Source organism: Lissotriton vulgaris, chromosome 4_1 (genome assembly GCF_964263255.1).
Source record: "Lissotriton vulgaris chromosome 4_1, aLisVul1.2, whole genome shotgun sequence".
NCBI lineage: Eukaryota > Metazoa > Chordata > Amphibia > Caudata > Salamandridae > Lissotriton > Lissotriton vulgaris.
Window position 1 is genome coordinate 75,072,163 of NC_141691.1, and position 72,089 is coordinate 75,144,251.

General features: G+C 47.4%; 1 protein-coding gene across 1 annotated transcript; it reads left to right on the forward strand.

The window, feature by feature from the left end:
• The first annotated feature begins 10,499 nt into the window (after positions 1-10,499).
• On the forward strand, positions 10,500-47,795 carry LOC147718399 (C-type Lectin CRL-like). Its single transcript, XM_086966713.1, has 5 exons — positions 10,500-10,653; positions 23,525-23,697; positions 36,865-36,996; positions 41,005-41,107; positions 47,520-47,795. The coding sequence occupies exons 1-5, from the start codon at positions 10,593-10,595 to the stop codon at positions 47,591-47,593; spliced, it is 543 nt and encodes a 180-aa protein (XP_086822839.1). The 5' UTR covers positions 10,500-10,592; the 3' UTR covers positions 47,594-47,795.
• The last annotated feature ends 24,294 nt before the right edge of the window (positions 47,796-72,089 follow it).

The window sequence follows — 72,089 nt, forward strand, 5'->3', positions numbered from 1 at the left end:
GGGTGTCTCTCCCCCGCCTTACCAGCAGAGCCGCCACTGATAGTATGGATCAGTCCAGATCAGAAATGGGGGGGATTCTCACGCCCTCAGAGATCTTACTATTGAGAAAGTAAGGGGCAGTGCAGATGAGGGCTGAGGGGGCTGGTGGAGGCTATGAGAATTTAGCATCGGAATAGTATCTGCCTTTGGAGATGGATCGAGCCCTGGGACGGCTTAGAGATGGAGGAGTAAAGTGGTGCAAGCCTGGAGTGTGGAAGATTGTCAGGACTCGCCCTGATCCTAGTTTACTGATAGCAGGAGCTTTCAAAACATGAGTAAGCAAGTGAAATGGCGACTCTGAGTCAGGCTTCTGGTGATGAAACAGTAGTGGGTGCTAGAAAAGGCAGGTCCCTCTGAGATGTCTTAGGTTCAATTTCTGCCTCTGATCAAAGGGTTAATTAAGTAAGGATGTGTTAGAAATCTGGCGGAGCTGAGATTTAGGTGCTATGTACTTTTCCTTGGGCCCAAATTGAACTCACCTCTGTTGATGTTGCCTGGCTTTTGCTTTGTTTGACATTTGGCTGTGGATTGGCCAGAGATCAGTAATCTGGAGGCACAGGGTGTAGGGCAGTCAGTTTCCAGCCACTCCATTTAGAAATATTCCATCTTCTTGTACTCTTTCGGTGACCAACTAGTTGCATGCTCCTCGATCAGGGATATGTATGTGAAAAGATACAAAGAAGTCAGAGGAAGTTTTTTCATGTGTTCATGCGGTGGGCTATTTTGTGTCCCGTTGCAAGCCGGATCTGTATTGACACCCATATGTTGATCATGCTCTCTCCTGTATCAGGTCTGATCCCTTGTCCAACTGTTCAAGAACAAACTCCCGTCTGATCTGCGCTCAGGGCTTCTTCTTGTCAGTGTTCACAGAGGTATTTTCCACTTTTTTTTTAAGATTTGCTGAAAATAAGGTGTTTTAAGAATTTCTAAATTTTTCATACCACAAATATTTCCCCAAGACTATTTTCCATAGTTTACAAAGTAACATTCTTAGGCATTTGCATTAATCTAAAAATAAAGTCACCTAGACTCGAATGTTTGCTGTCCATTCACCACATTAGGTTTTCATAGGCAGCTTTCGGGTCCTGAATAGGTTTGCCCAAATGTCATTAAATTTGGTACAGTCACATGGATATTTGAATCACGTAGCTAAGGTTCTTAAATTAAGGGGACTTATTGCAAATTTTGCCCATACAATGATATTTATGGCAATTAGTATGTATCAGTTTTGATAGGGGCTCTTTCAGAGGGACATCCCAGCCTAAGACCTCTGTGAGTATTAAGCATCAGGATACCTAGAGCTCCAAATGGCATGTTGCTTATCTTTACATATCAGCCTGGTCCTGGTAAGAGTATTTCAAGGTTGCAAACCTATAACATATGTGGAAACCTATTCTATAATCTCAAAATAATCCCCGGCTCAGGTCACGCCTTCTTTCACTACAAAATGAATTGCCTGCCCTGGGAGAGTGTTTTGAGTCTGTGGAAAGGGAGTGTCCGGTGCAGCGTGGCCCTCAAACACGAATGCTGAAGGCAGGAAGAGAGGAGCAACTGGTGTTTAAAGAAGATGCAGCATCTTCTGGGCTCCATCCCCCAATGGTTGGAAGGTCATTACCTACAAAGGGTCTTCCGGGATGATGCTAAATGCTTCATTTAAAATATTAGTTTTAGGCTGAATTCCTCTTCTTCCAGATATCATTAGATATCCATTTGAACACCATCGAACGATAAGGCAATTCTTGTTTCTCTACTAACTGTTGACTGGAAAGAGTTATGGAAAAACCAAGTATAAATGTATAGCGGCTCTTCAGACCCGGCACTGGCTCCCGGTAAGAAGCAGGGTGGAATTTAAAGCACTCTGCACTTGCCATCGAATCGTCAATGGTAGGGCACCCCTTCCATTGCAGGGACTGCTGACACAATACGAGCCTTCCCGTTCCCTTAGATCTTCCGGCTCGGGGCGTCTGTCCATGCCCAAGGTGTCTAAAGCAAGGATGGGCGGAAGATCTTTCAGGCATCTGGCTGCGTTAAGCTGGAATAAACTTCCTGCGGCGTTGCGTCTTGAGCCATCCGAACCAATCTTTAGAGCCAAGTTAAAAACAATACTATTCACCCGGTAACAGGTTCTGCCCCCCTGCAGTTTCCCTTCAAGCACTCGCCCCACAGCGCGGGGACACGCCGCTGTGCGTCACCAAGCGCTTTACAAAACCCCCTATTATTTGCAGTTTATTGCTAGCCGCCTGACCTGTCGAATTACAGCTAGCTAGTTCTGTAATGTCGGAGACTTGCAAAAAAAGGTGCACTAAGACTGAAAACGAACAAGAAATAACAAAAAAAAGGGTCCTGTGGAAATGAACAACTGGGAAAACAGGCGAATCCCTGCAGCTCTCTTTGTAAGATTTCTGGTGCAGACTGTGGACCGTCTCTTCCTGTGAACTGTCTCTGGTCTGTGTGTTCTTACTTCTCGTGTTCTGGCCTGCAGAAATTGACACTACTGCAATGGGAAGCTAAACAGTTAATAACCTACACAGTGGGGACACGAATAGAATTTCTCCTTGAACTTTTGGAAAATAGGTATCGCTTCAAACAAGGAGTGTTGCACTTGGCAAGCAAAGCTTTACATAATACGATTTTAGGGGAAGGCTACACACAGAGACACCGATGGTGGGGATCGGTGGGTAGATAGAAAAAAATGCAGAATGTACTAAACAAGTAGTAAAATATTACAAAGAATGTACAGGGAATTTATATATTTGCACCACGATGCATATGCAGTTGGGGCAACGTGTGTGTGGAATGGAAAATGTAAGTGGACTAGGGTAGAGGGAATCAACTTTCTAGTGCAAGAGGCTGGGTTATAGGGGAAGCTTGCACTAGAGAAGGGACGAGATTGCTTTGATGTGACGGGGTGGGCCTTGTAAAGTTGGGGTACAAGACTTTCAAAGGATCTTGTTGCTTAGTACACCCTCTTCTGGTGCACCCCGACATTCATTGACTCTCTCTATTAGTTTGGCAGGTTATTCAGGCGTTTTGAGGCCAGCAGATACCATAAATCTTGAATCTCTTTCTTGTTGGATTGCCTCCTGTTCCCTACACTTTATCATGAGTGATGTCTCCATACATTGCCTGAAACATCTCAGGCTTCAGCCCCAGCAGTCACACCAAGGAGACCAGTCCCAGCTTGTTTTTATCTAATTCCAACCCCACCACAGAGCCACCTGCTGACAGTCACTCCTGCCATCCCACCCTCTTCTAAAATGTCATTTCTTTACACCTTCAAAGCTACCCTCAGATACTTCTCCCCCAAAGAGAGACCACCTCGTCTCATGATGCAGGAGTTGTCTGACGTTAAAGTCCCCCTAGGCTGCTCCTTGAAACCTCTTCGATCATGCATTGCCCCAGTAATCCTCCAGCTGTTCCCTAATCCTCCCCATCACAGCTGATGTGACAATTGGCTAGTCATACCTCTTATCTGAGTCTACTGCTTCCATTACCTATCCACAGCAGCCGTGATAGGAATGTCTAAAGTCACAAACATGCCTCCATCGGTGTCCTCTTCACCAGGATGTCCCCAGGATGTGACAAATAGGGGGGAAGGTCTCACCTCAGAAAAAACACCTGGAGACCTGAAGATCTGAGTTGGAGGAACTGTTCAAGGTCTTCTGCGATGCAATGCCTGGAGCGCTCGTTGAAGAGATGAGGTCAGCTGGATGTGAGTACTTTGAAGACGTCTCTTCATCTCCTTTAATTGACCCCACAATCTGCTATGCGCTTTGGTGGGGGTCTACCACATCCCTTTAAAGTTGTCTCCCCCTAGTAAGTATTGTTATACTATTTAGTACAAGTCTGCAACAGTGCTGCACACTTCTCACAGTCCGCATGCAGAATCTACCGTGATGTGTGTGAGTAGATCATTACATGGTCTGCCTTTGTAACCGTGTCGATAGGACTGACCTGGGACCATTGAACCCCCGAAAGATACCTCGCCCAGCTTCCCATTAATACCAGCCTGGATGTGGACGACACAAACATCTCTGACCGATAAAGGGATGCTGCTGAAGCTTCTTCTGGGGTTCAGCTCTGGATCTGTGGTGGAACTCTTGAGTTGGTCATGATCCTGCCCAATACTCTTCGCGGTCCCAGCTGCGTGGTTACGGTGAGCACAGTTGAGAGGAGCACATACATCAAAGTAGAGCTTTACACAGACACCTAAAATGACATCAGTTTCCTCTTTGGCTCCTACCTCTAAAGTGCCTAATTTGTAAAATAATTTGTGCAGGAGCCGAAGGGTTTTCTTAGGAGCCCAACGCTGTTGCTGCTGAATACCCACCACCCTATTCTTGCTGCATCTTTATTTCACTCTTCCGGGTTCTCTTTCATTCCTGATTTGTCCCATTTCACTGTTTCCAGTCTTTATCTTCCTTATTCATCCTCCTTTTACCTTTTTCTGTGTCAAAGTCTGTTGATAAAATATCATGGCCCCCAATAATAAGTGCTGGTGTCCACCTCTGGCAAGCACTAGCACAAATTAAGTACTGCCTTAGGAGCTTTGCAGAAACCCTTAGGTCAGGTCGCACTGCTCCTATTGGAGAAAGACTAAGGTTAATTAGCATATGGCTGCTTGCTGTCTGAAGCGGCAGAGATGGCAATGAAAATGTGGACTAAGTTGTGTCCTTTAGTAAATAGCAGTGGCTGAGATTAACTCGAGCATTCCACCCATCACTTTGTTATTTTTCTTAGTTAATGCATCGAGGCACAATGGCCTTTGATATCTCAGTACCGGAAGTATACTGCTAACAAAGGGCACAACCTATTTGCCTAGCCTTAGTTTTCAGGCCTCGTGCAATATGGCAGCTTCACATAAGAAACATCTTGGGGCTTATTTACAAGTCCATTGTGCCGCCGGTACGTCACTTTTTCCCATATTTGTGTGTTGGGTGTCCTGAGTTTGCAGATCTGAAGAAACACTTGTGGGACACCCCCGCGCGCACGGCCACCAGCTGCTGCGTGTGCCCCTTGCCTGCCCTCTGCCTCGCTGCTGCCTTGTTTGCCGGTTGCCGGCTGCCTCCGCTGCGGTTGTTTTTGCCTTATTTTGTCTGTAATTTGTGCCTGTATTTTTTATTTCATTTTGCCTTTGTTTTGGTTTCCTTCCTTGTTGTCCGCCTACCTCTCCGCCCTCCGCCCTCCCTTCCCACCACCGCCGCTTTTCCCCGCCCCTTTTTCTATTCTGTACCCTCCCCGCTCCCGCCTCCCAGCTGCTCCGCCCACCCGCGCACTTGGCCTTAAATGGTGACCGTGCGACGCAGGTGAGTGTGACCCACTTGTGGGACACCCCCGTGCCGCACGGCCACCAGCTGCTGCGTGTGCCCCTTGCCTGCCCTCTGCCTCGCTGCTGCCTCGTTTGCCGGTTGCCGGCTGCCTCCGCTGCGGTTGTTTTTGCCTTATTTTGTCTGTAATTTGTGCCTGTATTTTTTATTTCATTTTGCCTTTGTTTTGGTTTCCTTCCTTGTTGTCCGCCCACCTCGCCGCCCTCCGCCCTCCCTTCCCGCCACCGCCGCTTTTCCCCGCCCCTTTTTCTATTCTGTACCCTCCCCGCTCCCGCCTCCCAGCTGCTCCGCCCACCCGCGCACTTCGCCTTAAATGGCGACCGTGCGAACGCGCAGCGGGCGCGCCGATTGTGCGCCGAAGGCGCGCCAAAGGTAAGCCCGTCTACGCCCGTCCGCGCCTGGACGGCGCCCAGTGCCAGGACCCCTGGCCCACGAGGACCCCGACCGACCCGCCTGACGTACTCCGCCGCCACCCTCACCGCTCTCAACACCGGCCGACTCCCAGAATGCCATCAAGCCACTCCACGACGTACCCACGGACCTTTCAGCTGCCACGCCTGCAAGTTCACCTGCATCCGGACCAGCCTCGCACCAGCACCCGCCAAGTCGAACACCAGCAGCACCCACCTCAAGTGCATCCTGCTCAACACCCGCTCCGTCCACAGACATGCCATCGAACTCTGGAACCTTCTAGACGCCACAGCCCCTGACGTTGCCTTCCTCACGGAGACCTGGATGAACGCCTCTTCAGCTCCCGACATCGCCATCGCTATCCCAGAGGGCTACAAGATCGTCCGGAGGGACCGAAACGCCAACCAGATGGGAGGAGGCATCGCCATCATCCACAGGAGCACCATCCGTCTCACGACCAGCACCGACAACACCCTGACCAGCGCCGAACACCTGCATTTCCAGATCCACACCAACCCGAACACCACCCTCAGAGGCACCCTGATCTACCGACCCCCTGGACCACGCACACAATTCAGCGAGGACATCGCCGACTTAGTCAGCCCGCATGCCCTCCCCTCCGCTGACTACATCCTCCTGGGAGACCTCAACTTCCATCTGGAGAACAACAACGACCGCAACACCAGCACTCTGCTCGACAACCTCGCCAACCTGGGACTCAAGCAACTGGTGTCCACCCCCACCCACCTTGCCGGACACACACTCGACGCAGTCTTCTCTTCCAGCACAGACATCGACTTCAGCCACGCCACAGAGCTTCAATGGACAGACCACAGCTGCGTCCACTTCACTTTCAAGAGAACGACGACCCACCAACACCAGCAACAGGCCGCCCGCAGAAGCTGGAACAAGATCACAGCAGACCAGCTCACCACCTCCCTGAGCCAGCACCCTCCTGCCAGCTCAGCGAACCCCAGCCAGGCCGCCGACAACCTCACGAAGTGGATCAGCAACTGCGCGGACGAACTCGCCCCACTGAGGACCCCGCCTAGCAGACCCGGCAGCAAGAAGGCCCCATGGTTCACCGACGAACTCAAGAGCTCCAAGAAGAACTGCCGAGCCCTCGAGAAAGTCTGGAGAAGGGAACCGACACCGGACAACAGGACCTCCTTCAAACTTGCCACCCGGAAACACCACCAGCTGATCCGCGCCGCCAAGAAAACAGCATTCAAGGACCGATTGGACAACAACGCACACAACTGCAAGGAACTCTTCAACATCGTGAAAGAGCTTTCCAACCCCAGCGCAGGAAACAACGACATCACCCCATCGCAAGACCTCTGCAACTCCCTCGCTTCATACTTCCACAACAAGATCGCGGACATACACAACAGCTTCAACAACCAACCAACGCACACCATGACCGAACAACCACCCCCCACCACCACCCTCCACGCCTGGACCCCGATCAGCACCGAAGACACCATCCGCACGATGAACTCCATCCACTCCGGATCACCGACCGACCCCTGCCCTCACCACGTCTTCAACAAGGCCGACGCTGTCATCGCACCCCACCTGCGAGACATCATCAACACATCCTTCGACACCACCATCTTCCCTGAGAGCTGGAAACACGCCGAACTCAGCGCTCTACTCAAGAAACCAACAGCGGACCCCATCGACCTCAAGAATTACCGCCCCATCTCGCTCCTCCCGTTTCCAGCCAAAGTCATCGAGAAGACCGTCAACAAGCAGATGGCCGCCTTCCTCGAGACGAACGGATCCCTCGACCCCTCACAGTCCGGCTTCCGAGCCAACCACAGCACCGAGACCGCCCTCATCGCCGCCACCGATGACATCCGAGCCCTGATGGACAATGGAGAAACAGCGGCCCTCATCCTCCTAGACCTCTCCGCGGCATTCGACACGGTCTGCCACCGCACCCTAGTACGGCGCCTCAGCAACATCGGAATCCAGGACAAGGCGCTGGAATGGATCATCTCCTTCCTCGACGGAAGAACACAGAGAGTCCGCCTACCACCGTACAAGTCAGAGGCCTCCGAAGTCATCTGCGGCGTCCCCCAAGGATCATCTCTGAGCCCCACCCTCTTCAACGTCTACATGAGCCCCCTCGCGGCCATCGTACGCAAACACAACCTCAGCATAATCTCCTACGCCGACGACACCCAGCTGATCCTCTCCCTGACCAACGACCCCGCCGCCGCCAGAGCCAACCTGCACGAAGGGATGAAAGATGTAGCCGAGTGGATGACGACCAGCCGCCTGAAACTGAACTCGGACAAGACGGAGGTCCTCATCCTGGGCCCCTCACCCTCCGCCTGGGACGACTCCTGGTGGCCTCCCGCCCTGGGCACCGCACCCAAACCGACAGACCATGCACGCAACCTGGGCTTCATCCTGGACTCCTCCCTCTCCATGACCAGGCAAGTCAACAACGTCTCCTCGGCGTGCTTCAACATCCTACGCATGCTACGGAAGATCTTCTGGTGGATCCCCACCGAGACCAGGAAGACCGTCACCCAGGCCCTCGTCACCAGCCGACTGGACTACGGCAACGCCCTCTACGCCGGTACCACCGCCAAGCTCCAGAAGAGACTCCAGCGGATCCAGAACGCCTCAGCCAGACTCATCCTCGACATCCCACGAACCAGCCACATCTCCGGACATCTGAGAGACCTTCACTGGCTCCCCGTCAACAAAAGAATCACCTTCCGCCTCCTCACCCACGCACACAAAGCCCTACACGACCAAAGCCCGAGCTACCTCAACAGCCGAGTCAACTTCTACGCTCCCAAACGCCACCTCCGATCAGCCAACCACGCCCTCGCCGCCGTCCCCCGCATCCGAAGAGCGACTACAGGAGGAAGGTCCTTCTCCTACCTGGCCGCCAAGACCTGGAACTCCCTGCCGACCGACCTGCGCCTGACCCAAGACCACCACTCCTTCAGGAGGAAGCTGAAGACCTGGCTGTTCGAGCAGTAGCGGCACCCCCCCCCCCAGCGCCTTGAGACCCTACGGGTATGTAGCGCGCTTTATAAGTGTCACTGATTGATTGATTGATTGAAACCTCAAGGCTGGCTTAATATGAATGCTCAATGCCAGAGCAGCAAAGAAGTGCAGGATATCAGGTCTCAGTATCAAGACTGAAGCTGCGCCACTGTTAGTGGGTGCTCAGTTGTACGATGTGATCGTCATCATTTATTGGGATATCTTGGAATTGTTTGCATTACATCATATCTGATTATCATCTATGCGCTTCAATGGTAAGAGCTCGCAGGCTCAATGCCTAAAATATTGGTGCAGAATGCCTATTCTAAATGAAAGCAAATTTGTGCGTGCATGAATATTGGTGTAAAATGCCTATTCTAAATGAAAGCAAATTTGTGCGTGCATGAATATTGGTGTAAAATGTCTATTCTAAATGAAAGCACATTTGTGAGTGCATGAATATTGGTGTAAAATGTCTATTCTAAATGAAAGCACATTTGTGCGTGCATGAATATTGGTGTAAAATGTCTATTCTAAATGAAAGCAAATTTGTGCGTGCATGAATATTGGTGCAAAATGCCTATTCTAAATGAAAGCAAATTTGTGCGTGCATGAATATTGGTGTAAAATGTCTATTCTAAATGAAAGCAAATTTGTGCGTGCATGAATATTGGTGTAAAATGTGTATTCTAAATGAAAGCACATTTGTGCGTGCATGAATATTGGTGTAAAATGTCTTTTAAATGAAAGCAAATGTGTGCGTGCATGAATATTGGTGTAAAATGTCTATTCTAAATGAAAGCAAATTTGTGCGTGCATGAATATTGGTGTAAAATGTCTATTCTAAATGAAAGCAAATGTGTGCGTGCATGAATATTGGTGTAAAATTTGTGCGTGCATGAATATTGGTGTAAAATGTCTATTCTAAATGAAAGCAAATTTGTGCATGCATGAATATTGGTGTAAAATGTCTATTCTAAATGAAAGCAAATGTGTGCGTGCATGAATATTGGTGTAAAATGTCTATACTAAATGAAAGCAAATTTGTGCGTGCATGAATATTGGTGTAAAATGTCTATTCTAAATGAAAGCAAATGTGTGCGTGCATGAATAGTGGTGTAAAATGTCTATTCTAAATGAAAGCAAATTTGTGCATGCATGAATATTGGTGTAAAATGTCTATTCTAAATGAAAGCAAATGTGTGCGTGCATGAATATTGGTGTAAAATGTCTATACTAAATGAAAGTAAATTTGTGCGTGCATGAATATTGGTGGAAAATGCCTATTCTAAATTAAAGCAAATTTGGGCCTTCATAAATATTGGAGGAAAGTTCATATTGTAAATGAAACCACATTTGTGCGTGCATGTGGGAGGTACACAGCGAATGGCTAGTTCTTCAGTTTCAGAACTGTCCATTGGTCATTTTCAGAGCCTGCAAAAGTCTGAAGAACTTCACCCAGGGCTCTCCAGAGACAACATGAAGCACACAGGGCACCCGGCGGTGCTTTGCCCACTGTGCCCTGTTTCAGCCCCCCTCGCTGAGGGCTGGAGAGATGCCTCCTGTTCACACATCTTGGGTGTTGCAGCGCCTGGCTTCAGTGGAGCCTGCCAGGAAGGAGATACTGATCTTGAAGAGGGTGAAGGGCGCATTGTGGTTGACACGTCTCAGACCTCCTACTAATGCCTTCCATATAAGAACTTCTAAAGAAGGAAGGGGTCAAACAGAAGGTTGAGGGCGTTGGAGACTCATCTCTCGTCTTCTGCAGCCACTGACGTGGGACGGGGTCCAGCACACTCTGCCATGATGACACCCGTGATCGTAGCCTTCATGCTGCTAGGGCGTGTGGCCTGTGGCACTCTGGGTAAGTGCACAATGTCTGTCTGGACCAACATAAGATTGTGCCAAACGATGGATAGGGTCCGATCCATGCCACCTACAGGACCCGAGAAATGCTTCGGGCTTTCCTGCAGGGACAGGGACTGAGAGAGTCTATAGGTTAAGGGGGAACCAGGCTGCACAGAGGGCGTCTAATGGGAGGGCCAGGACAGCACAGAGAGAGTACAGTAGGAGAGACCTGTTAGCAGAGAAACTAATGGAACAGCCAAAACTGGAGTGTAGTGGGATAGCCATGTCGTCACAGAGGGGTAGTCTAATGCAGCACCATACCAGCACAGAGGGAGTCCGGAGGGATAGCCATACCGGCAGGGGGGGGGGGGGGTCTAATGCAGCACCATAGCAGCACAGAGGGAGAGCTACCCCAGCACAGAGGGAGCCCAGAGGGCGAGCTATCCCAGCACAGAGAGGGTCTAATACGGCACCATACCAGCACAGAAGGAGTCTGGAGGGATAGCCATGCCAGCACAGAGGGGGTATAATGCAGCACCATACCAGCAGAGAGCGAGTCCAGTGGGAGAGCTAGGCTGGTACAGAGGGGGTCTAATGCAGCACCCTACCAGCACAGAGGGAGAGCTAGGCTGGTACAGAGGCGGTCTAATGTAGCACCATACCAGGACAGAGGGAGAGCTATGCCCGCACAGAGGGGGTCTAATGGAGCACCAAAACAATTCAGAGGGAGAGCTATGCCGGCACAGAGGGCATCTAATCGGAGGGTCAGACCAGCACACAGAGAGAGTGCAGTAGGAGAAATACGTTAGCAAAGAAACTAATGGGAGAGCCACGCCTAAACTTCGGGAGTGTAATGGGATAGCCACACCGGCACATAGTGGGGGTGTCTAATGCAGCCCCATACCAGCACAGGGGGAGTCCGGAGGTAGAGCCATGCCAGCACAGAGGGGGGTATAATGCAGCACCATACCAGCACAGAGGGATCCCAGAGGGAGAGCTATGCCCACACAGAGGGGGTCTAATGCAGCACCATACCAGCACAGGGGGAGCCCAGAGGGAGAGCCATGCCGCACAGAGGGGGTCTAATGCAGCACCATACCAGCACAGAGGGAGAGCCATGCCAGCACAGAGGGGGTCTAATGCAGCACCATACCAGCACAGAGGGATCCCAGAGGGAGAGCTAGGCTGGTACAGAGGGTGTCTAATGCAGCACAATACCAGGACAGAGGGAGAGCTATGACGGCATAGAGGGGGTCTAATGCAGCACCCTACCAGCACAGGGGGAGTCCGGAGGGAGAGCCATGCCGCACAGAGGGGGTCTAATGCAGCACCATACCAGCACAGAGGGATCCCAGAGGGAGAGCTAGGCTGGTACAGAGGGTGTCTAATGCAGCACAATACCAGGACAGAGGGAGAGCTATGACGGCATAGAGGGGGTCTAATGCAGCACCCTACCAGCACAGGGGGAGTCCGGAGGGAGAGCCATGCCAGCACAGAGGGGGTCTAATGCAGCACCATACCAGCGCAGAGGGAGAGCCATGCCCGTACAGAGGGGGTCTAATGCAGCACCATACCAGCACAGGGGGAGTCCGACGGGAGAGCCATGCTGGCACAGAGGGAGTCTAATGCAGCACCCTACCAGCACAGGGGGAGTCCGAAGGGAGAGCCATGCTGGCACAGAGGGAGTCTAATGCAGCACCCTACCAGCACAGGGGGAGTCCGAAGGGAGAGCCATGCCAGCACAGAGGGGGTCTAATGCAGCACCATACCAGCGCAGAGGGAGAGCCATGCCCGTACAGAGGGGGTCTAATGCAGCACCATACCAGCACAGGGGGAGTCAGACGGGAGAGCCATGCTGGCACAGAGGGAGTCTAATGCAGCACCCTACCAGCACAGGGGGAGTCCGAAGGGAGAGCCATGCTGGCACAGAGGGAGTCTAATGCAGCACCCTACCAGCACAGGGGGAGTCCGACGGGAGAGCCATGCTGGCACAGAGGGAGTCTAATGCAGCACCCTACCAGCACAGGGGGAGTCCGACGGGAGAGCCATGCTGGCACAGAGGGAGTCTAATGCAGCACCCTACCAGCACAGGGGGAGTCCGACGGGAGAGCCATGCTGGCACAGAGGGAGTCTAATGCAGCACCCTACCAGCACAGGGGGAGTCCGAAGGGAGAGCCATGCTGGCACAGAGGGAGTCTAATGCAGCACCCTACCAGCACAGGGGGAGTCCGAAGGGAGAGCCATGCTGGCACAGAGGGAGTCTAATGCAGCACCCTACCAGCACAGGGGGAGTCCGAAGGGAGAGCCATGCTGGCACAGAGGGAGTCTAATGCAGCACCCTACCAGCACAGGGGGAGTCCGAAGGGAGAGCCATGCTGGCACAGAGGGAGTCTAATGCAGCACCCTACCAGCACAGGGGGAGTCCGAAGGGAGAGCCATGCTGGCACAGAGGGAGTCTAATGCAGCACCCTACCAGCACAGGGGGAGTCCGACGGGAGAGCCATGCTGGCACAGAGGGAGTCTAATGCAGCACCCTACCAGCACAGGGGGAGTCCGACGGGAGAGCCATGCTGGCACAGAGGGAGTCTAATGCAGCACCCTACCAGCACAGGGGGAGTCCGAAGGGAGAGCCATGCTGGCACAGAGGGAGTCTAATGCAGCACCCTACCAGCACAGGGGGAGTCCGAAGGGAGAGCCATGCTGGCACAGAGGGAGTCTAATGCAGCACCCTACCAGCACAGGGGGAGTCCGAAGGGAGAGCCATGCTGGCACAGAGGGAGTCTAATGCAGCACCCTACCAGCACAGGGGGAGTCCGAAGGGAGAGCCATGCTGGCACAGAGGGAATCTAATGCAGCACCCTACCAGCACAGGGGGAGTCCGAAGGGAGAGCCATGCTGGCACAGAGGGAGTCTAATGCAGCACCCTACCAGCACAGGGGGAGTCCGACGGGAGAGCCATGCTGGCACAGAGGGAGTCTAATGCAGCACCCTACCAGCACAGGGGGAGTCCGAAGGGAGAGCCATGCTGGCACAGAGGGAGTCTAATGCAGCACCTAATGCAGCACCCTACCAGCACAGGGGGAGTCCGAAGGGAGAGCCATGCTGGCACAGAGGGAGTCTAATGCAGCACCCTACCAGCACAGGGGGAGTCCGAAGGGAGAGCCATGCTGGCACAGAGGGAGTCTAATGCAGCACCCTACCAGCACAGGGGGAGTCCGAAGGGAGAGCCATGCTGGCACAGAGGGAGTCTAATGCAGCACCCTACCAGCACAGGGGGAGTCCGAAGGGAGAGCCATGCTGGCACAGATGGGGTGTAGTGGAAGTGTTATGCTAGCACAGAGGGGTTGTAGTGGAAACGTTATGCTAGCACAGAGGGGGTGTAGTGGAAGTGTTATGCTAGCACAGAGGGGGTGTAGTGGAAGTGTTATGATGGCACAGAGGGGTTGTAGTGAAGCGTTATGTTGACACAAAAGGGTTGTAGTGGAAGCATTATGCTGGCTCAGATGGGTTGTAGGGGAAGCGTTATTCTGGCACAGAGAGAGTGTAGAGGAAGCGTTAGGCTGGCACAGAGGGGTGTAGTGGAAGCGTTATGATGGCACAGAAGGGTTGTAGTGGAAACGTTATGATGGCACAGAGGTGGTGTAGGGGAAGCGTTTTTCTGGCACAGAGGGAGTGTAGTGGAAACGTTATGATGGCTCAAACACAGTAGAATGGAAGAACGATGCCAGTGGCACAGAAGAAGAAAAAATAGGGGAAAGCACAATTCTCTGCAATGCGCGGTTGGAGCAGTACTCGAGAGGCACGCAAGACTTCTCTCGTAGAAGAAAACTTTCCTGAGTGTTGGATGGCTACATTGTATTGTATTGTAATTGCATTTATATAGCGCTTACTACCCCTAACGAGGCGTCAAAGCGCTTTTTCGGCGAGTAGTACTCCACTCTGGGACCCATAGAGCATTAGTGTTGAATTAGTAAAGTGAAACATGCAAGTACATTTTAAGTGGTGGATAGGTTAGTCAGTTACTTGGATTTGGAATGATAACAGAAGGATAGAGGAGGAAAAAAGGTTTGTATTTATATAGCGCTTGTTAACCCTGATGGAGTGTTGAAGCACGCTACTCCGGAAGCCCATAAAAGATTAGTGGTGAATTAGTATGGTGAAATATGAAAGTAATTTGAGTGGTGGATATTAGTCAGTTATTTGGAGTGAGAAGGATAGCAGAGGGATACAAATGGAAGAAAGGTTTGCATTCATATAGCACTTGTTACCCCTGATGGGGTGTTGAAGCACGCCACTCCGGAACCCATAAAGGATTAGTGGTGAATTAGTATAGTTGGATATGGAATTTGCGAAGGAACATGTTAGTCTGTTAATTTTATTTGAAAAGGATACTGGAGGAATAAAAGGGTGAAGGATTTAGTTTTTTTATTTTGTTTTTAGGTCTTAGCAGTAGAAGAAGGCTTTTGGATGAGTAAAAAGGAGTTTTGGAGGGAAAGTCAGAGGGAAGAGTTTAGAAAGGTTTGTTTTGGGGGATATGTATAGTAGAAAGAGGTGTCAGATGATAAAAGGATGGGTAGAGTAGGAGAGAGTCAAGAAAGGGTTATTTTGGGGATCATAGTAGTGGTATGGGGTTTTGGATAAATGAGAGTGGATATAGAGGATATATTGATATACGCATTGGCTGAGAAATAGGGTAGTGCAATGGAAATGCTAAATTAGAAGAAAGTGATAAATATATAGATCCATAAGTACCTTAAGTTTGTGTATGTGGATCGTGTGGGCTGGGCAATTGCTAAATAGGAAAATTGGCAGCATTTCTTTCCCTGGCCCTGGCCAGTCTCGAACAGGCTCAAACAGGCAGCTGCCCTTGTCCTCTCCGCTCTTAACAGACTCAAACAGACAGCTGCCTTTGTCCTCTCCACCCTTAACAGGCTCAAACAGGCAGCTGTCCTTGTCCTCTCCGCCCTTAGCTAAGACGCCCGGGCTGAGACGCCCTAACCCTGGCCATTTATAGCCCTACTAATCAGGTGACCCCTTCAGCCAATGGGAACCCTAGCCCTAACACTATCTAATCTCAACACTAGCCCTAAAATCTGGCACCAATAGGAGACCAGGACCTTACCATCCTATAAGCACTTTGAATACTACAGCTATGTTTCCGGTATACTTTTCTTTCTTCTCTTTCTTCTCTTCCTTTTAACGTATTCTCCTGCACTGTCCCCCTGCGTACATTTGATTTCTTAGTCTGTCCATTTTCGACTGTTCCATTTCCTGTCCAATCACGTTTTTCATGTTTCCACAATATCTACTGTCCAGCTTCCCAACACCCACTATGATATTTCCCTCACGACCTTGGCATGAAACTGCCCAGCCAAATAACACATATATTGTCTTTTTTATCCTTTTTACATGTGTGGGCTTCACTGGGTGTTCCGTGCCCTCCCTCTCATGCCCACACAGTGCCACAGTAATAATTATCTTGCAGTGACATGGATGCCACCCTATGTGAAATGTTTCATTGAAACTAAGAGAACGTCACATGAAGTTTCATGCAGCAAAACTGAGTTACCCCATGTGAAGTGCCATGCAGTGACAGTGACAGTGAAGTACATCCATGTGAAGTGTCGCTCAGTGACAGTGATGTCAATCAATGGGCATTGTCATGAAGTGGCAGTGAGAGACATCCATATAAAGTGCCTTGCAGTGACAGTGAGATACAACCATATGAAGTGCCATGCTGTGACAGTGAGATACACCCATATAAAGTGCCATGGAGGAACACGGAGAGACATCCATATAAAGTGCCATACAGTGAGTGTCAGATACATCCATATAAAGGGGGTCATTAGGATCGCGGACGGACCTGAATCCGTCCGCGACCCCAGAGTACGAGGGAACGTCCGCATGGGCTGCAGCGTTCCTTCTGTGCAGATTAGGATGTGACCGCCAGGGTGGCGGTCACATCCTCTATCTTTAACATTGCGGTGGGTGCAGCTTCAAGCTGCACCCGCCGCAATGGTAAAAATGCATGCACAGCATTTGCGTGCACAAAGCGGCAGGCACCGCGCGGTGCCTGCAGCTGTGTGCACGCAAATGCTGGGGGGTACCATAGGTACCCCCATGTGCACCCCCCACCACCCCTTCACCCAGGGGGCCCGCAAAGGGCCCCCGAAGTGAAGGTCCGTATGCTTTTCCACGGTGGAAAAGCCGCTGTGGAAAAGCATGGAAGTGCAGACATCCTAATATGCCTGGCGGTGTCTGATAGACACCGCCAGACATGTTATTGCTTTTCCGCCGCGGTCGGAAGGCGACTGCGGCGGAAAAGCTGCAGACGGAAAACCAGACCCACCAGCCATCCTAATTTGGAGGTGGGTCTGTGGAGGCTCCGCAGCGGTTTCCCCGCATCATCCGGGCCGGCGGTGGCTTCCGCCGGCCCGGAGGATGCGGGAAAACCGCAATCATAATAAGCCCCTAAGTTCCATGCAGTGACAGTGAGATACATCCATATAAAGTGCCATGGAGATACACTGAGAGACATCCATATAACGTGCCATGCAGTTATATTGAGATACATCCATGTAAAGTGCCATGCAGTGACAGTGAGATACATCCATATGAAGTGTCATGCGGGGACAATGAGATACATCCATATGAAGTGCCATGCAGTGACAGTGAGATACATCCATATGAAGTGTCATGCCGGGACAATGAGACATATCCATATGAAGTGCCATGAAGTGGCAGTGGGATCAAGTCAGGTGAAGTGCCAGGCACCGACAGTGAGATACATCCATATGAAGTGCCAGGCAGTGAGAGCGAAATTACCTCTGTGAAGTATCATTCAGTGACAGTGCGCTCAATGCATGTAACCTGACAAGCAATGACTGTATGCTCAATTCAAATGGAATGGCATTTGGTGTCCATGACATCAATCAATGTGAAGATACAACGACATGAAGTTGCATGCAGTGACTGTGATATCAATTAATGTGAAGTGCCATGCAGGGGCAGTGAGATTAAGTTGTGACTTGCCACTCAGTGCCTGTGAAATACATCCACGTCACGTGCCACTCACTGCCTGTGAAATACATCCATGCAAAGTGCCAGTGATATAAGTCATTGGGTTTTCCATAAAGTGGCAGTGAGAGCAAGTCAGGTGAAGTACCATGCAAAGACCTGTTCATGAGAAGTGCCAGGCAGTGACAGTGAAAATACCCCACGTTAAGTGCCATACAGCCACAGTGCGATAAATCGATGTGAAGTGCTGGTAAATGACAGGTAGATACACCAATGTGAAGTGCAAATAATGTGAAGTGCCATTCAGTGACAGGGAGATCAATTTAGCGGGAGTGCCATGCAGTGACAGAGAAAACATATCATGTGAAGTGCCACGCAGTAGCAGTGTGCTGCCTTCGTAAATACCTCACCTAAAATGCCAAGCCGTGTCAATGACATCAGTCAATGTACAAGTGACAATGACATACATGCAGGCTGCCTTGTAGTCAGGTTACATCACCACATGTGGAGTGATGATTTGAGGCGACAGAGAGCTCATTCAATTTGAAGTGCCATATACCAACAATTCCTCTCTTTGTAAAGTGCCAGGCTTTAAAAGTGAGCTGAGTCAACATGGGCTCACTGACATACTATCTATAACAAAAATATAGAATTACACAAATATCGAAGATAAAATATTGAATACAAAAATATCGACTTCCTATCTACAAACAGGTAAGTACAAAAATATCGAATAAAAAATATCGTTAAAAAAATATAGTTAGTCAAAATATCGATTTTTTTTAAATATCTTAAAAATAACTTTAAATTAATCGAATATTAAAAATAATTAACTAAAATATACTTAAATAACCTTAAAATTATTAAATAATTAATTTAAGTTATAAAAACAATTTTATTTTTTAAAACATATCTATATATATATATATATATATATATATATATATATATATATATATATATGCTCAAAGGCAAACAAACATTAAGTCCATAACCCACGCTCTCAGGAAGCAACGAGGAGACACCAAAGTATGGCCAGTGATTGGCCAGGATTAAACAGCACTGGCCATACTTTGGTGTCTCCTCATTGCTTCCTGAAAGCGTGGGTTATGGACTTAATGTTTGTTTGCCTTTGAGCGGATTATCGTCGGGTGTACTCCGCCGACGTCCACGCCACCTTTCACGGGTCAAGGGACCCGGAAGGAGTTCTGATGGGAAGCTAATATATATATATATATATTAACATAATATTAAGAAAACAATATACAATATCTTTACCGTAGGATAGCGTAGGGGTACAAATTTCTATTCCCACTCCAGTGAGTGCAACAGTAGGGAAAGCGTTGGATAGCGTAGGGGCAAAAATTACTATTCCCACTCTAGTGAGTGCAACAGTAGGGAATGCGTTGGATAGCGTAGGGGCAAAAATTACTATTCCCACTCCAGTGAGTGCAACAGTAGGGAAAGCGTTGGTTAGCGTAAGAGTAAAAATGACTATTCCCACTCCAGAGAGTGCAACAGTAGGGAAAGCGTTGGATAGCGTAGGGGTAAAAATGACTATTCCCACTCCAGAGAGTGCAACAGTAGGGAAAGCGTTGGATAGTGTAGGGGTAAAAATGACTATTTCCACTCCAGTGAGTGCAACAGTAGGGAAAGCGTTGGATAGCGTAGGGGCAAATATTACTATTCCCACTCCACTGAATGCAACAGTAAGGAAAGCGTTGGATAGCGTAGGAGTAAAAATTACTATTCCCACTCCAGAGAGTGCAACAGTAGGGAAAGTGTTGGATAGCGTAGGGGTAAAAATTACTATTACCACTCCAGTGAGTGGAACAGTAGAGAAAGCGTTGGATAGCGTAGGGGTAAACATGACTATTCTCACTCCAGAGAGTGCAACAGTAGGGAAAACATTGGATAGCATAGTGGCAAACATTACTATTCCCACTCCAGTGAGTGCAACAGTAGGGAAAGCGCTGGATAGCCTAGGGATAAAAATTACTATTCCCACTCCAGAGAGTGCAACAGTAGGGAAAGCGTTGGATAGCGTAGAGGTAAAAATTACTATTCCCGCTCCAGAGACTGCAACAGTAGGGAAAGCGTTGGATAGTGTAGGGGTAAAAATTACTATTCCTACTCCAGTGAGTGCAACAGTAGGGAAAGTAAATGCTTCATATATTAATAAAAATAAATTAAATATTAATTCCAATTACAAATTAATTAAAAATAATTACCAATTTAATATAATATAATAATTAATCAATTAAAAATACAAATAGAAATTAATTATTAAAAATCATTACCTATTAATACAAATTAATTACCAATTAACAATTCATTAATTAGCAATTTGAAAAATAATTAACAATTAATTCAAAAGAAATACCAATAAATTTAAAAATGTAATTAATTACAATTAAATTACTTCCCACCCTATTCCCCTATAAACCCACAACCCGCTACAGAAAATAAAATAAAATTACCATAATTATCAATAAATCAATTAATAAAAATTAATTTCCAATTATAATTTAATTAATTACCAATTAAAAATAATTAACAATTAATTCAAGATAAATACCATTAAATAAATTAAAACATTTCATCAATTATAATTTAATTACTTCCCACCCTATTCCCCTATAAACCCACAACCCGCTACAGAAAATAAATTAATAAAATTAACATGATTATCAATTAATAAATTAAGTAAAATAATGACCAATTATAATTTAATAAATTACCCATTGAAAATTAATTAACAATTAATTCAATATAAATACCAAGAAATCAATTAAAATATTTAATTAATTATAATTAAATTACTTCCCACCCTATTCCCCTATAAACCCACAACCCGCTACAGAATTAAATTACGCAAAAATTAAACACCATAAAATTCATTACTTAAAAAAATTATAAAATATACACTTTTTACACATATACTAACATAAAAAACACTTTTAAAAAATTTGATATTATTAAAAAATCGATATATTTAATAACTATATTATATACTTCGATATTTTGACTTTCTATATTTATGTAAATCGATATTAACTTACTTACCTCAAATTCGATATTTTTGTGGACTATATTCGGTCCATTCGATATTTTGTCCATTTTATATTTAACTTCGATATTACTGCAATTCTATATTTTTGACTCGATATTTTGACTGTTTACCGGCTGTCATGCAGTGACAGTGAGCTCAGCCCACATGGACTGTCATGCAGTGACTGTGAGCTTACATGGACTGTCATGCAGTGACTGTGAGCTCACATGGACTGCCATGCAGTGACAGTGAGCTCACATGGACTGCTATGCAGTGACAGTGAGCTCACATGGACTGCCATGCAGTGACAGTGAGCTCACATGGACTGCCATTCAGTGACTGTGAGCTCACATGGACTGTCATGCAGTGTCTGTGAGCTCACATGGACTGCCATGCAGTGACAGTGAGCTCACATGGACTGCCATGCAGTGACAGTGAGCTCACATGGACTGCCATTCAGTGACTGTGAGCTCACATGGACTGTCATGCAGTGAATGTGAGCTCACATGGACTGCCATGCAGTGACAGTGAGCTCACATGGACTGCCATTCAGTGACTGTGAGCTCACATGGACTGTCATGCAGTGACTGTGAGCTCACCTGGACTGTCATGCAGTGACAGTGAGCTCACATGGACTGCCATTCAGTGACTGTGAGCTCACATGGACTGTCATGCAGTGACTGTGAGCTCACATGGACTGTCATGCAGTGACTGTGAGCTCACATGGACTGTCATGCAGTGACAGTGAGCTCACATGGACTGTCATGCAGTGACTGTGAGCTCAATACTCATGGATTGTGATGCAGTGACTGTGAGCTCACATGGACTGCCATGCAGTGAATGTGAGCTCAATACTCATGGAGTGTGATGCAGTGACTGTGAGCTCACATGAACTGCCATCTAGTGACAGTGAGCTCACATGGACTGCCATGCAGTGACAGTGAGCTCACACGGACTGCCATGCAGTGAATGTGAGCTCAATACTCATGGATTGTGATGCAGTGACTGGGTGCTGAATCCACAGGGTGTCATGCAGTGATATTTAGCTCAACCACACGAGCTGTCTTACAGTGACAGTGAACTTAATTCACATGGACTGTCTTGCAGTGACACTGAGCTCAATCCAGATGACCTGCTGTGCAGTGAATGTGAGCTCACCACACATGGATTGTGATGCAATGACAGTAAACTCACTCCGCAGGGGCTGTCATGCAGTGACATTGAGCTCAATTAACATGGATTGTGACTGCTTCAGCTGCAAGCTCAATACATAAACAAAATGATAGTAAGGCTTCGTTATTATCATTTTATTTATTTGTATTGAGCTTGCAGTTGAAGCGGCGGGGCGGGGCTGGGCTCCCCGCGTCACAGGGAGGCGTTGTGGCTGCACCTTAAGTGCGCATGTAGGTTTGGCTGGCACTTGCTGCATTACAGCCTGGTCGGAGAACATACACAGGCTCCCATTCCCCATGTGAGCGCCGAACCACAGCACTCAGACCAATCACAATGCTGCATTGCAGCGTTGTGATTGGCTGGGAGCCTGGGTGCTTGCTTCCTGGTTCCTGTGTGGAGAAAAGGCGATAGCTGGTGACCAGCTTGACGAGCAGGTTTGTTTCTTTTTTTCCCCCTCAGCCCTCGCCACCGTTCCCTACCAGCCGCTACTGTGTCCCGTCAATATTGTTGATTCGATATTCAGGGGCATACCATCTTCATGAAAAAAATCACAAGGCCCTTTCCCACACTAGCACATCCACAGGTACAGTTGACAAGGGGCTTCACTACGTGGCCCATCCTCGGGTATGATTCCTGAGTCCCTTTACTTGTATGGACCATTTTGGTGCATGGTTATCCCTATTGGACCACACTGATGGTCTTTTAGTTCTGTCTAGAGTTCAAGTTGGCTTTAAGCCCAGGCATGGAGCCTTCCAATGAGTCTTCTGCCCTCTGTGGACGGTAGCCAATGTCTATTTTGTGGCTCTAGGAATGCTAATGAGAGGGAAACCTTATACAGTATGTAGCTCCTGGATGAACTTCAACAGCTACATTGCCGACACTCCCCAATGAGAATGGGCCTCAGCCAATCAATCAATTAGGATGGCTATTCATCAATTGAGCATCAAGGCGCTTGCAGCCCCTGGAGGCTTATACAAACAGAGGTCTTAAGGGCCTTTTGAAATTCCAGAGGTGAGGCGATGGTCTGGAGTTGGGTGGGAAGGCTATTCCAGGTCCTTGCTGCGATGTGGGAGACTCCACTTCTGCTTCAGCTGATGCAGGGAGTTTGGGCAAGTGAAAGGGAGGCAGAGCGTAGTCTTCTCGACGGTTAGTGGAAGTTCAGGCGGTGGTTAATGTAAGCGGGTCCTTGGTGTGTAGAGCCGTGTGTGTGTGGTTGAGCAGCTTGTATTGGCATGTACGGGGGGCAGTGGAGTTGCCTGAGGTGGGCTGTGATGTGGGTTTATCAGAAAAGGCACGGAGTCTGTTTACCCCAGACAGCATTGCCCAGTACCTGCAAGACTGCCAGCTTCATGCAGGGGCAAGGAAAATCCACAGGAACTGCAGTGAACCCGCTGGCATGGTTGATAAACATGTTGCATGTTGGAAACGATTGATGCAGTTGTGTTGCATCCTGCACTAGTGAGGAATCTCCCTCCCTAAGAGGTTCCTCATGGTGATAGTTGTACAGCTGAAGCATGCCTTCTCGGTACAAAAGATTCCAACATATAGAATATGCGCAGCGATGGTGATATTTAATGGCACCAGCCATGAATTGGAGACAGCAATCGCTGCAATACAATGAGATCTTCTTAATTCTTGTTTTTAGTAAATAGGACAAGTGAAGATGCTGTGGCCGACCCCTCAGCGCCCGAATCATGCGCAAAAGTGACTATCTCTGATGCCTACTCGTGCCCCATGTGTGGAATCAAGAAGTGGACCAAAATCGGAAACACGTGTTACCAGATTTTCTCCTCCAAGATCTCTTTCTCCAATGCTGAGGTTGGTACACATTAGTTCTATTTGAATCTCTTGCCTAAAGACACGTGTTGAGGCTAAACATGGCTTTCATGTAAAAGGGTCCAACAGATTTCCAAATTTCAATGGACCAGGAAAAGGGTGGTAGGGGTAACATTTTACTAGAAGGTGATCGACCCAAGAGATGACCAATAGATTGATCCACCCCAAAAGTCAATAAGACTCCGCACTACCAAGGAGATGGGTTTTTGTTCAGCCCAGAGGATTGTTTTGGGTGGCGAGAATGTTTAGGGTTGGTTCGGTGATGTTAGGTCTCCATGAATGAGCGCAATGACCCAAAAGGAGAGGGAGCCAGGGACCAGGGCAGGCGCAAGGGGTTTCAGCAAACTGGCTGATGTAAGTGCTGAACAAAATATTTTTTAGGTACCTGATATTGCTACCAGTTGCAGGGGAGCCCTTTAAAATGAGCATTTGCATTGCTGCTGAGGCATCTTAAGCGTGAGGTGTAATACACACAACAGTATTGTGTGTCTCTTGGGTCCAGTTGAATCCAGATCACAGAAACTAGGATGCAAGGGGCATGGGGAAAATGATGTAATTAGTACAATGCTGGAGAAGAGAGACACTGTTATAGGTGGCTTTTACAAATGCTTGATTTGAGCAAGGTAGGGTCTAGTGCTAATGCCAATGTAAGAGACCAGGGCCTGATGTGCAATTACTGTTGGCAAACCAGTGTGCAAATTGCGCCTGATTGGTTTGTGAATGAGGATATAAATTTCAATGCAACCTATTTAATAGCAGGTTGCATAGCAAAGTTTCCGTTCACGGGGGCTCACAAAATGACCCCCTAATAAATATTAATTAGCCAGGTTCCATCTTGCATCTCACTGTGGGTGGCATGAATGAAAGGTTGGTGGTCGGTCAGGGACAGTAGACATCCATTGCTGCAATTGCATTCTCGAATGGGGATCTTATTTTTTGAAGCAGCCTATGTCCACTGGAGGGACCCATGCCTCTTTTAAAAACACGTCCCCCGTTTGCGAACACATCAGGGGGACGAGGAAGCGGTCTTCAACAAGGTACCTAAAGGGGAATCTGACCCATGAGAACAGTTTGCCTTAAAATCAATTACTACCCCCTTTGAGGTGTTGGTAACTTTTCGATGAGCTGTGATCATGTTTGCAAAGAGTTGATATTTACTATTACAAATTGCAATTAGGAGAGGCCCCCCTTCCATGCCTCCTCCTAACTGCGATCCTTAATGATTCACAAGACCCCTTTTGCGAGTCGAAAAGCCTTTTCAAAGCAGCCAAAGGGGGCTAGGGTAAGGCACAACACCATCGTGCATTCAAAACACCCCGATTTTGTGAATTTGCAACCACAAAATGTCTAGGTACATTGGCTACAGGTGTCAGGACCAAGGTCCACAACGTAAGGCCTTATTTAGAGTTCAGAGGATAGGAAACGTTGCCACAAACACGGTAGATGTCCCTTCTGGAGCATTGCGAGTGCATTATAATTGATGGCATTTGTATTATGGTGGACCGCTATTCATCACTTTGTGACAGAGTAACCTCTACATCAAAGTCTAAATAATACCAGAGCACGTCTTATTCGTGGACTTAAGCTTTGGAGTGGTTTTAACAAAGGCTGCTTCAGAACATAGCATTACATTAGAGGTTCCATTTGATAACATAATTTATGGAGCACAAAATATGATAAGAAGACCAGAACACATCACCAAGAGCACAAATGCACACATGTCATATTTAGGCATCAAAGGAGCCAGCAGCCTTGATGTGCAAGTGGTGAAGAGATAGTTCTAATTGCTTTGAGGAGAGCGAACTCAAAGTGGAGGCCTACCCAAGATTGCGTTGGCTGCATCTTCTAACCCGCTGTGAGCTCGAGGATGGGGGCTCTGGATAGCCGTGTTGTCCTGTGGTCTTGCAAACCCTGAGATTTGAGTAATCTCTCTGTTAATCCTCAGCAAGAGATACGGCCTGGTCTGTGGGTTCCAGTGCACAGTCAGACCAACATCCATGTTGATACCTGGATCTTTCAAAGTTGGAAAAAGGCGTAATGGCATAATGTGTACCAGGATAGCCCATGTGCGATGGGTTGATCCCCCGGGGCACACTTGAGAGATTCAACAGAATAAAAAATGTCAAGGTAGGAAACCTTCACTAAGAGACGGGCTGGCTGAACATTAAAACTTGAATTTGGGGAGGTGAAAATTGGTCAAACTGGATTTTTCCCTTTAAATGCAAATCTGTAATTCGTTCTTAACATCCTGGAGGACTCAATACAAGCATGAATCCTAAATATTTTGTTATAGTGCTCAGAAAAGACTAGTAAAGTGATACATTCTCTAGTAAACTCATATAGGTCACAGTTACCAACTATCACCATCTCCCAATGCTTATAAATTCTCTATATCAACAGAGAATTAAACACAAGTTTCACGGTCTTCCATGCACTTTCCTCGCAACTCATGGTCGCTCCTCACTGTGATAAGCTATAATACCATTGTGTCCTTCGTGTCTTGTCATCGAGAGTTTCTCAGAAGGAAGGAAGTGTGTGTGCTTCTTAAGTTGGTTGGGTGAGTTTCAAATTCTCCATGTAAAGGGCTCAGACAGGTCACAGGGCCAAACAAGCCGAAATTTGTGATCAGAAAAGTAGGAGATTTTGAAAAAGAAAATCTGGAGAATGTATTTCCCCATTGACTTCTATTGAAGCAGAGCCAATTTTAGGTTGGAGACGGCTAAATACAAATATTTTTGGCTTAAAAAATCAGGCGTCTCCCTGCTTGAATCGGGTCTACTGGCACGCTTTTGCGGGACAAGTGTGCATGGCCGGCAGAGAACTAGACACACCAGGACAGAGGCCAATAGAAGCAGGAATAGGACTTACTCTTAAACAGCATTGAATCCATATAGGAGCTCTTTAATCCACCAGGGAATGATTAATAATCCCCATCAACTTGATTTATCTGCCTTGACAGTTGTTCTCCACCAGGGGCAGTAAGTAGAATGATGGTGAAAAAATTAATGGTCTTGCAGCTCTTATTACAGGCCGAACAGCATTGACCAGCTCCGGCTTGAAGTCCCTGCTTGCTGAACTCAGAACCCCACAATTTATACAATACAGAGGGGCATATTTATGAGGGGACGTGAATCACACTTGCACCATACAATGTGGTGCAATCACGATGTAAGCATAAAAAATGAGATTTAGGAAGCCATGCAAGGCCACCTTGCATGGTCCTGAGTGGCTTCATAAATCTGGAGCAATGTAACACCTCAAATCGCTGTGCTGGAATACTCTGCCCTGGGAATGCATTTCAGGGCAAAGCAAGGGTGTTCCCACACAACTCCCATGGCTTTTGACACATTCCCAGATATACCAAAAGTGGTAGATGTGGGAATGTGGCAAAAAGATACCCCTTCCCAGAGGATAAGCATGAGCGGATTTTGCGGATTGGCAATCCGCGAATTTGCGGATTTGCAAACTCGCAATCCGCAAAATCCGCGAATTCCCGCGAATTTGCGGATTTTTTTTTTTTTTTGTGTTCGCCCGTGTTTCTGCCAGTTCGCGAGGGTTTTTACACTTTCGCAATTTGCGAACTTACCTGTCGGGTCGCAAGTTTTGCGAACTTGTTGTTTCTACGTGTCCAACCTGTTTGGGACACTCTTCTTCATCACTGCCACTCTCTGTCACCACTGCCACTCTCTGACTACTCATGCCACCCTCTGGCCCACCCATGCCACCCTCTGTTTCATCACCACACCCTCTGGTTGTCCAGTGTACATTATTTTTGGCAAAGCAAAGCACACCTTCCCTGCCTCAAGTGACCTGAATTAATTTGGGGCTGATTAATGTGTCACAGAATATTTTTTTAGCTGGCACCTGCTTCCTTAGTGCGCCCTGATTAGTGATCTTTTGCACTTGCTAAGTGCTTTCATTGTTGCAAAATTAGTTACAACACCTGCCCTGCCCCAACTGACAATAATGAATTAGGGGCTGATTAATGGATTTTAACTTCCAGCCTGGCTCCTGCTTGTCTCCCTTAGCTGTAATTCAGGACCTTTGTGGCATATGTGTAACTATTCTGAGGTTCAGAGCAGGGTCACATAATAGTTGCAACTGGCAACTGAACTCTGGAGGGGCCCCTCAGGAAGCACTACAGGAAATGGCTACTAATGATGAGCCTGAACTTTTGAACCTGGTAAGTAGTTACTTTCAGTTTTGCTAAAATCGTATTTCTGCAATTTCGCACTTATTCGCGGGGCGCGAACTCACGCGAACAGTGCGAGCAGTGCGAGCAAAATCCGCTGCTCGCGGATTTGCGGATTTTTCAGGAAATTCGCAAATCTCGCGGATTGCGGATTTCCCGAAAATCCGCAAAATCCGCGAGCGGAACGGATTTTCCGCCCATGCCTACCAGAGGAGGCGTAATGAGAACTATCTTTATTTTCCTTTGTTACTTCCTCTTTCATTGTGCGCTGCATTGTGCAGCATAAACGGAAGGAGGAATGTGACTCTCAGCATTGTTTTTGTTCAGGAAGGTGCCACTTTCTGCATTAAAATAATCCTGCATGCAACGCAGGCACCCTTGGAACCTGGTGCACTGGTGCCTGCATTGACTGAATGCAGCCGAAATGGCCCAGCACAGGGACAAAGGTAGGAATGCACTGTATTCTTCTAAATACAGTGCATTCCTGACCTTTCCCAGTCGCGCAGCAAGGTAACTTCCTGCACTGAATTACTTTCCCATAAATATGGCCCTCATTGTTTTGCAGGTATTTGGTGACATGTTCATTAAAGGAGGCAACTGCATGCTCCCAGATTCCATATGACTGCGGACAACGAGAGGTGCATGGACCAACCAAGAAATAAAGGAAAGTTTCTTCGATGCACCCCTGAAGCCAGCGACTGTATGTCATAGGGCAAATGAGATTCACCAGTTACACATTTGAAGGCCGGAGCCCTACGAAATTGTATCTGGGGCTGCCTGGGTGGTTGGTATGCGTTAGACTGGCCATCTACCTCGAGTGAAATGGACAGATGTTGTGATCAACTACACAAATCCTTTTTACAGAAGTTGTGGCAGGTAAATCCCAAAACCCAAGCAAAGGGTGGCACAATATGGCAGAAAAGCCGGCCCTAGAGGCCATAATGAAAAAAAAATTGATAGCCCTGAGAATGTCCATGACTCCAGTTTAGGGGAACACATCAAAGCCATTGATCATCGTATCGGTCATAGCAGATACATCCTCCTTAAATTTGCACCTGATTGCAGCTGCAGCTGAAGATAGGATAGCTACTATAGAGCAAAACATGGAAAGCGCCTTAGCCTGGGAGTAGGATCATTGGAACATGGAGAAGAAAACCATGGAATTGGAGGACAGAAATTGTTGGGATAACCAGCAATTTTTGGAGGGAACTCATAAAAGCTGGAAAACGACAACAAGATATTCTTTCTAAAGTGCTTCATACCAGAACATACAGCCTCAGTATTCTACCTACTACTAGAGCTACAAAGGACCCAAAGGGCCACAAGCCCAGGCCACTAACAGGTGAGAAGGCCCAGGCAAGTGATAGTCAGCTTTATTACCGTCAACAGAAACAGCAACCCACCCAGACGTCTAAATAACGCGGCCCGTTTAAATATGGGGACTACAAAATGTTCATTTCTCATGATTTTTCAACGAAACATTGCAAATGCACAAACGGTTCCTAGCCCAGAAATTTAGACTGAAAAAACTGGGCCTTCAATATACCTTGCTAGAGTCAACAACCATTTAAATAATTTGTGGGAAGCATACCATAGAATTCAGAGACACCTGGAAGGATTACTAGATATGTTGGAATCTCCTGCCATGGATGCAGTAGAGCAGCAAGGCGAGACGGTGGTCCACATGCAAATCAGCCCCAAAGGGAGCAGTCGCCAATTGAACGAGAAAGAGGCTAGAAGAGGTCACTAGACAATGGTCATCGGAGCCCAAGAATTTTATATAGAGTAAGACGAAATATGCCATTAATGGGAAGAAAGGTTATGACACTGTGGGTGGGACGCAGAGGAATGGCTTGCATTCGATAATTGATCTAGAGAGTGGGGAGCCTATAAAACAATGGTTGAGGTACGGCCAGGAGGATTCCCATGGTGTGCATTGATTTACTTTCCTACACTGACACTTAGGAGTCCCACAAAGCCTGCGTGAAATACATGTCTAATAGACCCAAATCACCTTGTATGAGGTTAGTCACCCCCGTTGGATAGGGAAGAGGTATGGTTAGATGAAACTCATGGAGGTTGGACATCAGACCCAGACTGCCAACAACTCGTCCGCCTAAGGTGTAAGTGCCCGACCACACACCAGTCACCACTAAAGACCTCCACCACTGTTTACCACATTCTAGTCATAGTAAGGGGACCGAGAGCAGTGGTCATCAGGTTAGACTGACTACAGTGGACAATTGCGATTCTCCTATTACCATGACCAGAGAATCTGAATTTCATTAAAGACACGGAGGCTAACATTATGCATTTAAAAGAGACAATCAGCAGAGCAGGCTGGAACTCTGTCTAACGTTTGTTTTTGCTGGCTATCACCCTACACTTCTCACTCCTCTATATGTCAATACTCACTCAGATATACCACTACTATTCCTAGGGATATATTCAAATAGAAACACACCATTAGATTAACCGCTTCATGAAGTATGCAGAATACACAGGTTTTAGTGGCACTTTCCCTCAATGTTCATGGCTTGACCCATTATATCAAGAGGAAGATAGACCTATGATACCTCCACACAATCCAACAAGACGTAGCCCTGGTACCAGAGACCCATCTATCTGCTGCAGAAAGTGAGAAGCTTAAAATGGACTGGTTGGGAGAGTGTATTAATCTAGCAAAAGACCACAGGCAGGAATTGACGGGTCAACTACTACAGCTTACTGGAAGGGTGGCGCAGCTATTCTGAGTAACTCAGCCATGGACAGATATTGATGGGCACTGCATATTTATAAAGGCCACCATGCAGCACCAGACAGGGATCATTAGGTTGATCTATGCCAGAACTCTCCAACCTTTCTCTAGTAAGAGCTACTTCTGATCAATGGAAATATTTCTGAGCTATCAATGACTTTGATCATTGTTAAAGTAGTGACTACATCAAATAGGAACGTTATAGTACCACACCTTGCAGGATCATAGTAGCAACCATCCAGGTGCACATCACAAAGTGAACTATACTTACACATATATACTATCTTTCACAATGTTATGGTTGTCAATATTCCGAATGCCTGGATACATTATGCTAGAACACCAACCATCCCATAGTGTACGACAGATTTACCACAGCAATGTTGGGAAAAAAGGTTATCAATATAAAAAGCCTCCACTTGACTGATGCAATAACAGCCACAGCAACAAGTGACCACTGGCACAAAAGAAATACTAACAGCTGCAAATCTCCCAAACACACATGAATTATTATCCAAAGAGCAGCTTTAAATTTAAATATGTTTTGGACTTGCATTAATCTTTTCAAACATCATCACACCACTCTCTCAAATTTCACAGTTCTCTATCAAATATACCTTTTTCATTTTAAGTAAAAAGTCTCCAAGACTATCTTGTTTTTTACACACACTGTAGAGAGGAGCTTGCAAAATCACGACTCTCCATGTCACTTTGTAAATAGAGAGAGGAGATAGGTGATTATATTTCAAGCCCTGCAGGTTGCCACAGCATGCAGTCTGGAGATGTATATCGCTGCCCTCTTCAATATTGCTAGACTATGCCCTATCAGTGGATAAGACCAAGGAGCATATTATCAAGAAACAGCGTTAAAATGATCGCCGCTTTAGCGGCAGGAAACTGCTGCTAAAGCGACGATAATGAGCTTGATATCATGCCCTTGGAAATTCCCATAGAAGCCCATGTTCTGGTGTGAACATGGACTTCTATTGGAATTCTCGATGGCATATTATCAAGCCCATTATCGCCGCTTTAGTGGCAGTTTCCTGCCGCTAAAGCGGCACTAATCTTAACTCTGTTCTTGGTAATATGCCCCCAAGTTCTTTAGGGATAGCTCAATTATCTCATGAAAAACTATACCTTAACTGACACATGGTGATTGCTGCACCCAATAAACAGAATTTAACTTTTATGTCTTACATGTATGGAACGTAAATTATTTCCTCATTCGTTATTAGGCTTGAGTTCAAACGCAACACTGAATGGTGTCTCTGATCCCTGGTTGGTTTCAGATCAGGATTGACTTGGGGATTCAGAACCCCCTCGGCGGCTCTTTACTACGCCATATAAATTGCCCAAAGACAAAGACCACTTAATATCCGTGTTGCATACAGATTCAGAGGAGAACGGTGGCGGTGGTTGACTCCTAGCCTTATAATTAGGGCAACAACCATAACCCAACCATAGGTATCCCGACTATAAGAGATGTACAGGGCATGATGGTTACACATCCCATTGAGACACATTTGGGCTTCCAGGTGTTCTACTGACCATTCTGATCCTCGAAGAGTAGGAATACTAAGGCATTGTGGGACCAGTTTTTATCCTTGATGCTCTTCTCAACATTTTTGACTGACCTGCCCAGACACATGAGGAGGATAGTACCAAGGAGGAAAGCAGGAAGGTGATAGATGAATTGCCAATTGGCAAAGTTCTAGGGTTTGATGAATTTTCTTCAACATTTTCTAAGGTCAACATATGAAACCAAGCCCACCCTCTTACATAAAGGTTTTGAAGGGACAAAAGGAGGATAGGACTAGAAGGCCATTGCCAGAATCTAACAGAGCCAAGATTGCCCTTGTCAAAAACTGTCTGGATAAAGACTATCCGTGTGTGAAATTTGTGTTTATGCGTAATTATGCAAAATGCAAATCCGTCATGATGTCTATATATTAGAGCAAAATGCATCCTCGCGTGAATTTTTGCACCATGAACAACAGCTGATGCTGCCGGGCATTTGTGTTAACTTTTTCCCATCCATTACTGCAAACTGCGCCAGTAATAGTACATTTTTACCACAAATAGTGCATGATTACGCAAAGTGACGTAATGGCGTAATTTCGGGAACTTCACGTAACAAGTTTAATGCAAAATTCCTGAAAATTCTGCTTTAGGCCTAATAAAGACCCATTAATCTGCAAGAATTCAGACCATCCCGCTGATCAGTAGTGATATTAAGATTTTACCAAAAATTCTTGCAGATAGATTACAGGCAGTTTTGACAGTATTGATCCACCCGCATGAAGTGGTGTTTGCTTTGCACTTATCATCTGCAGCCCATTGTGATCGCTAGCCCCCATATCGTGGCAGGTCTGAAACAACATGGAATAATGGGTGGCAATCTCTTCGAACGTGGAAAAAGTCTTTGTTAGGGTAGATTGAAGCTACATATTTAGAGAGATGGAATGGATGGGCATTGGAACAAAGTTCATGAGGAAGGACATGTGGTTTTATATGACTCTGATTGTGGTGGTGACCTGCATGACTACAAGTTACCTATCTTTGAGATTTAGAGAGGGACCAGGTCGGACCGCCCACTTTCCTCTTTATTATATTTTACTAACCATTAAGCCTTTATTGATAGGGATCCGCAGGAGTACCACCATAAAGGGGACAGCAACCCCTGATGGCATCCATTAAGCCCTATTTGATGATGATGATGATATAATAGTGATGGTATCATACCCAGAAATATTAGAAAAGTTGTACTTAACTTTTTAACTTCTATGGACCCTCACTTAATCATAACTGGAACCCGAGGACCCCACTGAATGTTTATTGAAATCTGGGGACCTCCACTATGTTCTCACTGGAAGCTAGGGACCTCGGCTAAGGCATTTTTGAAGACTTGACCCTCAAAACAATACACAGAAATACCGAAAGAAGCATTCTTCAAATACTACATATTAAAAAATATGAAAATGTTCATTTTAATAGGAAGGTTGGAGCAGTTATAAATTAAACTGATGCTGCCCTGCTGTTTGATGCTCCTGCGCTGCTCCCACAAATCAATCTGAAGATACTAACTTAATTTTTAGCCTCCAATTTCAAATTCCTTCACATTTACAGAACGTTGTAAAATGTTCAATTTTACACGTTGTTTCTTTATTTCTACACACTTTATTAATCTGTTAATATTATCTCAGTTTTTAAGCAGTCGCAGGACCCCCTGGATTGGCTTTGTGGACCTAAACACAGGTTAAGAATCACTGTATTAGAATAATATTCAGATTCTCAGTATTTTCAGGATACAACACCAGCTGGAGTACATGTGAAACCTTTCCATAGCCCCCGTCCGAAGGGTCCATCCCTTGAGACTACCCAGTTTCAATGGAAGGGGTCTAGGATGAATTACCTAGGGATACCTAGGGACCCGAATCAATTGAGACCTAGATAACATGGTGATAAGTAATATTAACCCATTAAGTGCTAAAGCAAGGAGGGGCTTGGGAAGATGGCCCTCACTAAACCTGTCCTCAAGGAGAAGGGAGCTTCACAATTCGTATTACAAATTTGTAGTGTTGCTATTAGGTATGCCCATGATACTGTTCAACAAAGTGGCCAATATGTTGAACACCTTTATTCTTCAGGGAAGAAAGCGAAGATTGAAACTGCTCAAAGTAGTCAAATGACATGCAGCCCAAACACCTGGATTATACTGGCTGTCCTTCAGCTGGAGCAAGGGGGATCTTTGATACATGATTCCTGGCCATGCTATGGGGCAACGGAAGTGTTAGGATGGGGGTTCGGTACCACTATGGTCAGACTTTGAAGCCAAAGCAATATTCGGATGGACAATATACTTACAGGTTGTAGGGTGTAAACATTTGAAGACGTGCAAAACGGCTTCGAACTCAGCTTTTAAAGTTTAACCCACTGTATGGGTAAAACTACTCGGGCCACAACCAGTTGAGCTGCCAAACTCACAGATTCCGACGTATTTTCAAACCTGGGGAACCTATAATGGTGTGGTTTCAGGGCTCTACTAGGTTATAATAGACTCTATCTTTTCCAATTCAATGACCCCACAATAAAGAGCCTGGTGATTAAGCAGATGACCAATCGGCTATCCAGCAGAGGACTGGCTCGTCCTACGACAGGCTCCTGATGCTTCCGAGAAGCCCTACTGAAGTTCAGATACTATCAAATCCTACATAGTTGGCATTGGTTTCCAAAGCGGCTGGTGGCGGCAGAACCTTACAGTAGGGTAGGATGGTGGCAAGGAGCCCAGAATAATTGTGACGTAGTGCCCCTATTGTTGGAATGCCAAAGAAAACAACATTATTGGGTGAGAGGAGGGTGCTGAAGAGAACATTATAAATGTCAGGTCCTAGGAGAGGACAGGCTGTCGAATTCAATGACACAATATCCAGGGATCACATTTCAGGAAAGAGATGCTTTACAACTGCTATCGCAGTTGCCACAATATGTGTACTTAGGCTGTGGAGGTTGAATAAAGATTGAAACCCGGATAAGACATGTTTGCTGTGGAGGTTGAATAAAGATTGAAACCCGGATAAGACATGTTTTACATGGCATCCAATGAAGATTTTTTTTTACAACAACTGTCTGGTCACTTAGACAAGTTTGAGGCTGTATGGTGACTAGAGAGATAGCTGGACATTAGAAGCATGTATATGTGCTAGTCAGAGCCCAAGCTGCCTGCATTTGTGGATACAGTTGTTTATAGGTTGAATATTACTCACCCTTATAATAGGTAGATTCGTGGGTTGGGTGACACTTAGGTTGGAAGAACTGAAGGTCCACTGGGAGGCCAACAATAGGGTTGAGTCACGAGATAGGGGAGTGTGGGAGAGGATTGATGAGGTAGGAGGTGTTTACAAGAATACTGGACGACTTATCCTTAATTGTTTAACCACCTTGGGCACATTGAATGTACGAATGCTACTTGGAATACAGTTGGAATGTTAATAAAACATGTGAACCCAAATTCTTATGTTGTTTTCTATCTGGATAAGATTGTATTTTCACTATTCCACTTTAATTATGAACCTTTTAAAATGAATTATAAATTATGAGAGTTTCCCATGCTCATCTTTATCACAGACCACACTCTATCCACACCAATGAATTATGCCCTTTAACCTGACTACACATCTTTTACTTAGAAAGCCTTTGCATATCCTTTAACATTTTTATGCTACCAAAGGACACATTTAGATTTTTAATCCGTAATAGAAGGACTCGAGCATCAACCTTTGTTGACTAAGCAACTGTAGACATACGAAGGAGAGATTCTATTATATTTGTCACCATCACGTGTTGGTCTTAACTACAAATATACAAGAGACCATAGTTCCCAATATATGTGCACCATCAAATACAGGCCACACTTAACAGATGAACTATACTCTGAGACACAAGTGAGAACCAAAGAATAACCAAATTATGCAGGTCTTTTGTCCTGAAGAAGGCTATACAACATAAAATGTATTGTATCGAAACATTGCATCTGTTTTTTGTCAGTTTGGTTAGAGCAGGTCCACCTTATATCCATCCCTCCTAAAACTAGAAGTTTGTGCATACGCGTATAGTTGGTGGACTGTCTCACATTATTTTACAGTCACTTGTAAAACTACTCGAAATGTATATTTACTTTTTGTATGTGAATATTTATAGTTTGTGTTTTACTGAAACATTATAGTTTGTGTTTTACTGAAACATTCTAAGGTATTGCACCTAATATGGTGTGCTAGCTGTACGTGTGACAAATATTTTTCTATGCAGAATGAATAAGGAGCAGGAACAATTAGTTGCAGAGGTAACACACAATGTGTTACGTAGCTTTTATATTGTTTCGACAAGGTAACACAAATGACATCTTTCTAGATAGTTTCATCATTCCATGCATGCCCAGGCAGGCACATGCTCAGAACAAACAACTTGCTTGGTAGCTCTGATGCCACCACCCGATGTAGCCATGTTCCTGTAAACTGTCTAAAGCAGTGTTTACAGCTAGGAGAGTATGAGGTCGAATATAGGCATCCTGCTTTATACAAGAGATGTTCCAGGGCATGTATGGAGTTTCAGTGAGGTCATTTATGGACTGATGTCTATCATGCATGGAAATGTGTGGGTCACATGTCCCCCACATCTGCTTACTTCTCCATTTCTTCCCCAGATGTACTGCAGGAGGGTCATCCGTGGGGGGCGCCTGGCTTCCATTCATTCCTATTCGGACAACATACAGCTGGCAAGGATGACCCACGCCAACGCTCCGCGTGTCTGGGTGGGCGGACTCTACCTTCATGAGGTATATGTAAATGAGCGGGAGGAGAAGGGCGCGACACCTGTAGAATGGGCGTTTGAGGTTACTGACAGGCCTCTTTGGTCCATATGTCACCTTTACAAGATGAGTTGGGGCCAATTCACAAAGGAAAACACCTAAAAACAGCAACATGTGAAATTCATGTCAATACAAACATTATGTATTTTAACCTATTGAGAACCATTCCTTTTGTATACCACCTGCGCAAAGGTAACTCCTACTTTGAAAAAGGCAGGTGGAAATAGGTAATTCACCAAAAACACAGAAAGTAACTTGAAAAAAGATTTATTTTGAGTTTTCACAAATGATAAGTGCAATGGGTTCGGATGTACTACATGTTAAATGTCTTTCTTTATTCTTGTTTGTAATAACAACATTTCTTTACGTCCCTCTCCCTCCTAGGCACATCTCAAATGTCATAGTGTCTGATGCATTTCAACCCATTTTCACATACCCTTAAGTCTTTCTAGACAAGGGAGCCTAATCTAGGCCAACCAAGGCTAATCCATGCCAGGTTTGCAGGACAGCCAACCACATGAAGAGGATTTGCATACACTGAACCTAGGAGGATGTGATATAACCCATATACAGCGTTCCAATGCCTTTTTGGCTAGGTTGGCCTGCAGAAATGCCATAAACATGTACATGCTTATCTGCATACATTCATACATATCCTGGCTGCTTTGGACCTATGTTTGAAAACCTTTGAGTTAGGAGTTTCCAAAGTGGTACCCATGACATTTCCAAACACTTGGCACTACGCTTCAAATCTTTTACATTGTAGGCGGTCACAAAATGTGCATCGCAAGTCCTCCACCGTTCTGCTGACACCCCCCTTCTTAAGATTATGCACCCTGGACTACAACCCCTTCACACTTGTTTCCTCCCTTCTCATTCATAATTGCTCAATACTTGCATAAATTATCAATGTACAACTCTTGGACTTTCTAACTTCGTGGATTTGCTGAGTTATAGGTGAAGAATTATTGACTTTTGCCAGGAATAAGTTGGCCCTATTGCTCTTAAAAGACACAAACCTCCGGCCCCTCAGTCAGGAAGCAAAGATGCTATGGATGAACTGACATATTTACAGAAATGTTAGTGAAGATGATGAGCAGCGTGGGTTGGTGGGGAGTAGTGAGAGCTGTCATTGTGCTCTCAGAGGGGAGCAGGCGTAGGAACAAGGGAGATCAGTCTAGAGTCGGTTTCACACAGGCCTTGACATAGAACAAAATACATGTTGTGGTCATAGGAGCCATGAGGAAGAAGACTGTGCTAAGAGGAGTAATGGATTAGCCAAAACGTGCAGCATGTAAAATCTCTTCAGGGCATTAGGGCAGTATCATGCATTGGGCGCACTGATCTGGCATGCACCAATGCGCGCCATCAACTGACTGTGCGGGCGCAGACCAGGTAGGTGTGCACTATAGCAGGTGATGTGCGGCCCCCAGGGCAGCCGTGAACTCACGCCTGCACAGGGAACAGTGCATTAGTGAAAGGCAAACCAGCTGTTTGAAGTCGCCGGTTCCCGTTTCACAGTGAAGGTGGCAACGAGGCCTGCACTTCCGAGGGGGGCAGAGATCCCTCTGCAGGCGTGTGCAAAGAGTGCCTGAGGGGTATATTAGGGGTCCCCAGGGCCCCATTTACCCCCTGCAAGGAGCAGTCTCACAGGCCCCACCTCTTTGTGGCCCATATTCAGTGCACCTACTGGCAGCTCCTTTGCCCCGGCACCCTCTTTCATAGTGTGACACAGGGGTGGAGGCAAAGTTTGCCCTCATTTGCAGGGAGCCACACCCTCATGCAAATGAAGGAATGAGGGAATGCCCCCTGAGGGCCAGGGCGTAGCCAGATGTGCGATCTTTAATACAGAAGGGTCTGCACAGGAAGTGAGTACACACAGCCTCCGTGTCCCCGGAACCCTGTCTGTGATTTGGCCAGGACTCAAATGTGAAACATGTCCCTTTAGAGATTATTAAATACATTTGGAAATTAAAAAGAAATATATTTTGAAAAGAAAAAGAACTTTGAAAATGGTGATACAAAACAGGGTAACTATAGAAGTGAAGAATCAAAAGTGGTGGAACTCAGTTCCCATTAGTTCCTGCTCACTTCGAACTCTGGTGCCACTGGCCACTGATCTTAGCAGGAAGCTATCTCTGCTGCCTCAGAGCCCAGAGTGTAACTTGGAAGGAAGGGCCCTAAGTGACCCGTCTTAAGGAATGCTTTACAGCATGTATGTAAGTAAGTATGTATATGTGTTATATATATATATATATATATATATATATATATATTTATTTATCAGAGACTAGTGCTTAATTTGTCCATGTGTTTTCCGGAGCTCGGCGCCATCACTTAATTGTTATCACCGGCACTTACGTCCACGAGGTGGGTCTACTTCTGTATGGAGAACATCAGTATAACAATTAAATTGACATATATAAAAGTGAATCAGGAGCGTCCAGGCCATTATTACTGCTTTGGGTGGCCTGGAGCTGTGCAAGCGGTCGCTTTTATAGGGATGTGATGTTTAGTAGGGGGCGTTTACACTGGCATGTGGCAATGATGGCATTTCCAGTCGGTAGTACAACTGGCGGTGGCCTCCTGAGTAGTTCCTTGGGTCCTGGTATTCGGTTATTTACAATCAAGCACTGATAGCGGCCAGAGAGGCTACATGCATCTTTGTACCCATATTTTAAATGCATTTGATGGAATAGGGTTGGTTCCAGGATGTATGGACTGACCACTATGTGCAGTGTTTTTTCACTTATGTCAAGTTGAGGAAGGAGATACTTCAGCAGAAATCTCTTGGAAAACAAATATTTGAAAGCCACAATGAGAGTGCATTTCTTTGTGGTTGTGCAGCTCTTCTGACCACCATCCACAGTAGCACACCGTTTAATGCTTACTATTTTGCACATATCCACAATGACAACACAACTAACGGCCCTTGGCTAAAACAACTGCTGCTTGAATCTATCCACTATTTTTCTAAAAGTTTGTTCAACAATTCTAAAGTCAGTTGTCTGATTTGTACCCAGGAGATACTGCTCTCTGAAAATTGAGGATCTATTTCGACCAGGATGTGACATTATTGTTTCATTTCACTAGAACATGCTGTTCTGTAGGTGTAGTTTCAATCACCACCTCTACTTTCTAGCTCTGACTTGGGCACTATCTAACCCTTCAGTCATCATACATCTATCTTTGAGTCAGTGTTGTTCTCACCTGTGCAAGAGCAGCCTCAGCTGTGACAGTATGAGCGTAAAGCATTGTCCTGCACCATCTATAGTGCCTCCATCCTGGGCAGCAAGCCCAGGGCGCCTTCCATGAGAGACTCACTCTGGCAACAAAACTCACAAATGGATGACTGCAGGGTGGGCAGAGACACCTCTGGAACTGATGCCTTTCTTCTTGATTGTATTTGACCTCTATGTCACTGAAAGAAGGCTTTATCTCCAAAGCTATCTGTTGTGGTGAATCCCAACCTTGTCGCCAACATAACATAACATAACATAAATTACATAACATCCTCGTCGCCAAATGTTATGGTAAAACACAGAGACATCAGCTGAAGCATCAGTTCCTGGATGGAGTGCAGCGGGAGGTGGGGCGGGGCAGGAGGGGGCAGGGTGGGGGGGGGGGTGTAGTAAACTCCGGCATACAGCCAATTGGAGTTAGGTAAATAAATAAATAAATAAAACAAATTAAATTAAATTGCACGCGCTGCAACACATTGGGTGCCATGGAGAGGGAATGCTCAGCATGAGCCTCATCAAATGTCGACACTTGCAAACATAAACATAGCGCGAGGCAGATAATGTAAATGGAGACCAACAGCTAAAAACATAGACATAAATGAAGGACTAAGTCTATCACTACACTATCTTTATGTGTGCCTTTAAAATTCACTCTCCCCCACCAGTCTCTCTGCCTCTGACCTCCCTGCACCTCTGCTCTAAGCCTCTTGTCTCCTTCTCTTTCTGTACCCAGGCTAGAAGCTATGTTTGGACAGATGGGAGTGAAATGGACTTCAAGAACTGGTCAACTGGCGAGCCCAACTTGCTTGCAAAAGAGTTCTGTATGGAGATGTTCGGTAAGAGCAAAGAGGGGCACCCCATGCTCTGGCATCAGTTCACATGCTATAGGGTAGTATATTATAAGCGAATTAATGATGGTATTTCAATAGAGTGACCCATACCCACACCCCAGAGAAAGAGGAACAGGAGGTTTATTGATGGAGATTTCGAGGGGTGACTTCACTGCTGATGCTTACCCTCCCTCTGAAGGAGTCTGGTGCCTGTGTCTCCTGGTTCCCCCATTAAGTGACCTATGACCTCCCCTCGTGGTCTTGAGTTGGTGCTACCAGTACAGGGGGAGATTCTGCTGCATGGCTATGATTGGCTTCCATCCCTCAACCCTCCACAGCACCTCTAGCGACAGATGAATGTGCAGAATAAGTGGATTAGGGCAGGTACAATGTGAGACGAAGAACAGATTTCTAATCAAACACAGTATCCCTTTAAATTTTGTAATATTTAGTTGTGGGGAAACTGTTGTTGGTTTTCAGCAGCTGATAGCTATTAGTTATGGAATAATGGGATTAGTTGATGGATTTTAAAGATCTTAAGAGTGGATTTAGGTCACCTGGGTCTTGCGACAACAACATATTATATAAAACATATCATATAAAATCTCTTTAAATACTGCCATTTGATTCAACATCCTTTCCTTTACTTTCCAACTTGCTCAGTTTCATCATTTAATCTAACGAACAGTCCGCTGAGGATACTTTGGCCCTGAGGATACCAGGGCGATGGAGGCCCTGCGTCCCTTGACCCTGAGGATACCAGGGCGATGAAGGCCCTGCCTCCCCTGACCCTGAGGACACCAGGGCGAAGGAGGCCCAGCGTCCCTTGATCCTGAGGACACCAGGGCGAAGGAGGCCCTGCGTCCCTTGACCCTGAGGATACCAGGGCGATGAAGGCCCTGCCTCCCCTGACCCTGAGGACACCAGGGCGAAGGAGGCCCAGCGTCCCTTGACCCTGAGGATAACAGGGCGATGGAAGCCCTGCCTCCTCTGACCCAGAGGACACCAGAGCGATGGAGGCTCTGCCTCATCTGACCCTGAGGATACCAGGGCGACGGAGGCCCTGCCTCCTCTGACCCAGAGGACACCAGAGCGATGGAGGCTCTGCCTCATCTGACCCTGAGGATACCAGGGCGATGGAGACCCTGCGTCCCTTGACACTGAGGACACCAGGCCGATGGAGGCCCTGCGTCCCTTACCCTGAGGATACCAGGGCGACGGACCGTGCGTCCCTTGACCCTGAGGACACCAGGGCGATGGAGGCCCTGTGTCCCTTGACCCTGAGGATGCCAGGGCACTGGAGGCCCTGTGTCCCTTGACCCTGAGGATACCAGGGCGATGGAGGCCCTGCCTCGCCTGACCCTGAGGATACCAGGGCGACGGAGGCCCTGCCTTCTCTGACCCTGAGGATACCAGGGCAATGGAGGCCCTGCGTCCCTTGACCCTGAGGACACCAGGGCGATGGAGGCACTGCCTCCCCTGACCCTGAGGATACCAGGGCGATAAAGGCCCTTTCTCCCCTGACCCTGAGGATACCAGGGCGATGGAAGCCCTGCCTCCTCTGACCCTGAGGATACCAGGGCGACGGCGGCCCTGCTTCCCTTGACCCTGAGGATACCAGGGCGATGGAGGCCCTGCCTCCCCTGACCCTGAGGATACCAGGGCGATGGAGGCCCTGTCTCATCTGACCCTGAGGATACCAGGGCGATGGAGGCCCTGCGTCCCTTGACCCTGAGGACACCAGGGCGATGGGGGCCCTGCGTCCCTTGACCCTGAGGATGCCAGGGCGCTGGAGGCCCTGCGTCCCTTGCCCCTGAGGATACCAGGGCGATGGAGGCCCTGCGTCCCTTGACCCTGAGGATACCAGGGCGATGGAGGCCCTGCGTCCCTTGACCCTGAGGACACCAGGGCGATGGAGGCCCTGTGTCCCTTGACCCTGAGGATGCCAGGGCACTGGAGGCCCTGCGTCCCTTGACCCTGAGGATACCAGGGCGATGGAGGCCCTGCCTCGCCTGACCCTAAGGATACCAGGGCGATGGAGGCCCTGCCTTCTCTGACCCTGAGGATACCAGGGCAATGGAGGCCCTGCGTCCCTTGACCCTGAGGACACCAGGGCGATGGAGGCCCTGCCTCCCCTGACCCTAAGGATACCAGGGCGATGAAGGCCCTGCCTCCCCTGACCCTAAGGATACCAGGGCGATGGAAGCCCTGCCTCCTCTGACCCTGAGGATACCAGGGCGACGGAGGCCCTGCCTCCCTTGACCCTGAGGATACCAGGGCGATGAAGGCCCTGCCTCCCCTGACCCTGAGGATACCAGGGCGATGGAGGCCCTGCCTCATCTGACCCTGAGGATACCAGGGCGATGGAGGCCCTGCGTCCCTTGACCCTGAGGACACCAGGGCGATGGAGGCCCTGCGTCCCTTGACCCCGAGGATGCCAGGGCGCTGGAGGCCCTGCGTCCCTTGACCCTGAGGATACCAGGGCGATGGAGGCCCTGCGTCCCTTGACCCTGAGGACACCAGGGCGACAGAGGCCCTGCCTTCTCTGACCCTGAGTATACCAGAGCGATGGAGGCCCTGCGTCCCTTGAGCATGAGGACACCAGGGTGATGGAAGCCCGGCCTCCTCTGACCCTGAGGACACCAGGGCGATGGAGGCTCTGCGTCCCCTGACCCTGAGGATACCAGGGCGATGGAGACCCTGCGTCCCTTGACCCTGTGGATACCAGGGCGATGGAGGCCCTGCGTCCCTTGACCCTGAGGATGCCAGGGCGCTGGAGGCCCTGCGTCCCTTGACCCTGAGGATACCAGGGCGATGGAGGCCCTGCGTCCCTTGACCCTGAGGATACCAGGGCGATGGAGGCCCTGCGTCCCTTGACCCTGAGGACACCAGGGCGATGGAGGCCCTGCGTCCCTTGACCCTGAGGATGCCAGGGCACTGGGGGCCCTGCGTCCCTTGACCCTGAGGATACCAGGGCGATGGAGGCCCTGCCTCGCCTGACCCTAAGGATACCAGGGCGATGGAGGCCCTGCCTTCTCTGACCCTGAGGATACCAGGGCAATGGAGGCCCTGCGTCCCTTGACCCTGAGGACACCAGGGCGATGGAGGCCCTGCCTCCCCTGACCCTGAGGATACCAGGGCGATGGAAGCCCTGCCTCCTCTGACCCTGAGGATACCAGGGCGACGGAGGCCCTGCCTCCCTTGACCCTGAGGATACCAGGGCGATGAAGGCCCTGCCTCCCCTGACCCTGAGGATACCAGGGCGATGGAGGCCCTGCCTCATCTGACCCTGAGGATACCAGGGCGATGGAGGCCCTGCGTCCCTTGACCCTGAGGACACCAGGGCGATGGAGGCCCTGCGTCCCTTGACCCTGAGGATGCCAGGACGCTGGAGGCCCTGCGTCCCTTGACCCTGAGGATACCAGGGCGATGGAGGCCCTGCGTCCCTTGACCCTGAGGACACCAGGGCGACAGAGGCCCTGCCTTCTCTGACCCTGAGTTTACCAGAGCGATGGAGGCCCTGCGTCCCTTGAGCATGAGGACACCAGGATGATGGAAGCCCGGCCTCCTCTGACCCTGAGGACACCAGGGCGATGGAGGCCCTGCGTCCCCTGACCCTGAGGATACCAGGGCGACGGAGACCCTGCGTCCCCTGACCCTGAGGATACCAGGGCGACGGAGGCCCTGCGTCCCTTGACCCTGAGGATCCTGTGGTGATGGAGGCCCTGCCTCCTCTGACACTGAGGATACCAGGGCGACGGAGGCCCTGCCTCCTCTGACCCTGAGGATTCCAGGGGGATAGAGGCCCTGCGTCCCTTGACCCTGAGGATACCAGGGTGATGAAGGCCAGGCCTCTTCTGACCCTGAGGATACCAGGGTGACGGAGGCCCTGCCTCCCCTGACCCTGAGGATACCAGGGCGACAGAGGCCCTGTGTCCCTTGACCCTGAGGATACCAGGGCGATGAAGGCCCTGCGTCCCTTGACCCTGAGGATACCAGGGCGATGGAGGCCCTGCGTCCCTTGACCCTGAGGATACCGGGGCGACGGAGGCCCTGCCTCCCCTGACCCTGAGGATACCAGGGCGATGGAGGCCCTGCGTACCCTGACCCTGAGGATACCAGGGCGATGGAGGCCCTGCCTTCTCTGACCCTGAGGATACCAGGGCGATGGAGGCCCTGCGTCCCTTGACCATGAGGATACCAGAGCAACGGAGGCCCTGCGTCCCTTGACCCTGAGGATACCAGGGCGACGGAGGCCCTGCCTCCCCTGACCCTGAGAATACCAGGGCGACGGAGGCCCTGCCTCCCCTGACCCTGAGGATACCAGGGGGGCGGAGGCCCTGCCTCCTATGACCCCGAGCACACCAGGGAGATGGAGGCCCTGCCTCCCCTGACCCTGAGGATACCAGGGGGGCGGAGGCCCTGCCTCCCCTGACCCTGAGGATACCAGGGGGGTGGAGGCCCTGCCTCCTATGACCCCGAGGATACCAGGGCGATGAAGGCCCTGCCTCCCCTGACCCTGAGGATACCAGGGCGACGGAGGCCCTGCCTCGTAATTCTGAGGATGCTGGAGTGATGGAGACCCAGCCCGTCATCCCTAGTAGGGTCAAGTACTGCTTTCTCCAGCATGGCGGAAACACTTTTGTTATTAATAAATGCTGGGGAGACGGGACCGCCGCATCATAGAGGCCTGAGTGCACTTAGGAGCGGGGGAATACTCGCATATGGCCCTGAAGCGCAGGCAGCCCTCTCCCTGCACGTGGTGGCCTTAGTTGGTGTCCTGGCCAGGCCTGCAGCAGACCCAGGCAGGGCACATCTGCACCTGGAGGCCGGCTTCAGATACTGGGAGCATCCGAATGCGCTAAAAGAGGATGCCCTGGAGCAGATGGGCCACCATCCGTGACTGACTGAAGTTCAGCAATAGGAGCAAATATCAGCCGGGATCCTCTCCTCTAAGGCAGGGGGAGTCACCTCTTGGGCTCAGCCCCCAAGGCCCCCTCCTAGTAAGATCTGAGGTGCCAGCTGTCAGCCGTGCAAGAGGGATGAGACAGTATCCGTCAGGCGGGGTGCTCCATCTCTTCCTTCACCTCACCTCACCCAGGATTTGAGCGTTTCAATCCTCCCGAAATGGAGACCTGTTGCAGAATAATCTGGGGGTGTGTGGGGTGTGAACAGTATACCTGGGATTAAGAGCCCCCTAACACCCTTCTGTGGTCCACCTACCCGTCGATCTAGGTCTATGATCTCTAGCTGGGAAGTGCAAAGGCGAGTGGAAAGAGACATGGTATGTGAAGGCCTGTGAAGCTTGGTGCCTAGGATTAGAAAATCCCACTAGGAGTTGTGGCCATTTCCTCCCTAAGGGCCTTAAACTCACACACCAGGTCCGTCGTCTTTAGTAGCACTTCGCTGCACATTGCCAACTTACTACGAATGAAGAAACTTTAAGCCTGGCCTGGAAACCCCTCTTCACCTTCTGAAATAACATCCCTTGTGTAGAAGGGTTTCAAGATTGAAAACATCAAGGAACCTTTCAGCTGGTGACTTTCTAAAACTAGTGTCTGGCAGCCAGCACCTGGATGCAGTCAATTCTGTGTTTTCCTATCAGCCTCTGGGTCCTGACCTATCAGGGTCATTCTTTCATTCATGGGTGATGTCAGGTTCTTGCTACCCAAGCACTGTATAGCAGAGTAGAGGGCCTGCTGCAGGAGCTGCCTGACTGCCAGTGCCTACAAGCACTGCTCTACTCCCTTCAGAGACCAGCGCATGTCTCACCCTATCTAAATGCAGCCAACCACATACCAGCACTAATTTGAGAGCTTCTGGCTTGAGTGGAAGGTGCACAGCAGACTTAAAAAGTCAGTGTTCTGACGAGAAACACAGTGTTCTCAAGTTTCTGTGAGAAAAGAACTTCTGATGCCTTCAGAAGTTCATGTCTCACAGAGAGGCATTTGTAGGAACTTCGGTTCCTATGAATATCTTTGTTTTTCTATTTTTTCCAGGCAGTGGACAATATAGAGCACATCATCAGTCTTGACTGACTGTCAATATCTTTAAATCCACCTGTGCAATATTTCTATACCTGGCATGTTAGGACATTAGATCCACTGTACTATGACACAGAGATACTTCATGGTCTGCAGGTCTGCTCTCACTTGCTTCTTGCTATTCAACTCCCTGTTGCTCCCCAGGTCTTGGGTTAAATACCTTTCTGCTATTGTCTTCTCATGCTGCTCTACAGAGAGAGTAGGTGATGCCTTCACTCCTTACTCACTGATGCAGGTGTGAATGCTGTAAGCTGACCTCTCGGGTTCTGGTCCTCTGCCCCAACTCTCTTAAAAGCCTCCATATCCTCACCCATCCCCCACATCCCTTGCTTAAAGTTTATTCCACTCTTGACGTTGCAATTCCTATTTTTCAGGTAACGGGAAATGGAATGACCTACCTTGTCACACGAAGCAAGCCTATATCTGCGAATACCGTCTACATTACTGAAGATTCACACCCAGGAGAAGGTCCAAGCTGAGCTCCTTCCGCCCCACTGTCTCCATGCTGACGCTTCTCCGCTTACGAACGATCGACCACTCGCGAGTCCACTTGGCAATATTATATCCAGGGGTGAGCAGCGCATTCAGTAACAGCACCGGCTCCTGAGATGGCTTGCACTGCTTGGCATTCGAATAAAATCCTGATATCAAATATCTTAGAATTGGTGATTTTCTTTGGGGAAGGAGGCAGATAAAGGTTTAGGACCACCGGGAAAGGAGAAGCTGATGGATTTAGGTGGATAAAATGGGGTAAAAAAAATATTGCAAATATGTATAGACTCGGACAATAGCTGTATTATGTGCAGAGCACTGTAGAGGCCGCCTGTCCAACTCCTGGCATTCTCGGTTTGAAATGGATCTATAAATTTAATATAGAGTATGAATATTCAAGCAGGCCCATTTGCAATTTCTGTACACGTCTTGAACAAGCGACATTCCAGATCATAAAGACCTTTCTAAAATTGCACAGTGACACATCTCATCCCCATCAGCTCAGGAGAAGTTCTATCAGCAGCCATTTGCTTCATTGTAGGATCAGAGAAAATATTGGCCCTTATTTATGAGGCCTTGCATCAGTTTTGCGCTGCCGGTGCGTCACTTTTTGTGACGCACCAGTGGCGTACAAAATGCGCCTTGTTGCGCCATATTTAAAAAGTGACGCATCTAGGTAGATGCGTCACTTTTTAAACCCCTGCACCACATTATACCTGCGTCAGGTATAATGTATGCAGAGGGGGCGTTCCCCCGTAAAAAGCCTTGTAATAGTGACGCAGTGAAATCTATGAGATTTCACTGCGTCACTTTTAGGATGCTGTTGCGTCAAAATCTTGCGCCTGCCTCACAGCAGGAGTAAGACTGACGCAAGCCCTTTCACATGGGGCTCTCCCCATGTGAAAGGACGAATTGCTGGAGTTGCGTCACTTTTGTGACACACTCCAGCAATGCGTCACTTTTGCGCTTACAGATGCGTCAGAAATACTGACGTATCTGTAAGTCCTTGCGACATGATGCGTCATACATTAAATATGACGCATCATTGGTGTCGCAAGGAGTGCGCAGTGAAAAGTGGCACATCGCTGTTTTCACGCAGTGATGCGTCACTTTTCATAAATGAGGCCCATTGTTGGGAGATCTCATGATAGCATACCATGGAGGTTCCTTAGAGCCTTCTCTCTCTAGAGTCATGTAATATCTATTGAACCAAAAGATTGCACTTCACAAAAAAATGAGTTTGTTTATGATTGGAATTCCGTGATGCTTTAATGGTCGAGGCTAAACTCTCTTCCCTAATTCTGCAAAACGTTTAGAGCACAGCAGCCCTTTATTCAGTCTCAGAGTTACTCAATCTCTTGTTATGTAAATGTAAATGTACAGGAATTTATATAGCGCAAATCACCAAGCGGTTTCTAAGCGCTTGCTTAGGGAACCTGTCCTGGTATTCCCCTGTGAGATAACCCCGGCAGGGTATCCGCAAGGTGAAAGCCAGGCATCCCGCCGCGAGGGGCCGTTGTGGAGATTAAGCAAGCTATTGCCCAGAGTCGCAGAGTGCGAACCCGTGAATCGAGTAGGCACCGGAGCGAGAATTGTCGAGTCCATGGACATTTTATGAAATGTGAAAACATGACTCTTTACCTCACCAATGTAAAGATAACACAGTGGCTGAGAATACACCAGTGCAGTAGAATTTTTGGCAACCCAATGAAACTTGAAACACACATTTGTTACTGAAACCTTATGTACTGGGACACAGAGTTTTTAAGTTACAACTCGCCCTTCAGAGGGTGCTGCGCTAAAGCAATTTATTTTAGGATTCAATAGACCAGGCAGGATGTGTGGTTTGGCTACTTGGGTTCCAATTTGGGGTGGGCAATAAATTACGCTGACTGGCAGAGTACTTGTTGTTTTGTCCACTCTGTGTTACGCTTGTAACATGGAGTTCCAGCAAAACTCCACCACATAGCTGTGTGGCAGAGTTTTTTCCAGCACGTGGCTCGCCAACGTTAGGTTGGTGTATGAGAATTTGAGCCTACTCAAGTGAATTGAGGCTCTAGAACGGCACCCATGAGGTTTTCTCAGCAAGGGCAGTCATGGGCAGTCGCGGCCGTTCATGTTGAGAAAGCTGCAGCTCAAGTAGAAAATCTGCTCAAGCAGCAGCAAAGAAGCAACGCCCTCTGACAAAATCAGCACAGAACAAGCTTTTGGTGCTACAAAATCAGTGCAAGCAACCCAACGTACTGATTTCCGCTGACTAGCTCAATCAATCATAGCATTTGTAAAGCACACTACATACCCGTGAGGGTGTCAAGGTGCTGGGGGGGGGGGGGGGGGGGCTGCTACTGTTCAAAGAGCCAGGTCTTGAGGAGTCTCCTGAAGGTTTGAAGGTCTTCGGTCTGCAGTGGGTGGATGGGGAAGGTGTTCCACGTCTTGGCGAGGTGGGAGAATGATCTGCCGCCTGCGGTCATTCTTCGGATGCGGGGGACGGTGGTGAGGGCGTGGTCTGCGGAGCAGAGCTGGCAGGCGGGGTGTAGAGGATGAGTCGTCTGTTGAGGTAGGCTGGTCCGGTGTTGTGGATTGCCTTGTGTGCGTGGGTGAGGAGCTTGAAGGTTATCCTCTTGTTGATGGGGAGCCAGTGCAGGTCTTTTGTTGTATTCTCTTCACTTATGTTTTGCTGTATCACTTTAAGTTTAACATTCCATTTCCTTGATGTCATTATCCACTGTATTCTGCCCAGTCAGTTAGCTCTCTGCTTTCTGATGGGATCACCATATTTTCACAATTCAAGTGCAAGCCAACTCGACTTTTAAAGAAACTAAAGAAGTCATCACTCTGCTTAAACACGCGGTGAGTGCATCAGTAAGACTTTGTTTTAGCTAATCTGTTTGTCAAATGAGTGAACCTCTATTTTTATTTAAATCACCGATCGATCGTTCACTTGTGATCGATTTTTGGGACTTTGCATTTGTGGTAAACCTGACTCAGGAACTCGTCGCATTCTTCTAACAAGCGCCGAGCATTTTTCGAAAATCTGCACAAGCGCCAAGCATTTTTTGAAACCTGCACGAGCAGGTCAACACGAGCTGCATTGTCAAGACTTACTGCACAACGTTCTTCTTTGCCGAACGGACCACGTCACAAGAAGGAAGCCCCAAGCTGTGCTGAACAGAGTCTAACCACGTCACAGGAAGGTGAGCAAGCGCAAAGCGCCAGGCAACGTCAATAGGACAAGCGGAAGCGGAGATGACGCAATGACGCTACGCATCCAGACGCCATCTTGTATCCATCGCTAGTTACCTAGCAACGCCGGTAACACGCTCTGGGACAACGCTAGCGCTAACGCTGACTACGCTTTCAAAGGGATTACCGCGTTTTAAGTCAGCGATACACGCCCTCAACGCTCTGTGTTACTCTGTGCTTCCAGATTGAATACATAACTGCACCAGTTCAGTTGAAGGTGAAACGGTAAGCAGTGCCTAGCGCAGGTGACTAATGCAATTGACATTTTGTTTGTTCTCAAAGATAAGAGGCACAAAGATTAAAGTATAATTGATATTATTATTAAGACGCTGTGAGGAGCAATCCAGTAGAACTACTGTTATCTTGAGGCTGTGTCCATATTTATATTACAGTGCACACAAGAGAAAGTACTGCCAATTAAAGTAAAATGGAGAATCTAAATGTTATAGTACCTCCCATGTTTCTACAAACAACTGGGGATCCACCCATCGAGTGGGATGAATGGATAGACATTTTTGAGAACTACTTAGAAGCACTTGATGGAAAGGATTTTAGTGCAATTAGGAAAAAAGCCTTGTTGTTAAGCGCTCTAGGCAAGGAAGGCCAACGTTCCTTTAAATATAATTCCATTAGGATTAAATCAAGATGGGAGAGCAATAACTAATGTTTATACTGTGAATAGGAAAAGCATGGATTTGAATGGAAGTGGTCTGAAGAAATACAACAGTGGGTTTCCAGGAAGTGATAGGAACAGATATCAAGGAAGGATGTGTAGTAGGTGTGGGAGCACTTTCCATAACTCAGATTTTAGGAGATGCTATGCTATTGACAAGGTCTGTAGGAAGTGTGGGAGGAAGGGGCATTTCTCCAAGATGTGCAGGGGAGGTAATGCAGATAAAGTAGCTGTTGTAGAGAACAGGGAAATAGTGAGAGACGTTGTTGGTGTTGAAGGTGCCAACAAAATTTTGTGTTTGGGTGAGGATGGTGTCAGTGAAGGTGAACCCGGTAGAAGGTTCAGGCCCAAAGCTCAATTCCTTATCGATGAGATCGAGACACAGCTGATGGTCGATCCAGGATCATTGTGGACTATCATCCCCAAGGATATGTATTTAGAAAATTGGAAAAATGTGCAGCTGTTACCTAGCGATATTAGTCCCTGTGGTTACCAAGGTGAGAGTATAGATGTAATTGGGTTCATGGTATGTGTGATATCGTTTAAGGATCGTTCCGTCAAAGGGAAGGTGTATGTGTCCAGATCAGGCCCAGCAATTTTGGGATGGGGGCAACAGTATGACCTTGGCATAATCATTAATCCCAGGGCAGCTCAACAGGTGATGGTTGTTGATAGCATAACTACGGATTCAATTGTTGAGGGGATGCAATGTCTGTTTGATGAGCACATAGGGGAGTTGAGAGGTTATGTGCATAAGATTGTATTGCGTGAGGATGCCGTGCCTATACAACACAGGGTGAGGAAGGTTCCATTTATTGCACGTGAGGAAGTGAAGAAAATGTTGAAGGAAATGTTGGACCAGGGAGTGATAGAACAAATAGAAACATCACCTTGGATTTCTCCCGTAGTTATTACAACCAAATCTGATGGAAAATTTCGTTTTTGTGTGGACCTTCGCACCCTGAACCAGAACATTGTTGTAGATAACTTCCCGTTACCAAACATCAACGAGTTGGTTCTGTCATTAAAAGGGGGGAAGTACTTCTCCAAGCTGGATCTTCGCAGCGCTTATCATCAGATAAAGTTGCATCAGGACTCCAAGGCTTTGACAGCTTTTATAACAACCGAGGGGATTTATCAATTCACACGCATGCCTTTCGGGCTTGCCTCTGCAGCCGGAGTGTTTCAAAGAATGATGGGGGCTGTACTGAAAGGTGTGAACAACGTGGTGTACTTCCAAGACGATGTTCTAATATTTGGTGAGACTGTAGAGGAACACAATCTGATCTTAAAGACTGTTCTAGAAAGGATGGAACAAGCTGGATTAACTCTTAAGAAAGAGAAATGCAAATTTGCGGTGGAAGAAGTTGAATACCTGGGCTATACCCTGTCTGTCGATGGTGTGAAACCCAAGCGTGATTTATTAGACTCTATCAGGAATGCACCAGCTCCGAGTGACAAAGATCAGTTGAGGTCGTTTCTCGGCCTCATTGAGTACTATGCAAAATTCGTAAGAGACTTTGCAGAGAAGACAGAAAAAATTAAGGTGTTGTTGAGGAAAGGATGCAAGTTTGTGTGGGGTGTGGAGCAAGTAGAATGTTTTAAGAAAATCAAGGATGAAATTTGTGATGCAGGCATCCTGACTCCATTTGATACCAACCGTAGGTCAGTCTTGACTGTGGATGCCAGTGCTGTGGGTGTTGGTGCGGTTTTGGCTCAAGTACATGAGTGCGGGATCAAGACTGTGGCTTTCGCTTCTAGGACGCTCACTACAGCTGAGAGGAATTACTCTATTATCGAGCGTGAAGCCTTAGCCGCAGCGTGGGGTTGCGAGTATTACAGGATGTATTTGTGGGGGTTCAAGTTCACGCTCTTGACAGACCACAAACCCTTGGTTAAAATTCTGTCGCCTGGTGGGGCTGGCAAGGGTTCTGCGAGGTTAGCTAGGCTCGCTGCTAGGATTCAAGAATATCTGTATACAGTTGAGTACATCCCAGGTTGGAGGAATTGCCAAGCCGATGGTCTCTCTAGACTACCACTACCGTGGGAGTCGGTAGACAAGCTGGGTGTTGAATCATCCAATTCTGAAGGGTCTGTAGCTGCTGTGGATGAGGTAGTAGATATTTGTGCCGGGGCAATTGGCAAGAGTTTGTGGAATACCTCTATGGCAAAGGATGTGGCGTTGAGAGAAGTCAAGGAGTTGATCGTTAAGGGTCCGAGGAGAGAGAGTTGCCTATCCCCCGCAGTTCGTCCATATTTGAAAGTACTTGATCAATTGTCTGTCTTGGACAAGGATGGCTTCTTGATTTTAATGGAAGATAAGTTCATTCCCCCACAAGATGTGAGGTTTACTATATTTAAACTAGCCCATGAAGGCCATCTGGGACAGTCCCTCACCAAGAGGAGAGTTAGGGAGAATTTTTGGTGGCCTGGCATGGACCAGGAAATCTCTCAGTGGGTGGAAAGATGTACGGACTGTTTGGAGAGTGAAAAGAGACTCAAAGTTGGTAGTCATACTGGTTGTGGATCAATAGGTGACCCGGGGTCCCCATGGCACACTATATGCCCTGATTTCATTGGCCCGTTTTACCAGTTGAGTCAAGATATGAGGTTTGGGTTGGTGGTAGTTGACGTTTCCTCAAAGTGGTTAGTGGTTAAGTTCATGAAGGAGATTACTACCAGTAATACTATTACTGTGTTGAGCGACATTTTTAGGGAAGAAGGTCTTCCAACTAGGATTGTCACCGACAATGGGACTCAGTTAACTTCCTTGGAGATGGCCATTTTCTTAAAAAAATGTGGAATTGCACATTCCAGGACCTCACTTTACAATCCCCAGGGGAATGGAATAGTCGAGAGGGCGAACCGGATGGTTAAAGGTGCGATTCAGATGGCAATTTCGTCAAGGACAGATGTGAGAGATTTAGTAAACGACCTGGTTTGGGCCTACAGAACCACTGAGAATGGTGTGACCGGAATGATTCCTTTCAACATCATGAGGGGGCGCTCAGCTGGCACAAAGCTTGTTGCCGCCTGGATGAAAGAGTTGATAAATGTTGGCCCTGACAATCCCGGCGCTTTGTGTGAGCCTGATAGCAGTTGTAAGATTGCGGTGAATGATTGGGTGAAGGTCAAGCCTGGTCGAGTTGGGGTTGGGTTGACCAAGTTTAGGGGCCCATTCAAGGTCAGGTCTGTTCATAGAAGGTTCATTACTCTATTCAATGGCGAAAGTTGGAACCTGAGGCGTGTGGCACTGTACAAAAAAGCTGAATGTAGCCGCGATGTTCCTTCTAAGGAGATCAATATTGATAGAGTTCAGAGAGTCAGAAGACCTCCAAGTTACTTGCATGATTTTGTTTGCCAATAAGGTCTCTCTGTAACGATGAGCATGTGCTTGTATTTTGTTTTTTTTTTCTTTCTCTCTTCTCCTGCTTTCTATACGAAGGGAAGAGGATATGTTGTATTCTCTTCACTTATGTTTTGCTGTATCACTTTAAGTTTAACATTCCATTTCCTTGATGTCATTATCCACTGTATTCTGCCCAGTCAGTTAGCTCTCTGCTTTCTGATGGGATCACCAGCTTTTCTCTGTAGTGCATAATAAATGCCTTATAACCTTCCATGATCTCTCCATCTTCATTTACATCATCTTTCAGGTGGGGTGTGATGTGGCTGCAGAAGGAGATGACAAGGATCAGGCGTGCTGAGACGTTCTGGATGCGTTGGAGTCGTTTCAGGAGTTTGGCCGGGGCTCATGCGTAGAGTGCATTGCCGTAGTCGAGTCTGCTGCTGACAAGGGCCTGGGTGACCGTCCTTCTAGTTTCGGTGGGGATCCACTTGAAGATTCTGCGAAGCATGCGGAGGGTGTTGAAGCAGAATGAGGAGACGGCGTTGACCTGCTTTGTCATGGAGAGTGTGGAGTCGAGGATGACTCCTAGGTTTCGTGCCTGGTTGGTGGGTGGGTGCCTAGTGTCGTTGGCCACCAGGGGTCGTCCCAGTCGGCGATGTCCTTCATTCCTTCGTGGAGATTGGTTTTGGCAGTGTGGGGGTACTTGGTGATCGAGAGGATCAGCTAGGTGTCGTCGGCGAAGGAGATGATGTTTAGGTCGTGCTGTCGGGGGACGTGGGCGAGTGGTGCCATGTAGACGTTGAACAACGTTGGGCTGAGAGATGAGCCTTGGGGTACTCCGCAGATGATCTCGGTGGCTTCTGAGTGGAAGGGGGGATGCGGACGCTCTGGGTTCTCCCGGTGAAGAAGGAGGTGGTCCAGTCCAGGGCCTTCTCTTGGATTCTAGCATTGTGGAGGCGTGCTCTTACTGTGCGGTGGGAGACTGTGTCGAAAGCGGCTGACAGGTCCAGGAGGACAAGGGCCGCGGTATCTCCGTTGTCAAGCATGTTCCTGATGTCATCGGTGGCAGCGATGAGGGCAGTTTCGGTGCTGTGGTTGCTGCGGAACCCTGACTGGGATGGGTCCAGGATGTTGTTCTCTAAAAGGAAGCTGGTCAGTTGTATGTTGACAGCCTTTTCAATGACCTTTGCCGGGAACGGGAGCAGGGAGATGGGTCGGAAGTTCTTGAGGTCCTTGGGGTCCTAGCTGAACTCCATGGACTCTTGCAGAACGCCACATAATATCGTTGAGTTTTTATGTAACTGCGGAATTCAATGGAGTGAAACTTTGTGAGTTCTGCCCACCCCTAGTTTCAAGGCGGTGATGAGCATTTTGACTTAGACGGATGAACCCGATCAACAATAAACATTTCACACCACGTAGACCACTGCAACTTCAGGTGATATAAAAAATGTCATCTTCCTTACGATGATATGGGACATTGTCAGATATATAGTATACCCAGCACCTTGATCATTAGATAGCCAATGTGGAATGCTCCTAAGTAAACATGCAACCTAATTCTGGATAGTTGAAGCACAGTCCAGTAGTGCAATATAAAAGGTCTATGCTATCAGGAGGTGTTATCTCTGATATTACAATCAATGTGACGTTATTTATGCAAAATCAGTCCTCCCTATCTTCCAAATTTGCTTGCATACTTTTGAGCAGTGCTTCCAAGGTGCTCAATGAAGTAGAACTTGAGGCCTGATTTTTTTGTTTGAAAGACAGAGTACCAGCCGTGGGGATGTCAGAGGACATTCCATTCACCATCCCAACAGTATTCAATCTGTCACATTTAGAGATGACTGACATCCAAGTGGTCATTAGTGTACCCTGTAAGGAACTGCATTCATGGCGGTTCGCTTCAGGGTACAAAAAGTTTGATGGAAACATTCTTTAAGTTTTTATGGCCATTCACAAACTTTTAACTTCTTTGGGTTTTCAGAAAGCTGGAGTTTATTTCTGAAAAAAAGAAAAATGAATGAACAGCCTAGGAGTTTTCTCCCAGAGTATTTTCTTTCAGAGGCCCTAGAAAATGCACTCAACATGGTAACATCTGAAATCGAAAAGAACCACAAACTCCCCCAGAAGAGTTGCAAAAGGATATGCTGAGAACTCATACCACTCTTTATAGTAGATTCACTGATCTCCTAGCCCAGAATAAAATAGTTGGCCCCACTAGGGACAAAGAGATGGCCTGGTACAACAAAGCCTTCAGGGCAGCTAAAGTGGATCTGGTGAAGGCAGTCAGATCAAAATGTAGGGACGACTGGGTAAAACATAGTGCTGTCTATAGAAGAGTATCAGATAAAGCAAAAAGAGAGTGGTAAAGTAAATTATGGGACGACATGCACACTGCTATAATAACAAAGGATACCAGATCCTTTTGGAAAATCACCTCGGACAGTGCCACTGGTGCCAAATGGGATGTGTAATGTTTTATCCAACCCCAGAAATAGGTCTCTTACTTTGTTAACATATATTCATGAGTAGATGTATCAGGAAATAGCAGTGGGCCCCTTTGCTTAGTAGTGAGACTCACAGTGTTAGTGACATGAAATCTCAGTGAAACTGTGGTTGCTAAAAGATCATGTCATGCCTCTAAAACACCGGGGCCAGATATGCTATCTAATGATTTACATCTGGCTGCCCCTGAAGAATGAGGCATTTACATAAATCTACTCTCTAATGCTTTATTACAGGGAATGTACATCCATCTATCTTAAAAGCCTACTGAGATTATTGTGATTTTTAAAAAGGGCCCACGCAACAAACCAACTAACTACAGACCAATCAGTTAATTGAGACACTCTTTAAAGAGGTATTGGCTCATTTACAATTGTGGATACAAGACAACAATATATTATCAGATTTCCAGGCGGGTTTCTGCAGCAACATCTGTACCATAGACAAGGTGTTTCAATGTAATTGTATATTGTGGAACACTGCAGCGATTGGCGGAGGCAAACTATGTGTAGTCATCATCGTTCTGCGTGCTGCATTTGACCTTGTACATAGGGATACCTTATGGAGGGAGCTCCAAAAAAATGGGTGTACCGAAAAACCTCCAGGATATTCCGATTCGTCTTCATTTGGACAACAGTGCCAGAGTGAGATGGGGGGGGGGCCAGGGACAGCTGACGGGTACCTTTAAAATAGACCGAGGTGTAAGACAGGGTTGTGGCCTTGCACCAAACCTGTTCTCTTGGTTTATAAATGGGGTTGTAGATCACCTGGCAAGGGTGGGTTGCAACACGTCAAAGATGGGGGGGCGGGTAGATGGGTACCCGCCTTGCTCTTTGCAGAAGACGCACTCCTGCTATTGAAATCCACCTGGGGGACGTAGCAGTTGCTAAATGATTTTACTGCATTTTGTGGGGAATGGGGGCTTGAACTAAACAGCCCAAAAACAAAGTTCATGGCCTTGGGCCCATCTTAACAAAAGAACTTAGGTAGACCACAGACTCATGTTCACTCAAACCAAATTGAGCAAGTGACCAGCTTTGATTACCTGGGTATTAGATGATTGTCTAACCTTAATTGGGATTTACAAATCCAATAAGCATATGTATTATCAGCCTATAAAACTGCCAATATTGTGAAACTGCAAAAAAGACCTTTTCAACGAGGGTGGCCTCAGCTCTTGGGATCTACAATGTGAAGGCATTAGGAGCGGTTCTACATGGCTCAGAAATTTGGGGCTGTGCAAATATTAAACTCCTGGAGACAGCTGAAAATAAGCTCCTAAGATCTCTCCTGGCCTTACCAGTGAGAACCCCACTGGTTCAAGTTTTCCTTGATTTGGCACAGAAGAAAATAAGGGAAAGAAATTGAGTGTAACATTTTTATCTACTAGCATAGGCTTTGGTCTTTCCCACCTCTTTAACCCTATTGGCTGGTCCTAAGAGAGTTATTGTTCTCAGGGAAGGCTATGAAAATACCATGCCTTTAATTGGTGAAAGGGCTGTTGGGCAGATGAGGCTTGGAGAGTCTTTGGTCAAACACAGATGATCTGTTATTAGTATCCAAAGCCAGCTTAAAAAGTATTTATTGGGAAACTATGGCTCCTAAGGGCCACCAGAAAGACAGGTAGTCTATCTGGGGATTTTAAGGATTAAAAACCCCTACCAAGAGTATGAGCCCACTGTAGATGAAATAGTACTGAGGAGAGTGTGCCGGCAGTAAATACAGTTTAGATAGAAGTCATTACCCACCAAGGCTTTCTTTAGTAAGAGGTCAGAAGTAGCAAACAAAGATGATCTATGCCCAGCCTGTATAGGAGCACAAGAAACTGTCATCCATATCCTATTTTTTTGCCCAGCCTATGTTACCCAAAGAAATAAATAGATATTGCCAATCTGTAGGTCGCTGAGAACCAGAAGGTAACTGTATGCCTTTAGGATACTGAGCACAGACACAACCCAAGTAATAGTATTTGATCTTGCAAAATTCCTAGAGTCTGTTTGAATGTGGCGAACCAAATGTTTAGGAGCAAAATGCCAAGTGTCTTTTTAACATGTGCGCGGTGTTACCATTTTTTAACGCGCCGGTGCAACTGTAGTCTGGCCCATATTTACAAGGCCACACAAAGCCACTTTGCGTGGCTTAACACAGCCTTGTAAATAAGGCCCTCTTTCACGCAGTATCTTGCGTTAAAGGGGTGTCATGGGTGAAACAGTCGGAACACTGCGGTCTAAACCACGAGTGTTCCAACTCCGCAAGCTAAACCACGCTTGCTTTAACCACACATGTGTGTAGTTAAGGCAATGTGTGGTCTAGCTGCTGGCTGCATTAGACAGAAGCAAGAAGAACCTCGCAGGAAGCAACGAGGTAAGTGGGGCTGGGCTGTAGTTCTGGGATGGGGAAGGGTTGAAATAGTTTTCTGGGCTGGGGTGGGTCCTGGTAGTTTTCTGGGATGAGGGGGGGTTGGGGTTGTATTCTGGGCTGTGGGGGGTCGGAGTAGGTTTCTGAGCTGTGGGGTGTCGGGGAAAGTTTTCTGGGATGGGGTGAGTCTAGGCAGTGTTGTTAGCTGGGGGTGAGTCGGGTAGTTTTGTGGGCTGTGGGGAGGTTGAAGGTTGTTTTGTGGGCTGGGGTGGGTCGAGTAGTTTTCTGGGCTGGGGAGTCAGGTTGTTTTGTGGGCTGGGGGTGGGTCAGGGTAGTTTTGTGGGCTGGGGTGTGTCAGGTAGTTTTGTGGGCTGGGGGTGGGTCGGGGATTGTTTTGTGGACTGGGGCTTGGTCGTGGGTATTATTCTGGGCTGTGGGGTGTTTGGGGTAGTTTTGTGGGCTGGGGTGGGCCGGAAGTAGTTTTGTGGGTTAGGGGTTGGTTGCGAGTAGTTTACAGGCTGGCTGTTGGAGATAGTTTTCAGGGATTGGAGGGTTGGGGCTAGTTTTTAGTGCTGGGGGTAGTTTTCAGGGCTGGGGGTGGGTCGGGTAGTTTTGTGGGCTGGGGGTGAGTTGGGGTAGTTTTGTGGGCTGGGGCTTGGTCGTGGGTATTTTTCTGGGCTGTGGGGGGTTTGGGGTCGTTTTGTGGGCTGGTGGTGGGTCAGGGGTTGTTTTGTGGGCTGGGGGTGGGTTGCGGGTAGTTTACAGGCTGAGGGGTTGGAGATAGTTTTCAGGGCTGGCGGGTTCGGGCTAGTTTTCAGCGCTGGGCGTAATTTTCAGGGCTGTGGGGTCAGAGTAGTGTTTAGGGCTGGCGGAGGGTCTGGTAGATTTTCTTTATTTGGGGTTAGGTTGTCAGGCCTCAGGGCAAGGGGAGGGTAATGGGTAGTCGGGTAGTTTTTAGGGCTTAGGGGAGGAAGGGGTAGTTTTTAGGGCAGGGTCAAAGCTAGTTAAGGGCTGGGCTGGGTCGGGTTAAGGGACAGGGTTTTAGGCTTCAGGGCAGGGGAAGGGGAATGGGTAGTCAGAGTAGTTTTCAGGCCTTTGTGGAGGGCGGGGTAGTTTTTAGGGCTGGGGGGTTTGGGCTAGTTTTGTAAAATAGGGGTGTACCTTAGGGCAGTGGAAGGGGGATAGTTCTAGGGACAGCGCAAGGGAGTATGAGGGAATCGAGGTACTGTTTAAGGGTTAGGGACAGCGTGGGAGTTGGGAGGGTGTAGGGGTATTTGGACCTTATGGCGGGGAGGGGACCGGGGGGGAGACTGAAGCTTAGGGCGGGCGTGCCACAACCTTAGCCACGCATACCACTTTACCCTTCATGCCTTTACAACGAAATTGCATGGTAAAGGCATGCGTGGTATAAAATGCGTGATTAAGACGCATTCGTTGTTTAGGCTGCATGGTAGAGGCACGCATGGTTTATCCAGTCGTGCCTCTAATAGAACCGTGTCATGGGTTTTGCTGTGGGCATTCCCAAGCAACACCCATGGCTTTTTTACACTGCACCAGATTTACAAAGATCAGCAAATCTGAGGCAGTGCCAAAAACACCTTTCAAGGGGAGGCGTAGATTTGTGCAAGGATTGTTTTTTGCTCTTTCTATGTGTACGGCATTCTGCAGCACACATAGAAGGAGCAAAACACCATTAATGATTGTTTATGTGCAGGAAGGCGTCCCCTCCTGCACAAACACAATCATCCCAGCTACTCAGGCATCTTTGCACCACGGTGCAAGGGTGCCTGCGTTAGTGCCTGGCTGCTCTTTCAGTGCTGACGCAGGGGAGAGTACAGGTATGAACTATATTCCAGTAAATACGGCTCATCCCTGCGTTGTTTTAAGTGACACAGCTCTGCACAGCAAAATTGCTTGCAGAGCTGCGTTGCACCTTTTCATTCAAATAACCCTCCCCCTTGTTGCATGTGGCTTCTGGACTTATTATAACTGTGAAGGGAGAACATTCTAATTATGACGTTCACATCTTGCAAAAGATCATTTGTATCAAATGGTTTCTGTCTATTGCTGTTGCCTTTTATAACGCGCAGATATAACACATAGTCCCAAACCCCATGTGTCACAACGAGATCTAGACACCATTTGTACTGGCCAACTGGATGCTGCACACGCGAGGTTCATAGCATGTTTGAATGCAGTGATCGCCACTGAGTGAAATCTCCAAGATGTGAATGCTGAATATTTCTTGATAATTGAAGATTTTTTTTTCCTGGAATATTAAGAGAGATTGAATGTAAGTGCTTTATCTTTGGCACAGGGCGGCTTATTGACGAGATTGTTTGCGTCACATTTGCACCACGCAGCGTGGTACCTGCGCGACTCGAACCATAATAAGATTTATGGAGCCACGCAAGCCCACGCTGCGTGACCCTGAGTGACTCCATACATATGGAGAAAGACAACGCAGCACAAATCGCTGCGTAGCCTTTCTCTGCCCTGGTAAGGCGTCCCATGGCTGTTGCTTCTCCCATGGTTTTTGACTCATTCCTAGATTTACCTGAAATGGAAGACCTGGGAATACACCAAAAAGATACGCCTTTCCAGGAGAGGCGTAACAAGGAGAAATACCAGGGCTTTAAGTGGGATGAAAAAACTGGGGGGTCTCTCAGAGGGGCGTGGCCAGTGTAATTAGGGGCGTGGCTTTAAATCACTTACGCAAAAAATCTGTGCTTAGCATAGTGTGCCGCCCGACTTGTAATTTGCTGTTTCCGTCATTGCATCCAGATATTTGATACAAGAAAAATCATACCTACAATAAGTAAGTAATATTGGCTTTGTCAATGGTTATTACTTGCAGAAGATAAATAAGCTGCAACTATGACTTGTATATAATATTGACAAAGCTTCCAATTAAATCCTTGGTGACCCTACCACAATGTTGCTGCTCCTGAGTTTCAGAAAGAGAAGGGAAATCCAGAAAGAAAATGACTCTTAAAGGATTTCCCTTCCCCCACAACGCTCCCCCGGCATGACGTCATGCTGTAACTTCTCTACTACTGAGAAGAGAGCAGTGTGAGCAGCGCACATTCATGTGCCTGCTGTCTCGAAACGGGTCTCTATCGGGCTTTGTTTTGAGCCATGGCACTTTTTTCCGGACTGCAGTGACAGCAAACAGCGGTCATTGCAGTCCGGGAAAAAAACGGTCTGCCTCAAAACAGAGCCCGATAGAGACCCGTTTCGAGGCCCCCAGAAAAAAACTGCCGGTGCTCAGACCCCCTGAGACCCGGCCCACTTAAAGCCCTGAGAAATACCTTTCTTTCTCCTCTTTGCTTCCTCATTCGCTGTGTGCTGCTGCAAGAGGAACATGTCTCTCAGGATTGTTTTTGTGCAGGAAGATCCCCCGTCAATGCGACACGGGCACCCTTGCACCATGGAGAAAGGGCACCTGCGTTGGCGCTAGGCCGCCAAAGGGTGCCAGCGGAGGGGAAAAGGCAGGAATGTGCCAGATTGGCTTAAATACAGCGCATTCCTGTCCTTTCCCTGTCCATGACTTTTTCGTAAATAGGACCCAGAGATTTTTTTTCTGACTTTTAAAGCAAACAACATGAAGACACTGGGCCTTGTTTTGTTTACGGCCCTAAGCGCTCTCGGCGGTGCAGAGATCCACCTCATCCTTTTTGCGCACGCCCTCCCTCCCTCCCCTTCCTCAATCGATTAAACAATTCATATTTGATTTTCCCATTTTATAATGTGTTTATATCCGCGGATCGAGCCCGAAGCCATGAATAATGAAGGCTGCCTCGAGATGTTTTATGGTGTTTGTCCGTAATCACGCTAATTGACTGGGAACGGCGCTTTAAGGCGCCGCCTCTCTCTTCCCAGAACCCTGTAATGTCTCTCTGGGGCCACCCCTTGTGCTCCCACCACAGATCTCCGAGGAGGCAGCATATATTTAAGGCTTCCTTGTTCTGTGGTTATTATGATTACTATTTTAAAAACAGCCCTTTATCAAAGTCCAGGCATTATTCCTTGCAAAAAATAACAAGAACAGCTTCTTTAAGCTTCTTCCCAACACTTTGAACAAGCACTGGCAAAGCCAATTGAGGGCACTCACCTTCGGGACCTGTAATTTTACACTTCTTCTTTCATGTTTCTATCTTACAGAAATTACTTCCTGTGAAGTTATCATGGTCAATGTGTGTCATCACTACCTGTGGGATCAATACTATGGAATTTAGTTCCCACACTAAAGAATTTAGAAAAGTTCAGAGCTTTGGAATAGATTTGTGCTCCTCTAAACTAGTTTCTGTTTGGCCACTACATTTTTCTTTTTACCTCATCCACTTTCTTTTGTCAATAGTTGCATCTTCCTGTATGAAAGTGCACTGGATTCGAAATCATTAATATCATGAGTTAATATATAAGGAGATAATAAAACATGTTTAAAATATATATTTACTGTCTAGAAATATGTTCCTATGAAAGTCCTATAAAAAACTACATTCACAGTAATGAATTTAATATATTTTAAAATAAGAAACATTGTAAATCAACACCGTGGGAACGCTTTTAAAACAATGTCATGGACTACAATATTTAAATATATATTACAAACAAACACATGGAAATTCATGCGTTTGGGGGGCTCTTTTATTACTGGAACTTGGAGTGGCAAATGTAAGAGCCATTTTCATGTAAATGTTCAGCTTTCTGCAGAGTGAAGTGAATGCTAGCATAGGCCCTCTCCAGCAGCCTGTCTCCCAGTGCAGCCATATTCTGGGAGTTGGTGAACAGGCTTCTCCTTTATTAGATCTTGTTAGGGGAGGAAGGTGCAGTGATAGCTGGATTAATACTGTAATGAGGCTTGTCTCGGGTACTAGCTAAGAAGTTCTTGGGTAGATATTGACTGGTTAGGAGCCAATTAAAATGCACCATTTTTGTAATTTGCAGCAGTCTGATTTACAATTCTGGTTAAAGCCTGATTTGAAACATTCACTTTCTGTGAGATTTTATCCTTAAAGTCCTAAAACATAACACTTACTGCTGGAAAAGACCTTTGAAGATTACAATGGGGGGTTTTGAAAAATGTCTAAAGGCCTAATTTATGTGATTTTGGCTTTATGGGATCTGTCTTGCTGCATTGCACTACGCCAAAGTGAAAGGGCAGGAATCCACTGTATTTAAGCCATGCGGTGCATCCCTGTCCTTTTCCCCTGCACTGGCGCCATTTCGGCAGTCAAGCACCGACATAGACACCTTTGCAGCATGGTGCAAGGGTGCCTCCGTTGCATGCAGGATAGTTTTTGTGCATGAAGGACTACCTTCCTGCACAGAAAAAATCCTAAGAGGCATTTTCCTCTTTCTATGTGTGCTGCAGAATGATAAACATATTTCTCCTCGTTACGCCTCACCTCGGGAGGCGTATGGATTTGGCGCTTCCCCAGATTTACAATTTTGACAATCTGATGAGCGTCAAATTCCATTGGTGTTGCGTGAGAAAACCCATCACAATGCCCATGGATCACCCCCCGGCCACAGAGTAAGGCGATGCAGTGATTTGCGCTGTGTTGCTTTACTCGTGATTTCTGAATGCACTCAGAGCCATGCAGGGTGGCCTTATGTAGCTTCATAAATCTTTATGAGACCCCTGCGTCACCCATGGACCACTTTACGTGGTGCAAAACTGACGCAGGGCTCTCATAAATAAGCCCCAAAGTCTGGTGTGTAGGTTTACATTCATGCTATAAATGCATTTTCCTTATAATTCATCACTCCCTACTCCTTGTGCAGCCTAATGATACACACCTAAATTGCCTGAGACGGTGACCCCTACTCGGGGGAGGGAGGCGAGTACACAACTAATCGATGCGCAGTATCAATGTGAAGCAAGCGCTGCCAATACCCACAAGATATGCTGTATTCTTTACACGTTGATATTTCTATATTTTGCTCAGTGCAGGTAGAAAAATACCCAGGTTGGAACCACTGCACGACATGTGTCACATGGTAAGTGCACCAAGGCACATGGCTAGGTGATGCACAAGCTGCACACGTGCCGGGTGCGGCCAGGCTCACAAAGGCTGTAATCAGTTCATGATTTGCATCATGTGCATACTGCAATCAAGCTCTCTTACAGACTGTAAACAATACCCTATTTATATCCTGTGCTTAGTGCAGACATGCACAGGGGCAGACTGTAAGCAGTTCACTGTCTGCCTCATGTGCTCAGTGGAGTCAGACTGGACAATGAAAATAACTCTGCTGTGTTTCCAGGTTAGGTGGAGAGTGTTAAGAGTAAAACACATCACTGTTTCACAAAAGATGCTCCGCACAGTCTCCTCACATATCCAGTTCCTCTCTGAGTTTTAGGCTTAAGGGAAGTAAAATAATATGTTAAACAATTATGGACTGACATAATTTATGTGTGGCGCAATCACTTATAGGCAGTGTTTGGAACCCACTGTGTTTGTTAAAAGACCCCTCACACTCCAACCTAGTTGGTGTCATGCTTCAACATTGGGGTCCCAACCGGGTGGCCGAATGCCCCCCGGTTGTGCTACAACGCCTGATTACAGCGGAGCTGGTGTGGTGCAAATATGTGATGTGATGTGAATTAAAAATACCTCAGAGAATCCTTGTTTCTGTATGTTTATTAGTGGCGGCTCAGGATATGATTAAAAATAATGGGTGATGCAACTTTAAAAGAATTAATTATCTTATAGTTGTCTGTGTGATGGGTCTACATGTTTCAGCCCACGGGAGTATCTAGGAGGGGCTTTCTTCAGGACCGTGCAGAGTGGTGAGTGGAAAAGTGTGTAGTGCCACGTGAAAAGTGAAAAAACTAGTACCTACACACGCGCTAAGGTGTGTGGTCTGTATGTCTACGTACATATGGACACTTTTGAAAAATGCCCTGTAGGAAGAAAAACAGCACAGAACATGTATATACACATTGCGGACTGACAGCTTATTTTCTTTGGTATTAAGCAACATAAAATGCAATCTTAAGTGCTATGGTCACCCAAACTGACCTGCCTGGTGATTGGTACATCTGAACACATATATACATACGGTGGGCATGCTGCATGCAGAGGTGTTGTAGCTCCTCGTATAGTAGAATGTAGTCTTAACGTTGCTATGAAGCTGTTAGGCTTCTAGGTGACAATCTAGCGGCAACTAAAGGTAGTCACAGAGTTGGCTGTGGCCACCGTGAGGTAGAGTGCTGCATCGCGTTAGTATGGAAGCTTTCCACAGTGTTGAATGAGTCATGCTTGGGCATTTAAGAAGGTGAACACCCACGGAGGACAGCCGGCACTATGACGTCATGCGGAGCTTCTTCTTTCCTCCTTTCTCTCTTTCTCCCCCCTACAAAATGAAAAGTTATAAAAGCACTTTTTCATTTGTATAGTGATTTCCCCTTTTGGGTTTTTTTTTGTTATGAAGGCACAATATTTTCCATTATTATTTACATTCCTGCTTCTTATTTCTTTGTGCTGTTGTACTGATGTTTTACATTGTTTTGATCTACTTAATAAAGCTTTTCAAACTTAAAAAAACAATAAAAACAAATAAAATGGAAGCAGAATCGCTTCAGAGATCATAGCTTTAGTTAAAAGGTTGAAAATTACACTATGGTCGAGTTTTTTACAGCTGATCGGGGCTCAGGAGGAGTTCGCTCCTCTGTCAGACTCTGGGGAGAGAGAAATGTCGGAGTTATAGACATGTGAGCCGTATGGTTGAGACCTCCCTTTCCCTCGCTCTCCTATTGTTTTTGACAGTAAAATACTATCCCTGCTAAGCTGGATAGGGAACTAAAGATTTTCAAAAATAATATAATAGGCCTGTGCTTGAAGCACAAATGATGCAGGGATGATTTTTTGTGCAAGGTAGACAGGGGCGCACTTGGGAAGGCCTTGGAGGTGATGCAGCTTGATATGTGGAGAGAAAGCCAATGGAATATGTCTAGTCTTAGAGTGATGTGCAACCATGTCTTGAAACCCTTGCTGAGATGTGCAGTGGTCTTTAGGATGCCATGCAGGGGTGCTAACGTGGTTTTGGTAATAACCTCCATAGAGATAAGAAATTAACAAAGCTTGCCCTAAAATGGCATCCTACATATTATGGCATGTATCTTTAAAGACCAGAAGACATTTGGCCACATCATACCAACGCTAACCGAATGACATTGGCTCATCCCCCAAGCCCACATCATCTTCAAGACCAAATTCATCACCTACAAGGCCATTGACTCACCCTCCAAGCAATCTTCCTCTTCAAGACCAAATACATCGCCTACAAGGCCATTGACTCACGGTCCAGGCATGTATCCTCATCAAGAACAAATGCATCGCCTACAAGGCCATTGACTCACGGTCCAGGCATGTATCCTCTTCAAGAACAAATGCATCGCCTACAAGGCCATTGACTCACGGTCCAGGCATGTATCCTCATCAAGAACAAATGCATCGCCTACAAGGCCATTGACTCACGGTCCAGGCATGTATCCTCATCAAGAACAAAGGCATCGCCTACAAGGCCATTGACTCACCCTCCAAGCAATCTTCCTCTTCAAGACCAAATGCATCGCCTACAAGGCCATTGACTCACGGTCCAGGCATGTATCCTCATCAAGAACAAATGCATCGCCTACAAGGCCATTGACTCACGGTCCAGGCATGTATCCTCATCAAGAACAAATGCATCGCCTACAAGGCCATTGACTCACGGTCCAGGCATGTATCCTCATCAAGAACAAAGGCATCGCCTACAAGGCCATTGACTCACCCTCCAAGCAATCTTCCTCTTCAAAACCAAATGCATCGCCTACAAGGCCATTGACTCACGGTCCAGGCATGTATCCTCATCAAGAACAAAGGCATCGCCTACAAGGCCATTGACTCACCCTCCAAGCAATCTTCCTCTTCAAGACCAAATGTATCACCTACGAGGCCATTGACTCACCCTCAAGCAATCTTCCTCTTCAAGACCAAATGCATCGCCTACAAGGCCATTGACTCACCCTCCAAGCACTCATCCTCTTCAAATGTAAATGTAAATTGATACTTGTATAGCGCACTACTCACCCGCAAGGGTCTCAAGGCGCTTGTACGAATACCACTGTGGAACCCATCCTGGCTTTCCCTGTGAGGCGTCCACTCCTGGGCACCCCCAAGGTGGAAGCCAGGCATCCTTAGCATTGTGGGGGCCGTTGTGGAGATTAAGCAAGCTATTGCCCAGAGTTGCAGAGTTGTACTCCATGATTGGAATAGGCACCAAGGCGAGAATTATCAGGTCCGTGGAATTTTGAGCCCAAGACCCGCCGAGGCGGGGAATTGAACCCTGGTCCCGGGTTAGACCTCTGCATCAGGGTCTGCCGCTCTAACCACTGAGCCACACTTCTCCACTTCAAGACCAAATGCATCGCCTACAAGGCCATTGACTCATGGTCTAGGCATGTATCCTCATCAAGAACAAAGGCATCGCCTACAAGGCCATTGAGTCACCCTCCCAGCAAGCATCCTCTTCAAGACCAAATGCATCACCTACAAGGCCATTGAATCATGGTCCAGGCATGTATCCTCATCAAGACCAAATGCATCGCCTGCAAGGCCATTAGAAATGCACAGGTGATAAACTGGGACTGTACTTCTGAAATCACATTCTATAAGGGATAGTTTCAGTTTGTTCAGGAGAGAAAGTCGGTACCAATGCTATCTCGGTTGTCCTATCGATGTGCTTTTTAAAGGTGTGGTCTGTGAAATGTGGATGTGAGTGATTTGGCATTGCTATGAGTTGAGGTGTGTGTTTACGTTTATGTTAGGCAGTTAAGCTTTGATTTGTGGATATTTTTGAGTTATTGATGATAGGAGGAACTCTGCATTTGTCGGGTTCAGCTTTTTATTAGTTCTTGTCACCCAGGTCTAGATTAGCTTGAGACATGTTTCAAGTCTCTAGTTGTTGGTCAAGGAGAATTTAAGGACCAGACTTTAGGGTAGAGTACTGTAGTGTTTGATGTTCAAACCGGATAAAATCTGAACACTTTAGCCCTGATTCTCAAAGAAAAATGTACACTTTTACTTAAATGTTATGTTATGTTAAATGCCTTTATTTAGCTCAGGAATACCCTAGGGTGTCTTGGCGCTGGATACGAAGTAAAAGAAAGAAAGAATTATGCAGAGTTAAATAACCAGGTCTTGAGCAATTTTCTGAATGTCAGGAGATTCCTAGAGGATTTGATATAGAGTGGACGATTTTTCCAGGGGGTAGACTACCCGGCACAAAGCTGCGGCCTCCCCATGCCGTATGTTTGAATTTAGTAACAATCACAAATTTGGCTGGGGCCAACCTTAGTGACCTGTTGGGAGTGTATCATAAGTTTATGATTGTTTGCTATTCACAAAGGATTTATGAATAGTATCTTTACAAGTGCGCAGTCTCCGCACATAAAATTCCCTATTTTTCCTCAAGCCAATACCACTAAAGCCCAAAGAGAGCCCACCAAAGGCCAAAATCATGTGAAAGGGGAAGGGAGCCCTCCCAGGCCATTATTGGCCCTGGGAGGCCACCCTCGGGCCTAAATTTGCCTCAAAGAGACAAGGTGGTCCGCACTGGCCCTCTCCCCGAGCCTCCAGAAGCCCCTAGGATCCAATTCCCCAGGGCCAATTTCTTTAATAAGGGGGAGAGGGGTCACATGGGCCCCCTCCCAAGCCACTAAAGGCCCTGGGGAACTCACCCCCCGGGCCAAAATGCTCAAAAGAGGGGAGGGGGCCACACAGCCCCCCTTCCTAAGCCTTTAAAAGATCCTGGGGACCATATCCCCCACAGTTGTTATTTTCAATTTCATGGTTGGGTAGCCACATAGCCTCCTTCTCCTAGCCTTCTATGGTCCTGAAGACCGCATCCCGCAGTACCAGTTTATTAGCAATGTCCTGGGGAGCCCAACCCTGGGACATTGTGGTTTCCCTGCCTCCATCGGCATGGGTAAGGAACCCTGTGTTTGCTCCTGTTCTGCACGATATTTTTTTTGATCTCATACCAAGCGGGAGCAAACGCAAAGTCTGCTCCCAGCAGGGAGGAGTTTTGATCTGTTTCCATGGCCCACACTAAAGCGCCCCTCCCAGGCCATTTTAAGCCCTGGGGAACTCATCCCCTGGGGTAACTTATTTGAATAAAGGGGAGTAGTGCCTCCCAGCCCCCCTCCCCATGCTTCTTTAGGCCCTGGGGACCCAATCCTCCAGGGCCACATATATATATCTAAAAAAGGAGAGGGGGCTGCAAGTCCCCCTCCCCAAACCTCATTAGCTTATGGGGATCCCTGACTATAGGGCTGTTTCTTTTTTTCCTGGGTGGGGCCATGCAGCCGTCCTCCCCGACCCGTCATCGGCCCTGGGGATCCCATCCCCTGGTGTCACTTATTTAAATAAAGGAGAGGAGTTCCTGATACGATTTCTTCCAAGTGGCAGCAATATCTTGATCTGTTAAAAGATGTGGTTTGAGAAGTAGTGTTATGCGTAGCTACAGGCAGTGCACTTCGCACTACGCGTAGCTACGCAAACTACGTAGTGCACTGTGCAAAATGCTGTTTGCACTGATTACACAGTGCCAGATGCTTGTCCGCACTGTGCAATCAGTGTAAACTGCATCTTGCACAGTGCAAGCGTCGTTTTCTTCCGCTCGAGTAGTTTTCTACTTGGCGGCAGCTTTCTCAACGTGGACTCGTAGTTTCTCATTGCGAGTGGGTGCAAGCATACGCGACCACTCGCAATGAGAAACCTGACTTCCCCGCGTTTAGAAGCTCGCCGGGAGGTTTATTTTTCAGGCTCGCGATCGGCAACTTGATGTTGCTGTAGCGAACGAGGAAAAAGTCTCGCCGGGATGTTATTTTGCTTGCTCGCGGTCGCCAACTTGACGTTAAGGGCCACGAGCAACCCAAAAATTACCGCTGCACTACGCAATGCCTGTTTGCACTGTGCTACGTGCAATTCGCGTAGTGCAAAGTAGCGCAAACTTCGGAAACTGCGCAAGCGTAGCGTAGTGCTTTGCCCAGGCTAAGTTAAAAGACCACTCCCAGCAGGCTGGAGTATTTTCAAAGCTCCAACCTTCTGGAAGCAGCCTTGGTGTTTGCTCCTGCTTGGCGTTTCCCTGCCTGCACCACCTTTGGCAGAGAAACCGCTTTGTCCCGTGGTGGGCTCTCCGGGATACAGCTTGCGAGCCCACCCTGAGGGATGGGGTCCCCATGATCATAAATGGCTCTGGGTGGGGGACCGTCTGGCCCTTTGAGGTTCCGGAGTGGGCTACATGGCCCCCTCCTGTTTTTTTTAA

Excerpts from the sequence above, each read along its gene's own strand:
- LOC147718399 (XM_086966713.1), top strand. The coding sequence starts at position 10,593 with ATGATGACACCCGTGATCGTAGCCTTCATGCTGCTAGGGCGTGTGGCC. Across the intron at positions 23,698-36,864 it reads TCTCTTTCTCCAATGCTGAG|ATGTACTGCAGGAGGGTCAT; the intron begins GTTGGTACACAT and ends TTTCTTCCCCAG. Across the intron at positions 41,108-47,519 it reads GTTCTGTATGGAGATGTTCG|GTAACGGGAAATGGAATGAC; the intron begins GTAAGAGCAAAG and ends CCTATTTTTCAG.